The following is a 69,282-nucleotide window of genomic DNA, read 5'->3' as shown; positions in this document are numbered from 1 at the left end:
CAAGACGGGGCAGTGGCAAGTCTGGCGGGCGTCCGTGCCGGTCAGAAACAAGACGAGGCTGTGGTCGATCCGGTGGGCGTCCGCGCCGGCCAGAAACTAGACGAGTCAGTGGCAGGTCTGGCGGGCGTCCGCGCCGGCCAGAAACGAAACGAGGCTGAGGTCGATCCGGCGGGCGTCCGCGCCGGCCAGTCACGAGACGAGGCGGTGGTCGATCCGGCGGGCGTCCGCGCCGGCCAGAAACAAGACGAGGTTGTGGTCGGTCCGGCGGGCGTCCGCGCCGGCCAGAAACGAGACGAGGCAGTGGTCGATCCGGCAGGCGTCCGCGCCGGCCAGAAACGAGACGAGGCAGTGGTCGGTCCGGCGGGCGTCCGCGTCGGCCAGAAACGAGACGAGGCTGAGGTCGATCCGGCGGGCGTCCGCGCCGGCCAAAAACGAGACGAGGCAGTGGTCGGTCCGGCAGGCATCCCAGCTGGTCCCTTAAGTCTTTGCCAAACTGCCTGCCTTCAGGAAATATTAGAAGTTTAGTACGGTCGGGCACCTTACCCTGTTTGCTCGGGGGGTGGACAGCCCTCTTCTCCCAGGAACCCGGATAATTGCTTCTCTGGACGTCGCCGGCTTCTTCCTCCTGGCGCACCGGCGAATTGGCACTCTCGACATCGCCAGCCCCTTCCTCCAGGGACTCCGGCGAATTGCCTCTCTCGTCGCCAGTCCCATCTGCCAGGGACTCCGGCGCATTGCCACTCTCGACGTCACCGGCTTCCTCCTCCAGGGGCACCAGCGAATTACCACTCTTGACGTCACCGGCCCCATCCTCCAGGGGCAACGGCAAATTGGCACTCTCGACGTCGCCAGCCCCTTCATCCAGGGACTCCGGCGAATTGCCTCTCTCGACGTCACCGGCTTCTTCCTCCAGGGGCACCGGCGAATTGGCACTCTCGACGTCGCCAGCCCCTTCCTCCAGGGGCACCGGCGAATTGGCACTCTCGACATCGCCAGCCCCTTCCTCCAGGGACTCCGGCGAATTGCCTCTCTCGATGTCGCCAGTCCCATCTTCCAGGGACTCCGGCGAAATACCACTCTCGACGTCGCCGGCCCCGTCTTCATCGAGCGCCGGAGCATCGTCGCCACTTCTGGGCGGGCAGGCGCTGGACGGGCAGGCGCTTGGGAGAGCGGTGCTTGGGAGAGCGGTGCTTGGGAGAGCGGTGCTTGGGAGAGCGGTGCTAGGGAGAGCGGTGCTAGGGAGAGCGGTGCTAGGGAGAGCGGTGCTTGGGAGAGCGGTGCTTGGGAGAGCGGTGCTTGGGAGAGCGGTGCTTGGGACTGCGGTGCTAGAATGGCCGTCCGTCACCAGAAACCTGATCCGTGGCTTCGGTACGGGTGCGACCGGCGACCCCAAAGGCAACGGGAGTAATTTGCGTGGCCTTGGCACAGGAGCTTGGGGCACTTGAAACGGCGCGCTGGGCCGAGTAACTTCGGCCACTTGGACAGGCGTGGTCGGCCGAGTGACTTCGGGCACTTGGACAGGCGTGGTCGGCCGAGTGACTTCGGGCACTTGGAACGGGGAGGGCTGCATAGTCCTTAGGAGCTGCTGGTACAGCGGGGTCGGCCGAGTAACTTCGGGCACTTGGAAAAGCGTGGTCGGCCGAGTGACTTCGGGCACTTGGAACGGGGAGGGCTGCATAGTCCTTAGGAGCTGCTGGTACAGCGGGGTCGGCCGAGTAACTTCGGGCACTTGGAAAGGCGTGGTCGGCCGAGTAACTTCGGGCACTTGGAAAGGCGTGGTCGGCCGAGTAACTTCGGGCACTTGGAAAGGAGCTTGGAGGAACGTGGTCGGAAAAGGAGCTTGGAGGGACGTGGTCGGAAAAGGAGCTTGGAGGGACGTGGTCGGAAAAGGAGCTTGGAGGGACGTGGTGGAAAAGGAGCTTGGAGGGACGTGGGCGGAAAAGGAGCTTGGAAGGACGTGGGCGGGCGCGTAACTTGGACAGTGGTTAGTGTGTCCAGGCATTGCTTTCGCTTCGCTCTACGGCGTGGCGCTCGGCGCCTCCTCTGGGAGGACTGCACAGCACCCCCGCCACCACGCCGCGCCCCACAATTGGTGGCCAGCCCACTCTGCAATTGCTGGTCGGGGTATTTGTAATAGGAATTATCGGGGGAACAATCGGGATAATCCTCCTCCAGTGGAAGGTCTCGGGGTCCGAATTGGTCAAAGAATTCATCATCGGATTCCGAAACGCCAGCGAAAAAATCAATTTCCTCAATGATGTCCTCCTCACCAGACTCTTCAGGCTCCCTCCATGGTGAATCAATTCCTCTGGGCATAGGTATAAGATAACTTGGGCGCTCTCTGGTGGTTGTACGCACCTGGGCATCATGATGAAACGGTAAAGGTTTCCCAGGGCGACGTGCATAGCAGTGGTGGGGCGTATGAGTACGCTGCGGCTCTAACTTTTCTACCAGTTGTGGCTCATCTCTACTAATGATGTGCCTGAGAGCCCCGCACCACGGTGTGTCCATTACAAAATTCCTAAACGATTCTGAGGGGTTTCTTATACATTCCAAGCAGTCCGGTGTCTTCGAGGTGGATGGTTTGCGTCGCCGAGTGCGTCGGCGCGAGCGTGGGTGGCGCTCCGCTGGGTCCATATTGGTTGGATCGTGCTGTTACGATCGCCGCCGCGTAGTGCGAGGCGATCGGAGGGGAAGTTGAACCCAGATGCAGAGTCGCCGAAGGAATGGAAAGGTGAGGCAGATCTGTAGCTCTTGTAGGTTGATTTAATAAACGGGGTAACATAACTTAAACAACTTGGCTTGTCCACTCATTACAAACGAAAGTACATGCGGCGTGGCGTCAAATGGAAACAGCAATTACTACCAGGATTAACAGGAAACGAAACCAGAACTTAACCAGTACTACACCAGACGATCCAACGGCGTCCACAGAAAATCACAATGCTTAAATACCAAAAATAATCTAATCACGTAATTAGTCACAGCTGTTAATTATCGTGACGTCATGTCAGGAGAGGCAATCCAGCGACTCCTGACAGATATGGAGAAAACGTGTGCTTTCATTTCAAATGAAAATGAAGAAAAGACCATTTTCCGGCGACTACAAGTTGCCTCACCGATGCCAACAAGAATAAGATCCATCTTATTCTTGTTGGCATCGGTGAGGCAACTTGTAGTCGCCGGAAAATGGCGCTCAAGGCGGAGAGCTAACAAGTATGAATATGTCATAAATAAATGTCATAAATGTGTCTGGCCTGGGAAGACGAACTTGTGGAGAAGCACTATACAATTTCGTCATACGCTGCTGAGGGTATGATGACTACTAGGCTTTTTGTCAAGTCAATGATGACGACAATGCCTATGTCTGATTTTCATTTTTCAAAAGCATTACAAACAAATATCTGCCTTTGGAATGAGATTTGAACCTCAATGAAAATGAAATGAATGAAATGTGCCCTTTTTAATTGCTAACCATTTCTATTTTAAAGCACAGAATGTTCTGTTTATGCCTCAGGATATCCCCATCACCGTCTTTTTTCTTCTTCAAAAACGGTGCTTCTTCTATTCATTTTGTTCTCAAAAGACAACAATGAACAGTGCAAGGATGAAACAGTGGCAGCAAGTCAATCTGTGGAGCGGAATTATGATTTTTTTTGAAGACACTGTTTTTGAAGACACTTAGAATTTTAATGGGAACAGTGTTGTTGCTCTCTTTTTTAAGCAGTGCATCAAAAACTATGCGACTCTTCAATGGCAGTTTGACGGTGAAATAAACTTTAAATTAGCTGCCAACTTTCCAATCTATTGCTGACAGCTTGCTTGCATAGTTAGTTAGCATGCTTTGTGGAAAAGTGACGGCTAGTATTATACTCTTTAAAAAACGCCAGTTTCTTGGCATACAATAATACCTCCACGTACGAGCATTTTGAGATACAAATAAAATTTCGAGTGTCTCTGCATCGTGATCCAGGTTCATTTAAATTTGTTGATGTTACGTTACGATGGCGTTGCCGTGCAAAAAATAAGTTTAATATAACCTTACACTAAACTTAAATCTAATTTTGTTTCAAATTTTGATGCCTTTCTTACTCTTGGGCACTATTTGCCCCGCCTCCACCCTGACTTTCAGATCCAACCTATCGATGGTTGTTTGCTTTTGTATTCCCTTCAGAATATTCCCCAAATGAAGCACACAAATGTCCTCACAATAGGATAACGCACAACTCCTTGCCAACGAGAATGAGTACACTCCTCTCGTATTATCGAGCAAGCTCCTCCGCCATTCTGCACTGACCAACGGGGGGAAAAATACCACTGAAAAAATGCTACGCTCGGCCCAGTGCCCGTAGAGACATTACACGAGGAAGTTGCGGAGAGAAAGAGAGTGGCCATGATGTTCTTATGAGCAGCCTCTCGCGCCCGCTGTCTGCTCGTAGATCAAAATTGGTCTCGTATCTCAAGGTAAATATTTTCCCAAAATTTGACTCGTATCTCGAATTGCTCGTATGTTGGGCCACTCGTATGTCGAGGTACCACCGTATCCTGTTTTTGGGTTTTTTTTAAAAATAAATTTAAAAAAATATATATAAATATAGTATATAAAAATTCATGTTATAAAAATCCATGCTGAAACTTGCAAGTGGAAGACACTCCCCTGTCCTAGACTTGCTACTAGAACTCAGCACTGAAGTAAGAAAAAAAAATGTAAAACATTTTTATTTATTTATTTATTTTTTTAAATAGGGGTGACCTTACTTCGCGGTTTTTCGTTTATCGCAGCCATGTCTGGTCTACATTAACCGCAATAATCGAGGGAATACTGTTTTTATTTATTTGTTTATATTAATCAGAGAGAAACTAGTATCACCGTGAGTAAAGTATTTAAAGTATTTTCATTTTTTTTCATTTATAGATTATACTTAGATATTAATACATTACAGTGCTTTCATATGCTTATAACTGTAGGCAGCCGGTCACACAACGCTCTCCATCTATCCTCACTGACTCCCAGCTGTTTTGCAAGGAAAAATGGGGAAGAATTTCAGTCTCTCAGTTTGCAAAACTGATAGAGACATACCCCAAGCGCTACAAAGTATTAATACAAATACGAATGCGAATAATATTGCATGCCCAACTTTTCTTTTTTTTTGTTAAAACACATTAAAATTGTCGTTCGACGACACAATCCTGTCCCACTTGTTAAGTTTTCACCCCAAAAAAATCATTTTAGCATACGTTTGAATCCTAAAATGTGGCGAAAGATTGAAAAGATCAAAGGGGCCCAAATACTTTGGCAAGGCTCTGGAATAATGCAAACGCTTTCTCGCCAGCGTGGCTTTTCACATGCCGTTTCAGAGAAGACTTACCGACAAAGTTTTTTTCCAAACTTAAAGCATTTGCAGTGTGTTTTGTTTCATATTCATCATCAATGTAAGTCAAGTGTGACAAGTCGTTCTCGCTACCTGAAAATGAAGCGTTGAGGTCGTTCACTGGGACGCTGTCCAGAGGTTGCGCCTCGCTAGTAAGCTCCATAGTGACTTCCCTCGGACCATCTGTAGAATCCGGCTGCTGTGACCCAGAATCAAGACATTTTCTGGCATCTGTATTAAAACAAAAAGACCAATTACATATTCCGTAAAATACAAGAGGAAAATCACTGTGTCGTTTGGCTTCCTGCCATGGGCACGGCCATTTTGTGACACATTTCCGACTTCTGTGCAAGTGTAGTTTTTCTTAAGGGCACCGCATATTATTGCAACGAATATTAGTTGTTGATATTTACACAGCCCAGTGCGCCTCAATCTTGATCCGTTTGGGATTTGGTCTTTTCAACGTCTTTGTACCGGGACACATAAAATAGTTCACTATATCTGTGTTTGGTATTACGTTATAACAGTCTATCTAAATCAAATGTACACAATAGTACTCTGCCTAATACAGTAATACCGTGACATACAAGTGCCCCAACATACAAGAAAATTGAAGATACGAGCAAAATTCTGGGCAAATATTTGCCTTGAGATCCGAGCAAAATTCTGAGAAAATATTTGCCTTGAGATGCGAGCAAAATTCTGAGAAAATATTTCCCTTTAGATAAGATCAAAATTTGGCGCAAATATTTGCCTTGAGATACGAGCAAAATTCTGAGCAAATATTTGCCTTGAGATAAGATCCAAATTCTGAGAAAATATTTCCCTTGAGATGCGAGCAAAATTCTGAGAAAATATTTGCCTTGAGATACGAGCATACGAGACAGCCAAGTGGCCGAGACTTGGGAGGCTGATTATGATAACAGCGCACTGTCTGTCTCACGTAAAGATATTTACGAGCACAGGTTGCATTTTTTTACAGGATAGCCTCACCGAGTCGACAATCAGCGAAAAAGCCAGTTGAATTAACACGTTTGCATCGGTTATAGCGCAAGAAGGTTTAAATTTAGCGTAATGTAACATTAAAAATATTTTTTAAGTGTGTATATTGTAATCTATGTTCTATTTAAAGTTCATGTTATTTTAAGAGCGCGTCTTTCAAGTCTCTCTCTCGTCCGCGCCGTCATTCCGTACAGAGTAAAGTTACAGTTTAGTATTGAAGGTCATGATCACTAGATAGGTAAGTATTTGTTACTTTGTGAGTAGGTGGTGAATTAGAACCAATAATATCTTAGCCACTTGGACAAAGGGGATGAAAGACAACACATTGAATACACATTGTCATTCTTCAAGGGCTCACCAGTCAAGTTGATGATGTTTGCCTTCTCCTCACCGACGCCGAGAGGGCCTTCCTCCTCCTCCTCCTTTTTGAATGTTGTAAATGGGTGCTGCTCCTCAACTTGGATGAGATGCTCCTTCTGCTCCTCTTTTATCTGTACGGACCCTTCATCGGTCACCTTAATGTCTTCAGCCTCCGTCTTGATGTGAGACAAATCTTCTTTCTCGGGCTTCTTGGGACAAGGTGCATAGCGGATGCCTGAAAGATAAGACTACAAACACGCATGTGCTGAATTTGATATCTTCATTTGCAAAGTTGTGTCCCTAACCCAAACTCAATTACTGCTGAAGAAATAGGAGGTCTTCAGACCGCCTAAAATAGTCAAATAATTGCTCACTTTAAAAAAAATGACACAAATTCTGTGGAACATTTGATTAAAAGGAGCTCCCATATTCATTCATTCATTTTCTCAACCGCTTATCCCCACAAAGGTCACTGGAGCCTATTTCAGCTGACTTTGGGCACGAGGCGGGGAACAACCTGAATTGGTGTACGTGAGAAATTGTAAAGTTGAAAAATTTTAAGAAAATACAGTCTTTGTTTTGTAGCACCAATTAGCCAGTTTCTTCAGATATAGTTTTGTTCATAATATGCAGTATATTACTATTTAATGCTAACCTACTTTTTCCATCAATGTTTTCATTGGCATTAGGCAGGTTCAAATGTTGAAGACGTTTAAACTAAACTGTGCTCTTTGACTTCGTGGGGGCACAAATATAAATTAGGCCACAAAAGTTAGCTAAAATGCATGGAGACGAGATTAGTTTAGCAATGGGAGTGGCTAAAAGCCTGAATTGCCTGGCATCGCGCACCCGCCTTATTACAGTTCATAACCAAACTACTCTTCAAATACCCATATTGGAATACTCCAACAACAATAAAAAGGATAATGCATGCAAATCAAGCTATGTAATAGCGAAAACCTGACGCTAATGAGGCGCGTTCGCTGGATACCAAAAACGCGAAAATCACGCAAATCCCATCGAACTTGATTAAAAATCGAGCCAATTTGGCTAAAAGCACCTTAAAAGTCGCTCGGAGTGTGATGAAAGTGTAGTAGAAATTGAAAGTGACAATTTGAGGCACATGAGCTCTTTACCAAAACGCAGAAAAGTCCCAAGCCAGGGCGGAAAAAAACATAGCGGCGTTATAGATGAGATTCAAGTGGTGAATTAAAACAATACGTCATTACGAACCGGTGCTTTTGCGTAGCGCCGTTCAACTATTTTATGGTGTTTCCTCAGCTTCGCCATGCACAGTGCGTGTTTCCCCATCTTTTCAAAATGCTAATCAAGGTTCGAGCAAGCGCAGTCGTAATGACAAAGGGGGCGGGGCCAGCAGGTCACTCCGTATCCGGAGAGAAATATAAAAAAAAACGATGTTATACTTTTTAAATGTTAAATGTAAAAAGTATATGGCGTGGCTAAATATACAAAACCATGACTTCTTTTGCTCAAATTGTTTTTTTAAAACCTTGATTTACAAAAGTGAAATACTACATGTTAAAGGGACCATTCATTGATGAAGGAATTTCAACTTTCAAAGATCGTCTGATCGGGTGAAAATGGGCATTTCACGTTGAACCACACTTTAAATTTTGCTTGGGTTGGTGCAGAAAATAAGATGAGTCGTCGTCACTTACACTTAAATCTATTGTCTACATGATCAACCAAGCCTCGAATGTATACATTTCACATTCCACACTTACCTGGAGACCCACAATTCCTTCTGTCTAGCTGTCCAAGAAACCTGAAAGATATCAAAGCCTAACTACTAAATCAAGTTAATTAAAAGGCTAGCAACCCTTGAAAAAAATCCTGATATGGAAATTCCTTTGTAACCAAAATACACCCACTAATATTCAAATGAACTTTGGGCTGCAGGAGAAAGCGAGAGCTTGTAAACTGGAGTGAGATCTACGAGAAGTTGTCCTTTCCCTTGTGAATATAAAGAGAATCCACAATTGAAGTTTCAATAAAGTCTTGTCTGTGTTTTTGTCACTTGCCTCCCAAAATCCTTCAGAGCAAAAATAAGAACACTAATAACAGGTTATTCAAAGCAATCAACTCAACATGGTTCACGCAGACGGACACAAACATCGTAAAGTCCTGCCGGCAAGATACTTTTTTTAAATGTGCGAAAGCACACGGTGCAGTGAAGTTGATAAATACACAAAGTGAATTTCCCCGCCTGCTGTGTTGATTCAAAGGTTGAGCGAGGAAGTGGAGACACCAGCTGAAGTCGTCGTCATTGCCATTGTCGAATGCTCTGGCAGACACAGAGGTCAAAAATGACACACCAACCAAGAAGGCCAGCTATCAGTTGAACGGTGAAGGTAACTACGTCCCAAAACATGCAACACAGTTGATGGTTCTCCTTCCCGCGGTGACGATTGATGTCGTGCTAGACCTCCAAGAGGCTGCCCTTGAAGTTGATCATTGATAGTTGTCCTAGTGCCAAAACATGTTGTATAGTAGTAATAATAGGGGTGACCCTGCTCCGCGATTTTTCCATGATCGCGGCCATGTCTGGTCTACATTAATCCGCTATATTCAACGGATTACTGTACCTATGTATATGATGGTAAACATGATTTTGAGAGATTTAACTTTTATTCAATAAAATAATAGATGAAACATATGAACCTAGACAACATGAACCGTAGGACATATTTACCATTGAACTTCACATCCCTTCAGAACATGAACGGCCACAAAAACAGCTCCTAAATAAAAGTAGCCAAAGAGCACAGGGATGTCGAGAATGGGCTGGGCCAGATCATCGCAGGAATCGAACAGTCAACCAACAGACGTGATGTGGGGCCAATCACGCGCGAAGACTGGGTCTGGTGGTGGGGAAGCACAAACACTCATTGGAGTGACCTCAGTGATAGGCATCTGCCGAGGCGTTTACCGAGATTCCACAATGCGTTGAGCGTCGCCATCTGTTTGGCATCATCCAGCCGTGCACATAAACGGTGAGGCAAAAAGCTGCTGTGTGTTAGCGGCATCACCACCTGGTCACAAACAGAGACAATTTAGAGGGTCTAATCAGCCTACCGTGCATGCTTTTGGAAAGTGGGGGGAAATCGGAGTACCCGGTGGAAACCCAAGCCTGCCGGGGGAGAACATGCAAACTCTACACTGGTGGACCGACCTAGATTTGAACCCAGGATTCCAGGGGCTCCGAAAATGAACGAATGAATTGATTTAAAGTGGTTACCTCGTAGACTGGCCACAGGTTCCTGCGCTGATCCGGCAAAGAGTAAAGGCTGTATTGTGGGGGTGGTACGTTGTGCAAACCACAGTACAATTCCAGCAGGCTGACTGCAGAAGTGATCTGATCATGCTGGAGTTGCGGCAGGCCGGTGTAGGACAGGGTCATCCCTGGAAAGAGCGGGAACATCTTCGTAGAGCAAGTAAGAGGTGGCAATTATTCCGAGAAGGGTACACGGCAAGAAATTTCCCTAGAGCAACTTTGCGATGGTGAAGCATCCGAACAACTCGGAGTGCCTCCTCCCAATTCCACAGTCGGCATTATGAATGACCTCCAAAAGCTGCTCCTCCACAGAAAACAGATGATTTCAAATTTCAGCTTACTTTTTGGTGTACAAGACAAAGGCATAGCCCCGGTTGTCTCCGTTAAACTCCATCATCAGCCTCAGCTCGTAAATGGTTCCAGCTGTGTTGAAGAGGCGGACCAGCTCATCTTCAAACATGACTCTGGGAATGCATCCCACAAATACCTCACACTCAATCCCAGGAGCCGGACCTTCCCATTCTGCAAGTTAAGAATTTAGTCATGAGTAACTTACCGACCGTCTGATTTTCACCTCCATATTCATGGTTTTATTAGGGAGTACAAATGTGTTACTTTGAAGGGAAAATCTTAAGAAAATCATCACAAGGTATTTCTGAGGTACTGTATGAATCAAAAGCACATAAGTCAATTATACTCACCAGCTGGCGGCGCGCCATACTTCCTCTGTTTCTTGTTTTTGGAAATTGGAGTCTTGCACTTTTCTGTAAGCATCACTTGATGGTGCACCTCTGAAGATGAAGCCATCTGTCGTGTCAGGTCCTGGTGGCTCCCTGGAAGACCAAGATTTTTTTAATATACAAATACTCAACATACGAGTGCCCCGACATTCGAGCAATTTCCGATACGAGTTTAATTTCGGGCAGATATTTATCTTGAGATACGAGACAAATTTTGAAACATGAGCATACAGTGGACGTGAGGGGCTGCTCAAAGAACATCATCGAGCACTGGGCGGAGCGTTGTAAATTAAAATTGCACCCCCCCCCCCACTCCCGTCAGTCAGTGCGAATGGTGTATATACTACTTCTCGTTGGAAAGTGGTCGTGCGTTATCATATTGTGAGGACATTTGTGTGCATCATTTTTGGAATGTTTGGAAGGGAATACAAAAGTAAACAACCCTCGATAAATTGCATCTAAAAGTCAGGGTGGAGGCGGGGCAAATAGAGCCAACCCGGGAGAAGAAAGGTATCAAAATGTGTGCAAAAAGTCCCCCCTCTCCTCTCTCTGTGCATCTCTCTCCCTCCGTGAAATCTAATTTTAGTACAATTGAAAACATTTTAGTACAATTAAATACATTTTAGTACAATTAAACACATTTTAGTACAATTAAACACATTTTATTACAATTAAACACATTTTATCACAATTAAACACATTTTAGTACAATTAAACACATTTTAGTACTATTAAACCACTAGTTATTTTTTATTTTGTTAATAGATGGCGAATTAGACCAAATAAAACGTTTTTCCAATCCAATACTCTGTTTGGGATGTTTTTTCGGATAGTTGGAATGAATAAATTTGTTTCTAGTTCATTTCTAAAGTACACATTCATTTGTGTTACGAGTAAATCGATATACGAGCTCAGTCCCGGAACTAACTAAGCTCGTATCTCGGGGTACTACTGTAAATATTTAGGGTTAAATTCATTTTACTTGTTCAAGTGGACAGATTGGATTAAAAACTTTCAATTCAGTAAGGCACACTGAAATATTTTTTTTTCCTTGTAAGAGCTAAATATATATTTTAACCCTATTTTATAACATTCAAAACGTTACAGTAACTGTATCATTACTGAGGTTGGCGAGTAGTATTTCGTTAGATTTATGGTCACTTATAACACAATAAATGTTCTTTTTTCCATATTCCGTCCCCCACAAAATGTTGCCACTGAACAAAGTCAAACCGGTCGGTCTGAAGTCTAGTAAAAGTGGATTTGCCACACACCTAGAATCTCTCGGCCGGTATACGACTCAAACAATAGCGTATAAAAGTTAAAATACAGGTATAAACTTTCATTCAATCAAAATATTTATTTTCAATAAAAAAAAAAACACAACAATTAAAACAAAAAAATCAATAAAAAGGGTTTAAATGCAAATATATTGTTGAGACAAAAATGCACTTGAGCACAAATTTTTCTTTTATTGAAAAGGACTTTTTGATTGATGTGAATTTATTTGTTATGAAACAGCATATTTGATGGAAATAACGGTATTTTGTATTTGGACCGTATTATAGGTTTAATTCAATCAAAAACAAATATTTTTTTAAACAAACACATTTTGTAACTCCCATGCATGTCTTTGGAATGGGGGAGGAATCCAGAGAATACCCACGCAGGCCCAGGGAGAACATGCAAACTCCACACAGGTGGACCGATCTGGATTTTGAGCGGTAACAAAAAACGGTCTTTAGTTTTAGTTCCACTATAATTTGCTGCCCATTTAATCTCCTTACCTCTCATCGACACAGACATAAGATGATTGCTGACATTTATTATAGTTAATACAGGAAGTGAAGACATTACTAAGGTTAGGAAACAACAGAGTTTTGGTGAAGCCATAAAAAATCTGACATTTTTGGTAGTGTATTCCTTGAAAAAAATATGATAGGAACATTGGTGCACTTGTAAAATCCAATTGGTAATAATGAGATTATGCGATTCTTACATAATTTATCATTAAGTGCTTATTGCTAAACCAAGCCCCAAAACTGGAAGGGAACTTCCGGGTAACACAGTACCTTCACGATAACTAAGAGAAAAAGGAAACATCAACAGAAATACTTTCTGAAATATTTTTCAGACCCAGCAAAATTGACAGTGAGGCAATTCTTCACAAATTTCCCAATTTCCCAAGATTCAAAATTCTTCCAAAATGTGCTGTTTACCAGACATCAAATGAAATCAAATGTTCACAAAAATGGGAAAAGATTCCAACCTATTTGAATTGAGACAGGGTCTCGGACAAGCAGATGTCAGGCTAAGGGGAGCACTTTTCAGGGTTTTCAGCCCTCTTTGAGGTCCGTCCCTTTCCGGGTTCAAGCTGGTAGAGCGGGTGTCGGTTCCAGAGTTCCATCGCCGGTCAGATCAAACTTTTGTACTGGCCTCTCTTCTGGCAATTTTGGAGTTTGTAAAATAAATGAATGCCATTTCTTATCGTGTCATTGCTTCGTTTCCAAATTCACAGTTATTTTGGTCAAATATCATGATACCATCTTTCTAGTTGTCATCTGCCTCGTGCATAAAAACGGGTCTCATTGTTGAGTCTTGACTATTACCTACCTTTTATGTCAACTTGAGACTGAACTAAACATGATTCAAAATGCATTTATGTACGTAAGCCACACTCACAAGCATTTTAAACTATAAATGGACAAAAAAGTTGCTCAATTCCTTCAAATTATGACGGACTAAGATAAGAAGACCAGTCTTCATTATTTGCTCAAAGGTAGTAAACTTAGACCAGTGGTGGGATCTGTGATGCACCTCTCCAAGAGTTGGAGATAGGTGAGGTTCTCTTGAGTGTTTGGATCAAAAAATCCCTTGGTGTCATCATCTGGGTCGGAAAGAATCCGCTTCATTTCTTGGTCAAAGTAGCCTCGTTGGTAGGCCACCTCCACGGGAACCCTGTGGCTGTAGACCGGGTCAATGATGCCTCCCGTGGCAATTTGAGCTTCCAGAAGGCGAATTCCATGATCCTTGACGATCAGCTCTTTGTTCAGAGCCTGGAACAGGGTTATCTTTTCTTTAGTCTCAGGATCCGTGTATCCGGGGACTGCCAGTTGTGCCGACAGCAGCTTCTCTTTCAACTCGCTGCCGACCACTCTCTGAGCCACAGCTTCTTCCACTGAAAGTTTCTTGTTGCCGACCGGGTCGATGAGAAATCCTGTAGCGGCTTGGGCCTCCAGGAGTATGAGAGATGTCCCGGGAGGCAGCAGACCTCTGGACTTGGCTTTGTAGATGCTCATGACCTTCTTTGTAGACTCCACCCGGACGCCGGCAATGCAGTTTGTGGCCCCCAGGTACTTGTGGACAGATTCCATTTTGTTGCCGTTGTCCACCGTCACCTCGCCTTGTAAACTTTGCGTGAAGGGCTTCCTGGAATCAAAGAGGTGGCCCACCGAGATCTGCTTGCTCAGTCCGTCCAACTTTTTCTCTTCGGACGACACCTCCGCTAAGAGGTGGCCCACCGAGATCTGCTTGCTCAGTCCGTCCAACTTTTTCTCTTCGGACGACACCTCCGCTATGATGGCCGTGAGTATTTCCGTGATCTTTTGCGTCAGGGCGCTGCTCTTGTACTGTTGCACCAGCTGCTACCTTTTGGCCTGGGAAATGTTTTCAGACAGCAGCGCCTGCACAAACTAACCTCTTTGCCCTTGCCGTTTAATCTCCCCGCCCGTTTCTCTGTATGAAACCCACCGGATGTCTCATCGCGTATGGGCAGGAGGAGCAGCCCCGTTCTGGCATCCGTTTGGCACCTGCGTCAGCTGCAGGTAGGAAAGTCTTTCTCTGGTGTTGGGGTCAAAGAATCCCTTGGAATTGTCATCTGGCTGGAGCAGAAGCCTTTGGAGGGGCTCATCCAGAAGTCCCCTTTTGACGGCAACATCGGCAGGCAGCCTGAGGCTGGCGTTGGGATCCACCACTCCGCCCGTCGCCATTTGCGCTTGAAGGAGACGAATGGCGTCGCTTTCCGCAATCAGATCAAATCCCACAGAGAGATTTTCAGCAAAGGATACTTTGTGATGTCTTAATAATTTTTGCATAGCTTGGCTAGATCCAATTGATGAAAAAATGCAAAGAAACCATCCGTGTGTTTTTCCACTTACGTACACCTTAATTGATGTACGCCATCTAATTATGGATGACAATTACAGCAAAATGTTTTTCCAAATAAAAAAGACCTACCCAATGACAATGACTTGTTGTTTGTTTTGTTGGCAGCAGAATTACAAAATTCCAAAGTGGTTTTGCAGCTCAAAGTCTGCCCCTGCAGGCAGAAAAGCTTCTTTTCATCCTTCAAATATGAATGACAGTCAACATCTTTTGAATACGGAGGACACTGACGTGGCCAAGATTTTTCCGCCTTTTGCGCGACGGCATATCTTGCCTATAATTTCTATTTTAGTCTGTTTTTTTTTGCGTTTTTTACATAGTTTTTAAACCTAAGAAAAATGTCATCACAAGACCCTGGAAACTGGAAAATGTCATTGGTACGGCTCCAACATAACAGAGCAAACATTCAACTTAACGTATGAATAATACAAGCAGTCAAAGCAAATACTAAGTTTGAGTGTTTAAGAGTGCAAGGTTGTTTTGTTTTTTTTTTAACGAAAAGAATAACGCATACTTTTAGAGCTTCTTTACGTTGTGAAAATAAGTCATGAAATAAAGCATTAAAATGCCTTATGACGAAAGGGTTGCTATTCAAGTTCCACTCGTCCAAAACAGGAAAGCTTTGGTGACGAAAATAACAATCCAATGACATTAAGTCGTCAAATCCTCTTCTTGTTTGTGCCCAAATAATATGGCGTGTCCAAAATGGGAACGCTTGGCTTTCTCTTTTTCTTCTCAAAAAAGGTACGGGCCACCAGAAGTAGAGCCGGACCTTTAATCCCCCTAAAACCAACAACAAATACTCAAAAGCGATGCGTAAAAGATGTTATTTGTTATCACTCTTGATTGGACATGAAAGATCATTGGCAAGGAGAAAAGAAAAAAAGAAAAGAAAAGAAAAAGAAAAGAAAAGTAAAGACAAGAAAAGAACAAAAAAGACAAGATAAAGAAAGAACAGAAAAGAAAAAAAAGACTGGACCTAAAAGATCATTGGCGAGGAGAATACACAAAAACCAAAAAAAAGAAAAGAAGAGTTAAGAAAGAAAAGATGAGTTGAGAAAAGAATAGAAGAGTTAAGATAAGAAAGGGGCTTACATGTCTTTCAGCAAAAAGCTTTAAGTGCAAAAGACTTCCTCGGAAGCCAATTATATTGACATTCCTGAGGTGTGGAGAATTCCTCAGAATTAGCCAGCAAGGCAACGCCCGCCTTTCAGATAACGTCCTCCTCTCGGTGCAGGCAAGGAAGGCCAGCAAGGCCAGCCAGGCCAGAGAGCCCAGAGAGAGCTGCTTTGAACATTAGCACAGAATCTCGTGTGACAGGTGCGCTTTGGAATGACAGACATGACCACACTGGACCATTTTTCTTTTATACCTTTGGACCAATTTCCCAATGCAGCCACAGTGCTTCAATAAGAAGAAGCCAATGGAAAATAGTGCACAGTTCAGCCTGCAAATGGGAAATGACACACACACACACACAGGAGAAGAAAACAAATCGAAAAGAAAGATGAAAAGAAAGGCTGTCAGTGTCATGTGGTTATAATGTGAAACATTCATTCACAACAAAAAATTCATTGAAAGAGCCCAGCTTTGCCCACACTTCCTGCCCAGAAAGAATTTGGCTCGGTGCCACCAATGTTTGGAATGGAGCGCCCGACCGGGGTGGGTGCTTGCTGTCGGCTTCGGCTTGTCGGCCCCACAGTCAATAAGGCGGAAAGGCTCAAGACGCCAATAGAGCTGGGATGATATCAGCAGGTCAACTGCTGAGCCCTTGAAAGGTAAAACTGTCTGAATGAGAGGAGGAGCGGCCTATGAACGGGAGAGGCAATTTCCTCACTCCCCCATCAGATAATGAGGACGCCACGTCACACTCTCCTTGCATTGATAATGATAATGGTCACACAAAAAATTCCCAGTGTAACAAAATGCTACAAATGCCCCCAGTGCGGGGAAAAAATAGGTACTAAGAATAATTTGAAAAATGATATGAGGAACCACAGTGGAGAAAACCCTTGTGTGGTCGAAGATTTGCTCATACGAGACTTAAACATACACACAAGAACTTGCTGGGGAGAAACCCTTTACATGCTCAGGTTGTGACCACATGTTCAATAAATAGATACACAAGGACCCATACTCCAGAAAAAGCTTTTTTTCTGCTCAGTTAGTGGTAAAACTTTTTTCTTCAAAGCAAAGCTACTGAAAAAGACCCACACTGGAGAAAACCCCTTTTCCTTTTCAGTTTGCGGGACAGCATTCATTCAGAAGGGTAGCAACCCACCCTGGAGAAAAAACGTTTTACTGCTCAGTTTGTGGTAAAGATTTTTCTTCAAAGCAATGCTAAAAAATACACCCAACAATCCACACTGGAGAAATACCTTTTTCCTGCTCAGTTTGTGATACAGCATTCACACAGAAGGATGGCAATCCACACTGGTGAAAAACGTTGTACTGCTCAGTTTGTGGTAAAGATTTTCCCCGAGGCAATGCTAAAAAATCCACACAATCCACACTGGAGAAAAACCTTTTTTCTGCTTAGCTTGTGGTCAAACATTTAGACATAGATAACCTTCAATAATCACAAAAGAAGAACAAACTGGCGAAAAAGCTTTTTTCCTGCTCTAATTGTGGCCAAAGGTTCACTCAGAAGGAGAACGTTAAGAGACGTGTGTTTGTGTGAGAAGTAGTGGATAATAATGGCTTTTTACCTCTATAATCATCGATATTTTTTCTAATCATAATAACAATTGTCTTCATATTGCGCAGACCTTCTTGATATTCAATTTAATCCCTTTATGAATATTTTATTGTCATTTTATCTCATTATCTTGTTTCTCACATCTTTCATACAAAATTGAGACACTTTGATCATTTTAAAGGTTTAGTTGGTGAGATGCTTGCTCATCCGGGAGGCGCACGGGGTAGAGCCACTGTTCCTGCGGATCGAGAGGAGCCAGATAGTGTTGGCTCGGGCATCTGATCAGGATGGCCCCTGGAGGCCTCCTTCGGGAGGTGTTACGGGCACGTCCAATCATGAGGAGACCACGGGGCCGAACTCGGACACGCTGGGGAAACTATGTCTTCTGGTTGGCACGGGAGTTGGTAATTATTCTGGGGACTGTGGAATGAATGAGAATTTACATATAAGTACTACTTTACGAAAAATCCAACACCGCAAAAAAAAATATATATATATATATATTAATATATATATATATATATATATATATATATATATATATATATATATATATATATATATATATATATATATATATATATATATATATATATATATATATATATATATATATATATATATATAAATATATATATATATATATACATATATATATATATATACATATATATATATATATATATACACATACATATACACATACACATATACATATACATATAATATACATATACATATATATATACATATATACATATATATATATATATATATATATATATATATATATATATATATATATATATATGTATATATATATATATATATATATATATATATATATATATATATATATATATATATATATATATATATATATATATATATATATACATACATATATATATATACATATGTATATATATATACATATGTATATATATACATATGTATATATATATATATGTATATATATATATATATATATATATATATATATATATATATATATATATATATATATGTATATGTATATGTATATGTATATGTATATGTATATGTATATATATATATATATATATATATATATATATATATATATATATATATATATATATATATATATGTATATATATATATATCTATATATATATATATATATATATATATATATATATATATATATATATATATATATATATATATATATATATATATATATATATATATATATATATATATATATATATATATATATATATATATATATATATATATATATATATATATATATATATATATATATATATATATATATATATATATATTCATCATACATTGATCATCAATATTTTCACAATTGTATAAATATTGCATTTTTTTATTATAAAAATATAACTGGGACAAAAATTAAGATCCATTTGGGGAAATGTTTTAAAGCGGTCTTCTGATTTAAAGACAACCGCTCATCTCATTTTTTGAAACACTTTACCCTCACTAGGGTCACGGGGGGGCTGGAGCCTATCCCAACTGACTTGGGGCCAGATGTGGGGGGACACATTAAACTGTTGGCCAGCCAATCTCAGGGCACCAGAAGACAGACAATCATTACGCTCACACTCATACTTAAGGGCAATTTAGAGTGTCCAATAAGTCTACCATGCATGTCTTTGGAATGTGGAAGAAAACCGGAGTCCCCGGGGGAAACCCATGCACAACACTCTTGTTGTACAGTAAGCACTTGGGACTCAGCTGATTCTGGAGGAATGGGTTTCCATCCAGTTGAATGAAACAATGCAACAGAAAACATGTTCAATCTCATACATAGTTGTTGAACCAGCCTTCCATGCATGTTTCTGCGATGTGAGAAAAAAACGGAGTACATGGGGAAAAAAAACACGCAAGCCCAGGGTGAACATGCAAACTCTGCTCCTTTGTTATTTTAACCCGTGCCGTTATTTCCATAGAGTGCTAACTGCTAACTAAACAACATTTTCCAAAGGCTACAGAACCCTGTTACATAAAAATAAGTGTGATTTCAGCTTTGGTATAAACTCTGATCTTTTTGCGGTAACACAAAAAACTAACAGACCACTTCTTAAGCAAACTGAGATCGCCTTTCCAGCAAGGTTTGTCTCTTTGGTCCATACCAGCGTCCATTGGTCTGTATCCATGCCTGCCCGAAAGGATGCACACTCCAGCCAGACCTTTTAGGTTCGTTCATATCCAAATAGGTTGGGAATTTATTAATGAAACTGGTTGAAAACCTGACCTACGTGTGTGAGTTGCTATCCTTGGTTAGATTTCTCATGAGCAAATGAGACATTGTATAACCTACCTTGCCTCAGATTAATTTAATTTACATGTCAAGCAGGATTAGCACTGAACAAAATAGAGTTCAGTAAATGTTAGCGAGAGCCTTTGAGAATTGATGTAATTCATGTTGACATTGTGAGAAGAGACTGCGAGCAAGCACATCACCTCATTGAGCATTATTAATGTCATCAATGTCTTCATGTTCAACCCCTGGCTAGCTTGGTTTTCAGTTTTTATTCCGGATACAAAATTGGGAATATATCATTTTGATCATTTTTACCCGCAAAATTTGAATTAACATCGGCCTTTTGTCCTGTAAACTGGCCTCGTGATGCAATGGATGACGTGTCTGACTATGAATCAAGAGATTCCAGGTTCGACTCCTGGCTAGCTCGGTTTTCTGTTTTTATTCCTGATACACAATTGGGAATACATCATTTTGATCATTTTCACCCGCAGAGTTTGGATTACCATGGGCCTTTCATCCTATAGACAGGGCTAGTGGCGCAATGGATAATGCGTCTAAATAGAGAATCCATGTTCGGCTCCTTGCTAACTTGGTTTTCTGTTTATATTCCTGATACACAATTGGGAATACATCACTTTGATAATATTAACCCATGACATTTGGATTACCATGGGCCTTTTCTCCAATTGACAGGGCTAGTGGCGCAATGGATAATGCGTCTGACTACGAATCAGGAGATTCCTGGTTTGACTCCTGGCTGGCTTGAATTCCTATTTTCATTCCTGATACACAATTGGGAATATGTCATTTTGATCATTTTTACCCGCAAAGTTTGGATTACCATGGGCCTTTTGTTCTATAGACAGGGCTAGTGGCGCAATGGATAATGCGTCTAAATAGAGAATCCATGTTCGGCCCCTTGCTAACTTGGTTTTCGGTTTATATTCCTGATACACAATTGGGAATACATCACTTTGATAATATTAACCCATGACATTTGGATTACCATGGGCCTTTTCTCCAATTGACAGGGCTAGTGGCGCAATGGATAATGCGTCTGACTACAAATCAGGAGATTCCTGGTTTGACTCCTGGCTGGCTTGAATTCCTATTTTCATTCCTGATACACAATTGGGAATATATCAATCTGATCATTTTTACCCGCAAAGTTTGGATTACCATGGGCCTTTTGTTCTGTAGACAGGGCTAGTGGCACAATGGATAATGCGTCTGACTATGAATCAGGGGATCCAGGTTCGACTCCTGGCTAGCTTCGTTTTCTGTTTATATTCCTGATTTACAATTGGGTATACATCACTTTGATAATGTTACCCCACGACATTTGAATTACCATGGGCCTTTTTCTGCCAGGCAGGGCTAGTGGCGCAATGGATAGTGCGTCTCACTACGAAAAGGGAGGTTCCTGGTTTGACTCCTGGCTGGTTTGATTTTCTGTTTTTATTCCTGATACACAATTGGGAATACACCACTTTGATAATGTTAACCCATTACATTTGAATTACCATGGGCCATTTCTCTAACAGACAGGGCTAGTGGCGCAATGGATAATACGTCTGACTGTGAATCAGGAGATTCCTGGTTTGACTCCTGGCTACTTTGGTTTTCTGTTTATATTCCTGATTCACAATTGCGTATACATCACTTTGATAATGTTAACCCACGACATTTGAATTCCCATGGGCCATTCCTCCAACAGACAGGGCTAGTGGCGCAATGGATAATACGTCTGACTATGAATCAAGAGATTCCTGGTTTGACTCCTGGCTGGCTTGATTTCCAGTTTTTATTCCTGATACACAATTGGGAATACGTAATTTTGATAATGTTAACCCACGACATTTGAATTACCATGGGCCTTTTTTCCATAGACAGGGCTAGTGGGGCAATGGATAATGCGTCTGACTACGAATCAGGAGATTCTAGGTTCGACTCCTGGCTAGCTTGGTTTTCTGTTTATATTCCTGATACACAATTGGGTATACATCACTTTGATAATGTTAACCCATGACATTTGAATTACCATGGGCCATTTCTCGAACAGACAGGGCTAGTGGCGCAATGGATAATGCGTCTGACTACAAATTAGGAGATTCCTGGTTTGACTCCTGGCTGGCTTGAATTCCTATTTTCATTCCTGATACACAATTGGGAATACGTCATTTTGATCATTTTTACCCGCAAAGTTTGGATTACCATGGGCCTTTTTTCCAATAGACAGGGCTAGTGGCGCAATGGATAACGCGTCTGACTACGAATCAGGAGATTCTAGGTTCGACTCCTGGCTAGCTTGGTTTTCTGTTTATATTCCTGATACACATTGGGTGTACATCACTTTGATAATGTTAACCCATGACATTTGAATTACCATGGGCCATTTCTCTAACAGACAGGGCTAGTGGCGCAATGGATAATACGTCTAACTATGAATCAGGAGATTCCTGGTTTGACTCCTGGCTAGTTTGGTTTTCTGTTTATATTCCTGATACACAATTGCGTATATATCACTTTGATAATGTTAACCCACGACATTTGAATTCCCATGGGCCATTCCTCCAACAGACAGGGCTAGTGGCGCAATGGATAATACGTCTGACTATGAATCAAGAGATTCCTGGTTTGACTCCGGGCTGGCTTGATTTTCAGTTTTTATTCCTGATACACAATTGGGAATACGTAATTTTGATAATGTTAACCCACGACATTTGAATTACCATGGGCCTTTTTTCCAATAGACAGGGCTAGTGGCGCAATGGATAACGCGTCTGACTACGAATCAGGAGATTCCAGGTTAACATTATCAAAGCGATGTACACCCAATAGACAGGGCTAGTGGCGCAATGGATAATGCATCTGACTACGAATCAGGAGATTCCAGGTTTGACTCCTGGCTAGCTTGGTTTTCTGTTTATAGTCCTGATACACAATTGGGTATACATCACTTTGATAATGTTAACCCATGACATTTGAATTACCATGGGCCATTTCTCTAACAGACAGGGCTAGTGGCGCAATGGATAATACGTCTGACTATGAATCAGGAGATTCCTCGTTTGACTCCTGGCTAGTTTGGTTTTCTGTTCATATACCTGATACACAATTGCGTATACATCACTTTGATAATGTTAACCCACGACATTTGAATTCCCATGGGCCATTCCTCCAACAGACAGGGCTAGTGGCGCAATGGATAGTACGTCTGACTATGAATCAGGAGATTCCTGGTTTGACTCCTGGCTGGCTTGATTTTCAGTTTTTATTCCTGATACACAATTGGGAATAGGTAATTTTGATAATGTTAACCCACGACATTTGAATTACCATGGGCCTTTTATCCGCCAGGCAGGGCTAGAGGCGCAATGGATAGTGCTTCTGACTACGAATAAGGAGACTCCTGGTTTGACTCCTGTCTGGATTGATTTTCTGTTTTTATTCCTGATACACAATTGGGAATACTTAATTTTGATAATGTTAACCCACGACATTTGAATTACCATGGGCCTTTTTTCCGCCAGGCAGGGCTAGTGGCGCAATGGATAATGCGTCTAAATAGAGAATCCATGTTCGGCTCCTTGCTAACTTGGTTTTCGGTTTATATTCCTGATACACAATTGGGAATACATCACTTTGATAATATTAACCCATGACATTTGGATTACCATGGGCCTTTTCTCCAATTGACAGGGCTAGTGGCGCAATGGATAATGCGTCTGACTACAAATCAGGAGATTCCTGGTTTGACTCCTGGCTGGCTTGAATTCCTATTTTCATTCCTGATACACAATTGGGAATATATCAATCTGATCATTTTTACCCGCAAAGTTTGGATTACCATGGGCCTTTTGTTCTGTAGACAGGGCTAGTGGCACAATGGATAATGCGTCTGACTATGAATCAGGGGATCCAGGTTCGACTCCTGGCTAGCTTCGTTTTCTGTTTATATTCCTGATTTACAATTGGGTATACATCACTTTGATAATGTTACCCCACGACATTTGAATTACCATGGGCCTTTTTCTGCCAGGCAGGGCTAGTGGCGCAATGGATAGTGCGTCTCACTACGAAAAGGGAGGTTCCTGGTTTGACTCCTGGCTGGTTTGATTTTCTGTTTTTATTCCTGATACACAATTGGGAATACACCACTTTGATAATGTTAACCCATTACATTTGAATTACCATGGGCCATTTCTCTAACAGACAGGGCTAGTGGCGCAATGGATAATACGTCTGACTGTGAATCAGGAGATTCCTGGTTTGACTCCTGGCTACTTTGGTTTTCTGTTTATATTCCTGATTCACAATTGCGTATACATCACTTTGATAATGTTAACCCACGACATTTGAATTCCCATGGGCCATTCCTCCAACAGACAGGGCTAGTGGCGCAATGGATAATACGTCTGACTATGAATCAAGAGATTCCTGGTTTGACTCCTGGCTGGCTTGATTTCCAGTTTTTATTCCTGATACACAATTGGGAATACGTAATTTTGATAATGTTAACCCACGACATTTGAATTACCATGGGCCTTTTTTCCATAGACAGGGCTAGTGGGGCAATGGATAATGCGTCTGACTACGAATCAGGAGATTCTAGGTTCGACTCCTGGCTAGCTTGGTTTTCTGTTTATATTCCTGATACACAATTGGGTATACATCACTTTGATAATGTTAACCCATGACATTTGAATTACCATGGGCCATTTCTCGAACAGACAGGGCTAGTGGCGCAATGGATAATGCGTCTGACTACAAATTAGGAGATTCCTGGTTTGACTCCTGGCTGGCTTGAATTCCTATTTTCATTCCTGATACACAATTGGGAATACGTCATTTTGATCATTTTTACCCGCAAAGTTTGGATTACCATGGGCCTTTTTTCCAATAGACAGGGCTAGTGGCGCAATGGATAACGCGTCTGACTACGAATCAGGAGATTCTAGGTTCGACTCCTGGCTAGCTTGGTTTTCTGTTTATATTCCTGATACACATTGGGTGTACATCACTTTGATAATGTTAACCCATGACATTTGAATTACCATGGGCCATTTCTCTAACAGACAGGGCTAGTGGCGCAATGGATAATACGTCTAACTATGAATCAGGAGATTCCTGGTTTGACTCCTGGCTAGTTTGGTTTTCTGTTTATATTCCTGATACACAATTGCGTATATATCACTTTGATAATGTTAACCCACGACATTTGAATTCCCATGGGCCATTCCTCCAACAGACAGGGCTAGTGGCGCAATGGATAATACGTCTGACTATGAATCAAGAGATTCCTGGTTTGACTCCGGGCTGGCTTGATTTTCAGTTTTTATTCCTGATACACAATTGGGAATACGTAATTTTGATAATGTTAACCCACGACATTTGAATTACCATGGGCCTTTTTTCCAATAGACAGGGCTAGTGGCGCAATGGATAACGCGTCTGACTACGAATCAGGAGATTCCAGGTTAACATTATCAAAGCGATGTACACCCAATAGACAGGGCTAGTGGCGCAATGGATAATGCATCTGACTACGAATCAGGAGATTCCAGGTTTGACTCCTGGCTAGCTTGGTTTTCTGTTTATAGTCCTGATACACAATTGGGTATACATCACTTTGATAATGTTAACCCATGACATTTGAATTACCATGGGCCATTTCTCTAACAGACAGGGCTAGTGGCGCAATGGATAATACGTCTGACTATGAATCAGGAGATTCCTCGTTTGACTCCTGGCTAGTTTGGTTTTCTGTTCATATACCTGATACACAATTGCGTATACATCACTTTGATAATGTTAACCCACGACATTTGAATTCCCATGGGCCATTCCTCCAACAGACAGGGCTAGTGGCGCAATGGATAGTACGTCTGACTATGAATCAGGAGATTCCTGGTTTGACTCCTGGCTGGCTTGATTTTCAGTTTTTATTCCTGATACACAATTGGGAATAGGTAATTTTGATAATGTTAACCCACGACATTTGAATTACCATGGGCCTTTTATCCGCCAGGCAGGGCTAGAGGCGCAATGGATAGTGCTTCTGACTACGAATAAGGAGACTCCTGGTTTGACTCCTGTCTGGATTGATTTTCTGTTTTTATTCCTGATACACAATTGGGAATACTTAATTTTGATAATGTTAACCCACGACATTTGAATTACCATGGGCCTTTTTTCCGCCAGGCAGGGCTAGTGGCGCAATGGATAGTGTGTCTGACTACGAATAAGGAGATTCCTGGTTTGACTCCTGGCTGGCTTGATTTTCTGTTTTTATTCCTGATACACAATTGGGAATACACCACTTTGATAATGTTAACCCATGACATTTGAATTACCATGGGCCATTTCTCTAACAGACAGGGCTAGTGGCGCAATGGATAATACGTCTGACTGTGAATCAGGAGATTCCTGGTTTGACTCCTGGCTACTTTGGTTTTCTGTTTATATTCCTGATTCACAATTGCGTATACATCACTTTGATAATGTTAACCCACGACATTTGAATTCCCATGGGCCATTCCTCCAACAGACAGGGCTAGTGGCGCAATGGATAATACGTCTGACTATGAATCAAGAGGTTCCTGGTTTGACTCCTGGCTGGCTTGATTTCCAGTTTTTATTCCTGATACACAATTGGGAATACGTAATTTTGATAATGTTAACCCACGACATTTGAATTACCATGGGCCTTTTTTCCATAGACAGGGCTAGTGGCGCAATGGATAATACGTCTGACTATGAATCAGGAGATTCCTGGTTTGACTCCTGGCTAGTTTGGTTTTCTGTTTATATTCCTGTTACACAATTGCGTATACATCACTTTGATAATGTTAACCCACGACATTTGAATTCCCATGGGCCATTCCTCCAACAGACAGGGCTAGTGGCGCAATGGATAATACGTCTGACTATGAATCAAGAGGTTCCTGGTTTGACTCCTGGCTGGCTTGAATTCCTATTTTCATTCCTGATACACAATTGGGAATACGTCATTTTGATAATTTTTACCCGCAAAGTTTGGATTACCATGGGCCTTTTTTCCAATAGACAGGGCTAGTGGCGCAATGGATAACGCGTCTGACTACGAATCAGGAGATTCCAGGTTCGACTCCTGGCTAGCTTGGTTTTCTGTTTATATTCCTGATACACATTGGGTGTACATCACTTTGATAATGTTAACCCATGACATTTGAATTACCATGGGCCATTTCTCTAACAGACAGGGCTAGTGGCGCAATGGATAATACGTCTGACTATGAATCAGGAGATTCCTGGTTTGACTCCTGGCTAGTTTGGTTTTCTGTTTATATTCCTGTTACACAATTGCGTATACATCACTTTGATAATGTTAACCCACGACATTTGAATTCCCATGGGCCATTCCTCCAACAGACAGGGCTAGTGGCGCAATGGATAATACGTCTGACTATGAATCAAGAGATTCCTGGTTTGACTCCTGGCTGGCTTGGTTTTCAGTGTTTATTCCTGATACACAATTGGGAATACGTAATTTTGATAATGTTAACCCACGACATTTGAATTACCATGGGCCTTTTTTCCAATAGACAGGGCTAATGGCGCAATGGATAACGCGTCTGACTACGAATCAGGAGATTCCAGGTTAACATTATCAAAGCGATGTACACCCAATAGACAGGGCTAGTGGCGCAATGGATAACGCGTCTGACTACGAATCAGGAGATTCCAGGTTCGACTCCTGGCTAGTTTGGTTTTCTGTTTATAGTCCTGATATACAATTGGGTATACATCACTTTGATAATGTTAACCCATGACATTTGAATTACCATGGGCCATTTCTCTAACAGACAGGGCTAGTGGCGCAATGGATAATACGTCTGACTATGAATCAGGAGATTCCTGGTTTGACTCCTGGCTAGTTTGGTTTTCTGTTCATATACCTGATACACAATTGCGTATACATCACTTTGATAATGTTAACCCACGACATTTGAATTCCCATGGGCCATTCCTCCAACAGACAGGGCTAGTGGCGCAATGGATAGTACGTCTGACTATGAATCAGGAGATTCCTGGTTTGACTCCTGGCTGGCTTGATTTTCAGTTTTTATTCCTGATACACAATTGGGAATAGGTAATTTTGATAATGTTAACCCACGACATTTGAATTACCATGGGCCTTTTATCCGCCAGGCAGGGCTAGAGGCGCAATGGATAGTGCTTCTGACTACGAATAAGGAGATTCCTGGTTTGACTCCTGTCTGGATTGATTTTCTGTTTTTATACCTGATACACAATTGGGAATACTTAATTTTGATAATGTTAACCCACGGCATTTGAATTACCATGTGCCTTTTTTCCGCCAGGCAGGGCTAGTGGCGCAATGGATAGTGTGTCTGACTACGAATAAGGAGATTCCTGGTTTGACTCCTGGCTGGCTTGATTTTCTGTTTTTATTCCTGATACACAATTGGGAATACACCACTTTGATAATGTTAACCTATGACATTTGAATTACCATGGGCCATTTCTCTAACAGACAGGGCTAGTGGCGCAATGGATAATACGTCTGACTGTGAATCAGGAGATTCCTGGTTTGACTCCTGGCTACTTTGGTTTTCTGTTTATATTCCTGATTCACAATTGCGTATACATCACTTTGATAATGTTAACCCACGACATTTGAATTCCCATGGGCCATTCCTCCAACAGACAGGTCTAGTGGCGCAATGGATAATACGTCTGACTATGAATCAAGAGATTCCTGGTTTGACTCCTGGCTGGCTTGATTTCCAGTTTTTATTCCTGATACACAATTGGGAATACGTAATTTTGATAATGTTAACCCACGACATTTGAATTACCATGGGCCTTTTTTTCATAGACAGGGCTAGTGGCGCAATGGATAACGCGTCTGACTACGAATCAGGAGATTCCAGGTTCGACTCCTGGCTAGCTTGGTTTTCTGTTTATATTCCTGATACACAATTGGGTATACATCACTTTGATAATGTTAACCCATGACATTTGAATTACCATGGGCCATTTCTCGAACAGACAGGGCTAGTGGCGCAATGGATAATACGTCTGACTGTGAATCAGGAGATTCCTGGTTTGACTCCTGGCTACTTTGGTTTTCTGTTTATATTCCTGATTCACAATTGCGTATACATCACTTTGATAATGTTAACCCACGACATTTGAATTCCCATGGGCCATTCCTCTAACAGACAGGTCTAGTGGCGCAATGGATAATGCGCCTGACTACGAATTAGGAGATTCCTGGTTTGACTCCTGGCCGGCTTGAATTCCTATTTTCATTCCTGATACACAATTGGGAATATGTCATTTTGATCATTTTTACCCGCAAAGTTTGGATTACCATGGGCCTTTTTTCCAGTAGACAGGGCTAGTGGCGCAATGGATAACGTGTCTGGCTACGAATCAGGAGATTCCAGGTTCGACTCCTGGCTAGCTTGGTTTTCTGTTTATATTCCTGATACACATTGGGTGTGCATCACTTTGATAATGTTAACCCATGACATTTGAATTACCATGGGCCATTTCTCTAACAGACAGGGCTAGTGGCGCAATGGATAATACGTCTGACTATGAATCAGGAGATTCCTGGTTTGACTCCTGGCTAGTTTGGTTTTCTGTTTATATTCCTGATACACAATTGCGTATACATCACTTTGATAATGTTAACCCACGACATTTGAATTCCCATGGGCCATTCCTCCAACAGACAGGGCTAGTGGCGCAATGGATAATACGTCTGACTATGAATCAAGAGATTCCTGGTTTGACTCCTGGCTGGCTTGATTTTCAGTTTTTATTCCTGATACACAATTGGGAATACGTAATTTTGATAATGTTAACCCACGACATTTGAATTACCATGGGCCTTTTTTCCAATAGACAGGGCTAGTGGCGCAATGGATAACGCGTCTGACTACGAATCAGGAGATTCCAGGTTAACATTATCAAAGCGATGTACACCCAATAGACAGGGCTAGTGGCGCAATGGATAACGCGTCTGACTACGAATCAGGAGATTCCAGGTTCGACTCCTGGCTAGCTTGGTTTTCTGTTTATAGTCCTGATACACAATTGGGTATACATCACTTTGATAATGTTAACCCATGACATTTGAATTACCATGGGCCATTTCTCTAACAGACAGGGCTAGTGGCGCAATGGATAATACGTCTGACTATGAATCAGGAGATTCCTGGTTTGACTCCTGGCTAGTTTGGTTTTCTGTATATATTCCTGATACACAATTGCGTATATATCACTTTGATAATGTTAACCCACGACATTTGAATTCCCATGGGCCATTCCTCCAACAGACAGGGCTAGTGGCGCAATGGATAATACGTCTGACTATGAATCAAGAGATTCCTGGTTTGACTCCTGGCTGGCTTGATTTTCAGTTTTTATTCCTGATACACAATTGGGAATACGTAATTTTGATAATGTTATCCCACGACATTTGAATTACCATGGGCCTTTTTTCCAATAGACAGGGCTAGTGGCGCAATGGATAACGCGTCTGACTACGAATCAGGAGATTCCAGGTTAACATTATCAAAGCGATGTACACCCAATAGACAGGGCTAGTGGCGCAATGGATAACGCGTCTGACTACGAATCAGGAGATTCCAGGTTCGACTCCTGGCTAGCTTGGTTTTCTGTTTATAGTCCTGATACACAATTGGGTATACATCACTTTGATAATGTTAACCCATGACATTTGAATTACCATGGGCCATTTCTCTAACAGACAGGGCTAGTGGCGCAATGGATAATACGTCTGACTATGAATCAGGAGATTCCTGGTTTGACTCCTGGCTAGTTTGGTTTTCTGTTCATATACCTGATACACAATTGCGTATACATCACTTTGATAATGTTAACCCACGACATTTGAATTCCCATGGGCCATTCCTCCAACAGACAGGGCTAGTGGCGCAATGGATAGTACGTCTGACTATGAATCAGGAGATTCCTGGTTTGACTCCTGGCTGGCTTGATTTTCAGTTTTTATTCCTGATACACAATTGGGAATAGGTAATTTTGATAATGTTAACCCACGACATTTGAATTACCATGGGCCTTTTATCCGCCAGGCAGGGCTAGAGGCGCAATGGATAGTGCTTCTGACTACGAATAAGGAGACTCCTGGTTTGACTCCTGTCTGGATTGATTTTCTGTTTTTATTCCTGATACACAATTGGGAATACTTAATTTTGATAATGTTAACCCACGACATTTGAATTACCATGGGCCTTTTTTCCACCAGGCAGGGCTAGTGGCGCAATGGATAGTGTGTCTTACTACAAATAAGGAGATTCCTGGTTTGACTCCTGGCTGGCTTGATTTTCTGTTTTTATTCCTGATACACAATTGGGAATACACCACTTTGATAATGTTAACCCATGACATTTGAATTACCATGGGCCATTTCTCTAACAGACAGGGCTAGTGGCGCAATGGATAATACGTCTGACTGTGAATCAGGAGATTCCTGGTTTGACTCCTGGCTACTTTGGTTTTCTGTTTATATTCCTGATTCACAATTGCGTATACATCACTTTGATAATGTTAACCCACGACATTTGAATTCCCATGGGCCATTCCTCCAACAGACAGGGCTAGTGGCGCAATGGATAATACGTCTGACTATGAATCAAGAGGTTCCTGGTTTGACTCCTGGCTGGCCTGATTTCCAGTTTTTATTCCTGATACACAATTGGGAATACGTAATTTTGATAATGTTAACCCACGACATTTGAATTACCATGGGCCTTTTTTCCATAGACAGGGCTAGTGGCGCAATGGATAACGCGTCTGACTACGAATCAGGAGATTCCACGTTCGACTCCTGGCTATCTTGGTTTTCTGTTTATATTCCTGATACACAATTGGGTATACATCACTTTGATAATGTTAACCCATGACATTTGAATTACCATGGGCCATTTCTCGAACAGACAGGGCTAGTGGCGCAATGGATAATGCGTCTGACTACGAATTAGGAGATTCCTGGTTTGACTCCTGGCTGGCTTGAATTCCTATTTTCATTCCTGATACACAATTGGGAATACGTCATTTTGATCATTTTTACCCGCAAAGTTTGGATTACCATGGGCCTTTTTTCCAATAGACAGGGCTAGTGGCGCAATGGATAACGCGTCTGACTACGAATCAGGAGATTCCAGGTTCGACTCCTGGCTAGCTTGGTTTTCTGTTTATATTCCTGATACACATTGGGTGTACATCACTTTGATAATGTTAACCCATGACATTTGAATTACCATGGGCCATTTCTCTAACAGACAGGGCTAGTGGCGCAATGGATAATACGTCTGACTATGAATCAGGAGATTCCTGGTTTGACTCCTGGCTAGTTTGGTTTTCTGTTTATATTCCTGATACACAATTGCGTATATATCACTTTGATAATGTTAACCCACGACATTTGAATTCCCATGGGCCATTCCTCCAACAGACAGGGCTAGTGGCGCAATGGATAATACGTCTGACTATGAATCAAGAGATTCCTGGTTTGACTCCTGGCTGGCTTGATTTTCAGTTTTTATTCCTGATACACAATTGGGAATACGTAATTTTGATAATGTTAACCCACGACATTTGAATTACCATGGGCCTTTTTTCCAATAGACAGGGCTAGTGGCGCAATGGATAACGCGTCTGACTACGAATCAGGAGATTCCAGGTTAACATTATCAAAGCGATGTACACCCAATAGACAGGGCTAGTGGCGCAATGGATAACGCGTCTGACTACGAATCAGGAGATTCCAGGTTCGACTCCTGGCTAGCTTGGTTTTCTGTTTATAGTCCTGATACACAATTGGGTATACATCACTTTGATAATGTTAACCCATGACATTTGAATTACCATGGGCCATTTCTCTAACAGACAGGGCTAGTGGCGCAATGGATAATACGTCTGACTATGAATCAGGAGATTCCTGGTTTGACTCCTGGCTAGTTTGGTTTTCTGTATATATTCCTGATACACAATTGCGTATATATCACTTTGATAATGTTAACCCACGACATTTGAATTCCCATGGGCCATTCCTCCAACAGACAGGGCTAGTGGCGCAATGGATAATACGTCTGACTATGAATCAAGAGATTCCTGGTTTGACTCCTGGCTGGCTTGATTTTCAGTTTTTATTCCTGATACACAATTGGGAATACGTAATTTTGATAATGTTATCCCACGACATTTGAATTACCATGGGCCTTTTTTCCAATAGACAGGGCTAGTGGCGCAATGGATAACGCGTCTGACTACGAATCAGGAGATTCCAGGTTAACATTATCAAAGCGATGTACACCCAATAGACAGGGCTAGTGGCGCAATGGATAACGCGTCTGACTACGAATCAGGAGATTCCAGGTTCGACTCCTGGCTAGCTTGGTTTTCTGTTTATAGTCCTGTTACACAATTGGGTATACATCACTTTGATAATGTTAACCCATGACATTTGAATTACCATGGGCCATTTCTCTAACAGACAGGGCTAGTGGCGCAATGGATAATACGTCTGACTATGAATCAGGAGATTCCTGGTTTGACTCCTGGCTAGTTTGGTTTTCTGTTCATATACCTGATACACAATTGCGTATACATCACTTTGATAATGTTAACCCACGACATTTGAATTCCCATGGGCCATTCCTCCAACAGACAGGGCTAGTGGCGCAATGGATAGTACGTCTGACTATGAATCAGGAGATTCCTGGTTTGACTCCTGGCTGGCTTGATTTTCAGTTTTTATTCCTGATACACAATTGGGAATAGGTAATTTTGATAATGTTAACCCACGACATTTGAATTACCATGGGCCTTTTATCCGCCAGGCAGGGCTAGAGGCGCAATGGATAGTGCTTCTGACTACGAATAAGGAGACTCCTGGTTTGACTCCTGTCTGGATTGATTTTCTGTTTTTATTCCTGATACACAATTGGGAATACTTAATTTTGATAATGTTAACCCACGACATTTGAATTACCATGGGCCTTTTTTCCACCAGGCAGGGCTAGTGGCGCAATGGATAGTGTGTCTTACTACAAATAAGGAGATTCCTGGTTTGACTCCTGGCTGGCTTGATTTTCTGTTTTTATTCCTGATACACAATTGGGAATACACCACTTTGATAATGTTAACCCATGACATTTGAATTACCATGGGCCATTTCTCTAACAGACAGGGCTAGTGGCGCAATGGATAATACGTCTGACTGTGAATCAGGAGATTCCTGGTTTGACTCCTGGCTACTTTGGTTTTCTGTTTATATTCCTGATTCACAATTGCGTATACATCACTTTGATAATGTTAACCCACGACATTTGAATTCCCATGGGCCATTCCTCCAACAGACAGGGCTAGTGGCGCAATGGATAATACGTCTGACTATGAATCAAGAGGTTCCTGGTTTGACTCCTGGCTGGCCTGATTTCCAGTTTTTATTCCTGATACACAATTGGGAATACGTAATTTTGATAATGTTAACCCACGACATTTGAATTACCATGGGCCTTTTTTCCATAGACAGGGCTAGTGGCGCAATGGATAACGCGTCTGACTACGAATCAGGAGATTCCACGTTCGACTCCTGGCTATCTTGGTTTTCTGTTTATATTCCTGATACACAATTGGGTATACATCACTTTGATAATGTTAACCCATGACATTTGAATTACCATGGGCCATTTCTCGAACAGACAGGGCTAGTGGCGCAATGGATAATGCGTCTGACTACGAATTAGGAGATTCCTGGTTTGACTCCTGGCTGGCTTGAATTCCTATTTTCATTCCTGATACACAATTGGGAATACGTCATTTTGATCATTTTTACCCGCAAAGTTTGGATTACCATGGGCCTTTTTTCCAATAGACAGGGCTAGTGGCGCAATGGATAACGCGTCTGACTACGAATCAGGAGATTCCAGGTTCGACTCCTGGCTAGCTTGGTTTTCTGTTTATATTCCTGATACACATTGGGTGTACATCACTTTGATAATGTTAACCCATGACATTTGAATTACCATGGGCCATTTCTCTAACAGACAGGGCTAGTGGCGCAATGGATAATACGTCTGACTATGAATCAGGAGATTCCTGGTTTGACTCCTGGCTAGTTTGGTTTTCTGTTTATATTCCTGTTACACAATTGCGTATACATCACTTTGATAATGTTAACCCACGACATTTGAATTCCCATGGGCCATTCCTCTAACAGACAGGGCTAGTGGCGCAATGGATAATACGTCTGACTATGAATCAAGAGATTCCTGGTTTGACTCCTGGCTGGCTTGGTTTTCAGTTTTTATTCCTGATACACAATTGGGAATACGTAATTTTGATAATGTTAACCCACGACATTTGAATTACCATGGGCCTTTTTTCCAATAGACAGGGCTAATGGCGCAATGGATAACGCGTCTGACTACGAATCAGGAGATTCCAGGTTAACATTATCAAAGCGATGTACACCCAATAGACAGGGCTAGTGGCGCAATGGATAACGCGTCTGACTACGAATCAGGAGATTCCAGGTTCGACTCCTGGCTAGTTTGGTTTTCTGTTTATAGTCCTGATATACAATTGAGTATACATCACTTTGATAATGTTAACCCATGACATTTGAATTACCATGGGCCATTTCTCTAACAGACAGGGCTAGTGGCGCAATGGATAATACGTCTGACTATGAATCAGGAGATTCCTGGTTTGACTCCTGGCTAGTTTGGTTTTCTGTTTATATTCCTGATACACAATTGCGTATATATCACTTTGATAATGTTAACCCACGACATTTGAATTCCCATGGGCCATTCCTCCAACAGACAGGGCTAGTGGCGCAATGGATAATACGTCTGACTATGAATCAAGAGATTCCTGGTTTGACTCCTGGCTGGCTTGATTTTCAGTTTTTATTCCTGATACACAATTGGGAATACGTAATTTTGATAATGTTAACCCACGACATTTGAATTACCATGGGCCTTTTTTCCAATAGACAGGGCTAGTGGCGCAATGGATAACGCGTCTGACTACGAATCAGGAGATTCCAGGTTAACATTATCAAAGCGATGTACACCCAATAGACAGGGCTAGTGGCGCAATGGATAACGCGTCTGACTACGAATCAGGAGATTCCAGGTTCGACTCCTGGCTAGCTTGGTTTTCTGTTTATAGTCCTGATACACAATTGGGTATACATCACTTTGATAATGTTAACCCATGACATTTGAATTACCATGGGCCATTTCTCTAACAGACAGGGCTAGTGGCGCAATGGATAATACGTCTGACTATGAATCAGGAGATTCCTGGTTTGACTCCTGGCTAGTTTGGTTTTCTGTATATATTCCTGATACACAATTGCGTATATATCACTTTGATAATGTTAACCCACGACATTTGAATTCCCATGGGCCATTCCTCCAACAGACAGGGCTAGTGGCGCAATGGATAATACGTCTGACTATGAATCAAGAGATTCCTGGTTTGACTCCTGGCTGGCTTGATTTTCAGTTTTTATTCCTGATACACAATTGGGAATACGTAATTTTGATAATGTTATCCCACGACATTTGAATTACCATGGGCCTTTTTTCCAATAGACAGGGCTAGTGGCGCAATGGATAACGCGTCTGACTACGAATCAGGAGATTCCAGGTTAACATTATCAAAGCGATGTACACCCAATAGACAGGGCTAGTGGCGCAATGGATAACGCGTCTGACTACGAATCAGGAGATTCCAGGTTCGACTCCTGGCTAGCTTGGTTTTCTGTTTATAGTCCTGATACACAATTGGGTATACATCACTTTGATAATGTTAACCCATGACATTTGAATTACCATGGGCCATTTCTCTAACAGACAGGGCTAGTGGCGCAATGGATAATACGTCTGACTATGAATCAGGAGATTCCTGGTTTGACTCCTGGCTAGTTTGGTTTTCTGTTCATATACCTGATACACAATTGCGTATACATCACTTTGATAATGTTAACCCACGACATTTGAATTCCCATGGGCCATTCCTCCAACAGACAGGGCTAGTGGCGCAATGGATAGTACGTCTGACTATGAATCAGGAGATTCCTGGTTTGACTCCTGGCTGGCTTGATTTTCAGTTTTTATTCCTGATACACAATTGGGAATAGGTAATTTTGATAATGTTAACCCACGACATTTGAATTACCATGGGCCTTTTATCCGCCAGGCAGGGCTAGAGGCGCAATGGATAGTGCTTCTGACTACGAATAAGGAGACTCCTGGTTTGACTCCTGTCTGGATTGATTTTCTGTTTTTATTCCTGATACACAATTGGGAATACTTAATTTTGATAATGTTAACCCACGACATTTGAATTACCATGGGCCTTTTTTCCACCAGGCAGGGCTAGTGGCGCAATGGATAGTGTGTCTTACTACAAATAAGGAGATTCCTGGTTTGACTCCTGGCTGGCTTGATTTTCTGTTTTTATTCCTGATACACAATTGGGAATACACCACTTTGATAATGTTAACCCATGACATTTGAATTACCATGGGCCATTTCTCTAACAGACAGGGCTAGTGGCGCAATGGATAATACGTCTGACTGTGAATCAGGAGATTCCTGGTTTGACTCCTGGCTACTTTGGTTTTCTGTTTATATTCCTGATTCACAATTGCGTATACATCACTTTGATAATGTTAACCCACGACATTTGAATTCCCATGGGCCATTCCTCCAACAGACAGGGCTAGTGGCGCAATGGATAATACGTCTGACTATGAATCAAGAGGTTCCTGGTTTGACTCCTGGCTGGCCTGATTTCCAGTTTTTATTCCTGATACACAATTGGGAATACGTAATTTTGATAATGTTAACCCACGACATTTGAATTACCATGGGCCTTTTTTCCATAGACAGGGCTAGTGGCGCAATGGATAACGCGTCTGACTACGAATCAGGAGATTCCACGTTCGACTCCTGGCTATCTTGGTTTTCTGTTTATATTCCTGATACACAATTGGGTATACATCACTTTGATAATGTTAACCCATGACATTTGAATTACCATGGGCCATTTCTCGAACAGACAGGGCTAGTGGCGCAATGGATAATGCGTCTGACTACGAATTAGGAGATTCCTGGTTTGACTCCTGGCTGGCTTGAATTCCTATTTTCATTCCTGATACACAATTGGGAATACGTCATTTTGATCATTTTTACCCGCAAAGTTTGGATTACCATGGGCCTTTTTTCCAATAGACAGGGCTAGTGGCGCAATGGATAACGCGTCTGACTACGAATCAGGAGATTCCAGGTTCGACTCCTGGCTAGCTTGGTTTTCTGTTTATATTCCTGATACACATTGGGTGTACATCACTTTGATAATGTTAACCCATGACATTTGAATTACCATGGGCCATTTCTCTAACAGACAGGGCTAGTGGCGCAATGGATAATACGTCTGACTATGAATCAGGAGATTCCTGGTTTGACTCCTGGCTAGTTTGGTTTTCTGTTTATATTCCTGTTACACAATTGCGTATACATCACTTTGATAATGTTAACCCACGACATTTGAATTCCCATGGGCCATTCCTCTAACAGACAGGGCTAGTGGCGCAATGGATAATACGTCTGACTATGAATCAAGAGATTCCTGGTTTGACTCCTGGCTGGCTTGGTTTTCAGTTTTTATTCCTGATACACAATTGGGAATACGTAATTTTGATAATGTTAACCCACGACATTTGAATTACCATGGGCCTTTTTTCCAATAGACAGGGCTAATGGCGCAATGGATAACGCGTCTGACTACGAATCAGGAGATTCCAGGTTAACATTATCAAAGCGATGTACACCCAATAGACAGGGCTAGTGGCGCAATGGATAACGCGTCTGACTACGAATCAGGAGATTCCAGGTTCGACTCCTGGCTAGTTTGGTTTTCTGTTTATAGTCCTGATATACAATTGAGTATACATCACTTTGATAATGTTAACCCATGACATTTGAATTACCATGGGCCATTTCTCTAACAGACAGGGCTAATGGCGCAATGGATAATACGTCTGACTATGAATCAGGAGATTCCTGGTTTGACTCCTGGCTAGTTTGGTTTTCTGTTCATATACCTGATACACAATTGCGTATACATCACTTTGATAATGTTAACCCACGACATTTGAATTCCCATGGGCCATTCCTCCAACAGACAGGGCTAGTGGCGCAATGGATAGTACGTCTGACTATGAATCAGGAGATTCCTGGTTTGACTCCTGGCTGGCTTGATTTTCAGTTTTTATTCCTGATACACAATTGGGAATAGGTAATTTTGATAATGTTAACCCACGACATTTGAATTACCATGGGCCTTTTATCCGCCAGGCAGGGCTAGAGGCGCAATGGATAGTGCTTCTGACTACGAATAAGGAGATTCCTGGTTTGACTCCTGTCTGGATTGATTTTCTGTTTTTATTCCTGATACACAATTGGGAATACTTAATTTTGATAATGTTAACCCACGGCATTTGAATTACCATGTGCCTTTTTTCCGCCAGGCAGGGCTAGTGGCGCAATGGATAGTGTGTCTGACTACGAATAAGGAGATTCCTGGTTTGACTCCTGGCTGGCTTGATTTTCTGTTTTTATTCCTGATACACAATTGGGAATACACCACTTTGATAATGTTAACCTATGACATTTGAATTACCATGGGCCATTTCTCTAACAGACAGGGCTAGTGGCGCAATGGATAATACGTCTGACTGTGAATCAGGAGATTCCTGGTTTGACTCCTGGCTACTTTGGTTTTCTGTTTATATTCCTGATTCACAATTGCGTATACATCACTTTGATAATGTTAACCCACGACATTTGAATTCCCATGGGCCATTCCTCCAACAGACAGGTCTAGTGGCGCAATGGATAATACGTCTGACTATGAATCAAGAGATTCCTGGTTTGACTCCTGGCTGGCTTGATTTCCAGTTTTTATTCCTGATACACAATTGGGAATACGTAATTTTGATAATGTTAACCCACGACATTTGAATTACCATGGGCCTTTTTTTCATAGACAGGGCTAGTGGCGCAATGGATAACGCGTCTGACTACGAATCAGGAGATTCCAGGTTCGACTCCTGGCTAGCTTGGTTTTCTGTTTATATTCCTGATACACAATTGGGTATACATCACTTTGATAATGTTAACCCATGACATTTGAATTACCATGGGCCATTTCTCGAACAGACAGGGCTAGTGGCGCAATGGATAATACATCTGACTGTGAATCAGGAGATTCCTGGTTTGACTCCTGGCTACTTTGGTTTTCTGTTTATATTCCTGATTCACAATTGCGTATACATTACTTTGATAATGTTAACCCACGACATTTGAATTCCCATGGGCCATTCCTCTAACAGACAGGTCTAGTGGCGCAATGGATAATGCGCCTGACTACGAATTAGGAGATTCCTGGTTTGACTCCTGGCCGGCTTGAATTCCTATTTTCATTCCTGATACACAATTGGGAATACGTCATTTTGATCATTTTTACCCGCAAAGTTTGGATTACCATGGGCCTTTTTTCCAGTAGACAGGGCTAGTGGCGCAATGGATAACGTGTCTGGCTACGAATCAGGAGATTCCAGGTTCGACTCCTGGCTAGCTTGGTTTTCTGTTTATATTCCTGATACACATTGGGTGTGCATCACTTTGATAATGTTAACCCATGACATTTGAATTACCATGGGCCATTTCTCTAACAGACAGGGCTAGTGGCGCAATGGATAATACGTCTGACTATGAATCAGGAGATTCCTGGTTTGACTCCTGGCTAGTTTGGTTTTCTGTTTATATTCCTGATACACAATTGCGTATACATCACTTTGATAATGTTAACCCACGACATTTGAATTCCCATGGGCCATTCCTCCAACAGACAGGGCTAGTGGCGCAATGGATAATACGTCTGCCTATGAATCAAGAGATTCCTGGTTTGACTCCTGGCTGGCTTGATTTTCAGTTTTTATTCCTGATACACAATTGGGAATACGTAATTTTGATAATGTTAACCCACGACATTTGAATTACCATGGGCCTTTTTTCCAATAGACAGGGCTAGTGGCGCAATGGATAACGCGTCTGACTACGAATCAGGAGATTCCAGGTTAACATTATCAAAGCGATGTACACCCAATAGACAGGGCTAGTGGCGCAATGGATAACGCGTCTGACTACGAACCAGGAGATTCCAGGTTTGACTCCTGGCTAGCTTGGTTTTCTGTTTATAGTCCTGATACACAATTGGGTATACATCACTTTGATAATGTTAACCCATGACATTTGAATTACCATGGGCCATTTCTCTAACAGACAGGGCTAGTGGCGCAATGGATAATACGTCTGACTATGAATCAGGAGATTCCTGGTTTGACTCCTGGCTAGTTTGGTTTTCTGTTTATATTCCTGATACACAATTGCGTATATATCACTTTGATAATGTTAACCCACGACATTTGAATTCCCATGGGCCATTCCTCCAACAGACAGGGCTAGTGGCGCAATGGATAATACGTCTGACTATGAATCAAGAGATTCCTGGTTTGACTCCTGGCTGGCTTGATTTTCAGTTTTTATTCCTGATACACAATTGGGAATACGTAATTTTGATAATGTTAACCCACGACATTTGAATTACCATGGGCCTTTTTTCCAATAGACAGGGCTAGTGGCGCAATGGATAACGCGTCTGACTACGAATCAGGAGATTCCAGGTTAACATTATCAAAGCGTTGTACACCCAATAGACAGGGCTAGTGGCGCAATGGATAACGCGTCTGACTACGAATCAGGAGATTCCAGGTTCGACTCCTGGCTAGCTTGGTTTTCTGTTTATAGTCCTGGTACACAATTGGGTATACATCACTTTGATAATGTTAACCCATGACATTTGAATTACCATGGGCCATTTCTCTAACAGACAGGGCTAGTGGCGCAATGGATAATACGTCTGACTATGAATCAGGAGATTCCTGGTTTGACTCCTGGCTAGTTTGGTTTTCTGTTCATATACCTGATATACAATTGCGTATACATCACTTTGATAATGTTAACCCACGACATTTGAATTCCCATGGGCCATTCCTCCAACAGACAGGGCTAGTGGTGCAATGGATAGTACGTCTGACTATGAATCAGGAGATTCCTGGTTTGACTCCTGGCTGGCTTGATTTTCAGTTTTTATTCCTGATACACAATTGGGAATAGGTAATTTTGATAATGTTAACCCACGACATTTGAATTACCATGGGCCTTTTATCCGCCAGGCAGGGCTAGAGGCGCAATGGATAGTGCTTCTGACTACGAATAAGGAGATTCCTGGTTTGACTCCTGTCTGGATTGATTTTCTGTTTTTATTCCTGATACACAATTGGGAATACTTAATTTTGATAATGTTAACCCACGACATTTGAATTACCATGGGCCTTTTTTCCGCCAGGCAGGGCTAGTGGCGCAATGGATAGTGTGTCTGACTACGAATAAGGAGATTCCTGGTTTGACTCCTGGCTGGCTTGATTTTCTGTTTTTATTCCTGATACAAAATTGGGAATACACCACTTTGATAATGTTAACCCATGACATTTGAATTACCATGGGCCATTTCTCTAAAAGACAGGGCTAGTGGCGCAATGGATAATACGTCTGACTGTGAATCAGGAGATTCCTGGTTTGACTCCTGGCTACTTTGGTTTTCTGTTTATATTCCTGATTCACAATTGCGTATGCATCACTTTGATAATGTTAACCCACAACATTTGAATTCCCATGGGCCATTCCTCCAACAGACAGGGCTAGTGGCGCAATGGATAATACGTCTGACTATGAATCAAGAGATTCCTGGTTTGACTCCTGGCTGGCTTGATTTCCAGTTTTTATTCCTGATACACAATTGGGAATACGTAATTTTGATAATGTTAACCCACGACATTTGAATTACCATGGGCCTTTTTTCCATAGACAGGGCTAGTGGCGCAATGGATAACGCGTTTGACTACGAATCAGGAGATTCCAGGTTCGACTCCTGGCTAGCTTGGTTTTCTGTTTATATTCCTGATACACAATTGGATATACATCACTTTGATAATGTTAACCCATGACATTTGAATTACCATGGGCCATTTCTCGAACAGACAGGGCTAGTGGCGCAATGGATAATGCGTCTGACTTCGAATTAGGAGATTCCTGGTTTGACTCCTGGCTGGCTTGAATTCCTATTTTCATTCCTGATACACAATTGGGAATACGTCATTTTGATCATTTTTACCCGCAAAGTTTGGATTACCATGGGCCTTTATTCCAATAGACAGGGCTAGTGGCGCAATGGATAACGCGTCTGACTACGAATCAGGAGATTCCAGGTTCGACTCCTGGCTAGCTTGGTTTTCTGTTTATATTCCTGATACACATTGGGTGTGCATCACTTTGATAATGTTAACCCATGACATTTGAATTACCATGGGCCATTTCTCTAACAGACAGGGCTAGTGGCGCAATGGATAATACGTCTGACTATGAATCAGGAGATTCCTGGTTTGACTCCTGGCTAGTTTGGTTTTCTGTTTATATTCCTGATACACAATTGCGTATATATCACTTTGATAATGTTAACCCACGACATTTGAATTCCCATGGGCCATTCCTCCAACAGACAGGGCTAGTGGCGCAATGGATAATACGTCTGACTATGAATCAAGAGATTCCTGGTTTGACTCCTGGCTGGCTTGATTTTCAGTTTTTATTCCTGATACACAATTGGGAATACGTAATTTTGATAATGTTAACCAACGACATTTGAATTACCATGGGCCTTTTTTCCAATAGACAGGGCTAGTGGCGCAATGGATAACGCGTCTGACTACGAATCAGGAGATTCCAGGTTCGACTCCTGGCTAGCTTGGTTTTCTGTTTATATTCCTGATACACAATTGGGTATACATCACTTTGATAATGGTAACCCATGACATTTGAATTACCATGGGCCATTTCTCGAACAGACAGGGCTAGTGGCGCAATGGATAATACGTCTGACTATGAATCAAGAGATTCCTGGTTTGACTCCTGGCTGGCTTGGTTTTCAGTTTTTATTCCTGATACACAATTGGGAATACGTAATTTTGATAATGTTAACCCACGACATTTGAATTACCATGGGCCTTTTTTCCAATAGACAGGGCTAATGGCGCAATGGATAACGCGTCTGACTACGAATCAGGAGATTCCAGGTTAACATTATCAAAGCGATGTACACCCAATAGACAGGGCTAGTGGCGCAATGGATAACGCGTCTGACTACGAATCAGGAGATTCCAGGTTCGACTCCTGGCTAGTTTGGTTTTCTGTTTATAGTCCTGATATACAATTGAGTTTACATCACTTTGATAATGTTAACCCATGACATTTGAATTACCATGGGCCATTTCTCTAACAGACAGGGCTAATGGCGCAATGGATAATACGTCTGACTATGAATCAGGAGATTCCTGGTTTGACTCCTGGCTAGTTTGGTTTTCTGTTCATATACCTGATACACAATTGCGTATACATCACTTTGATAATGTTAACCCACGACATTTGAATTCCCATGGGCCATTCCTCCAACAGACAGGGCTAGTGGCGCAATGGATAGTACGTCTGACTATGAATCAGGAGATTCCTGGTTTGACTCCTGGCTGGCTTGATTTTCAGTTTTTATTCCTGATACACAATTGGGAATAGGTAATTTTGATAATGTTAACCCACGACATTTGAATTACCATGGGCCTTTTATCCGCCAGGCAGGGCTAGAGGCGCAATGGATAGTGCTTCTGACTACGAATAAGGAGATTCCTGGTTTGACTCCTGTCTGGATTGATTTTCTGTTTTTATTCCTGATACACAATTGGGAATACTTAATTTTGATAATGTTAACCCACGGCATTTGAATTACCATGTGCCTTTTTTCCGCCAGGCAGGGCTAGTGGCGCAATGGATAGTGTGTCTGACTACGAATAAGGAGATTCCTGGTTTGACTCCTGGCTGGCTTGATTTTCTGTTTTTATTCCTGATACACAATTGGGAATACACCACTTTGATAATGTTAACCTATGACATTTGAATTACCATGGGCCATTTCTCTAACAGACAGGGCTAGTGGCGCAATGGATAATACGTCTGACTGTGAATCAGGAGATTCCTGGTTTGACTCCTGGCTACTTTGGTTTTCTGTTTATATTCCTGATTCACAATTGCGTATACATCACTTTGATAATGTTAACCCACGACATTTGAATTCCCATGGGCCATTCCTCCAACAGACAGGTCTAGTGGCGCAATGGATAATACGTCTGACTATGAATCAAGAGATTCCTGGTTTGACTCCTGGCTGGCTTGATTTCCAGTTTTTATTCCTGATACACAATTGGGAATACGTAATTTTGATAATGTTAACCCACGACATTTGAATTACCATGGGCCTTTTTTTCATAGACAGGGCTAGTGGCGCAATGGATAACGCGTCTGACTACGAATCAGGAGATTCCAGGTTCGACTCCTGGCTAGCTTGGTTTTCTGTTTATATTCCTGATACACAATTGGGTATACATCACTTTGATAATGTTAACCCATGACATTTGAATTACCACGGGCCATTTCTCGAACAGACAGGGCTAGTGGCGCAATGGATAATACATCTGACTGTGAATCAGGAGATTCCTGGTTTGACTCCTGGCTACTTTGGTTTTCTGTTTATATTCCTGATTCACAATTGCGTATACATTACTTTGATAATGTTAACCCACGACATTTGAATTCCCATGGGCCATTCCTCTAACAGACAGGTCTAGTGGCGCAATGGATAATGCGCCTGACTACGAATTAGGAGATTCCTGGTTTGACTCCTGGCCGGCTTGAATTCCTATTTTCATTCCTGATACACAATTGGGAATACGTCATTTTGATCATTTTTACCCGCAAAGTTTGGATTACCATGGGCCTTTTTTCCAGTAGACAGGGCTAGTGGCGCAATGGATAACGTGTCTGGCTACGAATCAGGAGATTCCAGGTTCGACTCCTGGCTAGCTTGGTTTTCTGTTTATATTCCTGATACACATTGGGTGTGCATCACTTTGATAATGTTAACCCATGACATTTGAATTACCATGGGCCATTTCTCTAACAGACAGGGCTAGTGGCGCAATGGATAATACGTCTGACTATGAATCAGGAGATTCCTGGTTTGACTCCTGGCTAGTTTGGTTTTCTGTTTATATTCCTGATACACAATTGCGTATACATCACTTTGATAATGTTAACCCACGACATTTGAATTCCCATGGGCCATTCCTCCAACAGACAGGGCTAGTGGCGCAATGGATAATACGTCTGCCTATGAATCAAGAGATTCCTGGTTTGACTCCTGGCTGGCTTGATTTTCAGTTTTTATTCCTGATACACAATTGGGAATACGTAATTTTGATAATGTTAACCCACGACATTTGAATTACCATGGGCCTTTTTTCCAATAGACAGGGCTAGTGGCGCAATGGATAACGCGTCTGACTACGAATCAGGAGATTCCAGGTTAACATTATCAAAGCGATGTACACCCAATAGACAGGGCTAGTGGCGCAATGGATAACGCGTCTGACTACGAACCAGGAGATTCCAGGTTTGACTCCTGGCTAGCTTGGTTTTCTGTTTATAGTCCTGATACACAATTGGGTATACATCACTTTGATAATGTTAACCCATGACATTTGAATTACCATGGGCCATTTCTCTAACAGACAGGGCTAGTGGCGCAATGGATAATACGTCTGACTATGAATCAGGAGATTCCTGGTTTGACTCCTGGCTAGTTTGGTTTTCTGTTTATATTCCTGATACACAATTGCGTATATATCACTTTGATAATGTTAACCCACGACATTTGAATTCCCATGGGCCATTCCTCCAACAGACAGGGCTAGTGGCGCAATGGATAATACGTCTGACTATGAATCAAGAGATTCCTGGTTTGACTCCTGGCTGGCTTGATTTTCAGTTTTTATTCCTGATACACAATTGGGAATACGTAATTTTGATAATGTTAACCCACGACATTTGAATTACCATGGGCCTTTTTTCCAATAGACAGGGCTAGTGGCGCAATGGATAACGCGTCTGACTACGAATCAGGAGATTCCAGGTTAACATTATCAAAGCGTTGTACACCCAATAGACAGGGCTAGTGGCGCAATGGATAACGCGTCTGACTACGAATCAGGAGATTCCAGGTTCGACTCCTGGCTAGCTTGGTTTTCTGTTTATAGTCCTGGTACACAATTGGGTATACATCACTTTGATAATGTTAACCCATGACATTTGAATTACCATGGGCCATTTCTCTAACAGACAGGGCTAGTGGCGCAATGGATAATACGTCTGACTATGAATCAGGAGATTCCTGGTTTGACTCCTGGCTAGTTTGGTTTTCTGTTCATATACCTGATATACAATTGCGTATACATCACTTTGATAATGTTAACCCACGACATTTGAATTCCCATGGGCCATTCCTCCAACAGACAGGGCTAGTGGTGCAATGGATAGTACGTCTGACTATGAATCAGGAGATTCCTGGTTTGACTCCTGGCTGGCTTGATTTTCAGTTTTTATTCCTGATACACAATTGGGAATAGGTAATTTTGATAATGTTAACCCACGACATTTGAATTACCATGGGCCTTTTATCCGCCAGGCAGGGCTAGAGGCGCAATGGATAGTGCTTCTGACTACGAATAAGGAGATTCCTGGTTTGACTCCTGTCTGGATTGATTTTCTGTTTTTATTCCTGATACACAATTGGGAATACTTAATTTTGATAATGTTAACCCACGACATTTGAATTACCATGGGCCTTTTTTCCGCCAGGCAGGGCTAGTGGCGCAATGGATAGTGTGTCTGACTACGAATAAGGAGATTCCTGGTTTGACTCCTGGCTGGCTTGATTTTCTGTTTTTATTCCTGATACACAATTGGGAATACACCACTTTGATAATGTTAACCCATGACATTTGAATTACCATGGGCCATTTCTCTAAAAGACAGGGCTAGTGGCGCAATGGATAATACGTCTGACTGTGAATCAGGAGATTCCTGGTTTGACTCCTGGCTACTTTGGTTTTCTGTTTATATTCCTGATTCACAATTGCGTATGCATCACTTTGATAATGTTAACCCACAACATTTGAATTCCCATGGGCCATTCCTCCAACAGACAGGGCTAGTGGCGCAATGGATAATACGTCTGACTATGAATCAAGAGATTCCTGGTTTGACTCCTGGCTGGCTTGATTTCCAGTTTTTATTCCTGATACACAATTGGGAATACGTAATTTTGATAATGTTAACCCACGACATTTGAATTACCATGGGCCTTTTTTCCATAGACAGGGCTAGTGGCGCAATGGATAACGCGTTTGACTACGAATCAGGAGATTCCAGGTTCGACTCCTGGCTAGCTTGGTTTTCTGTTTATATTCCTGATACACAATTGGATATACATCACTTTGATAATGTTAACCCATGACATTTGAATTACCATGGGCCATTTCTCGAACAGACAGGGCTAGTGGCGCAATGGATAATGCGTCTGACTTCGAATTAGGAGATTCCTGGTTTGACTCCTGGCTGGCTTGAATTCCTATTTTCATTCCTGATACACAATTGGGAATACGTCATTTTGATCATTTTTACCCGCAAAGTTTGGATTACCATGGGCCTTTATTCCAATAGACAGGGCTAGTGGCGCAATGGATAACGCGTCTGACTACGAATCAGGAGATTCCAGGTTCGACTCCTGGCTAGCTTGGTTTTCTGTTTATATTCCTGATACACATTGGGTGTGCATCACTTTGATAATGTTAACCCATGACATTTGAATTACCATGGGCCATTTCTCTAACAGACAGGGCTAGTGGCGCAATGGATAATACGTCTGACTATGAATCAGGAGATTCCTGGTTTGACTCCTGGCTAGTTTGGTTTTCTGTTTATATTCCTGATACACAATTGCGTATATATCACTTTGATAATGTTAACCCACGACATTTGAATTCCCATGGGCCATTCCTCCAACAGACAGGGCTAGTGGCGCAATGGATAATACGTCTGACTATGAATCAAGAGATTCCTGGTTTGACTCCTGGCTGGCTTGATTTTCAGTTTTTATTCCTGATACACAATTGGGAATACGTAATTTTGATAATGTTAACCCACGACATTTGAATTACCATGGGCCTTTTTTCCAATAGACAGGGCTAGTGGCGCAATGGATAACGCGTCTGACTACGAATCAGGAGATTCCAGGTTCGACTCCTGGCTAGCTTGGTTTTCTGTTTATATTCCTGATACACAATTGGGTATACATCACTTTGATAATGGTAACCCATGACATTTGAATTACCATGGGCCATTTCTCGAACAGACAGGGCTAGTGGCGCAATGGATAATGCGTCTGACTACGAATTAGGAGATTCCTGGTTTGACTCCTGGCTGGCTTGAATTCCTATTTTCATTCCTGATACACAATTGGGAATACGTCATTTTGATCATTTTTACCCGCAAAGTTTGGATTACCATGGGCCTTTTTTCCAATAGACAGGGCTAGTGGCGCAATGGATAACGCGTCTGACGACGAATCAGGAGATTCCAGGTTCGACTCCTGGCTAGCTTGGTTTTCTGTTTATATTCCTGATACACATTGGGTGTACATCACTTTGATAATGTTAACCCATGACATTTGAATTACCATGGGCCATTTCTCTAGCAGACAGGGCTAGTGGCGCAATGGATAATACGTCTGACTATGAATCAGGAGATTCCTGGTTTGACTCCTGGCTAGTTTGGTTTTCTGTTTATATTCCTGATACACAATTGCGTATACATCACTTTGATAATGTTAACCCACGACATTTGAATTCCCATGGGCCATTCCTCCAACAGACAGGGCTAGTGGCGCAGTGGATAATACGTCTGACTATGAATCAAGAGATTCCTGGTTTGACTCCTGGCTGGCTTGATTTTCAGTTTTTATTCCTGATACACAATTGGGAATACGTAATTTTGATAATGTTAACCCACGACATTTGAATTACCATGGGCCTTTTTTCCAATAGACAGGGCTAATGGCGCAATGGATAACGCGTCTGACTACGAATCAGGAGATTCCAGGTTAACATTATCAAAGCGATGTACACCCAATAGACAGGGCTAGTGGCGCAATGGATAACGCGTCAGACTACGAATCAGGAGATTCCAGGTTCGACTCCTGGCTAGTTTGGTTTTCTGTTTATGGTCCTGATACACAATTGGGTATACATCACTTTGATAATGTTAACCCATGACATTTGAATTACCATGGGCCATTTCTCTAACAGACAGGGCTAGTGGGGCAATGGATAATACGTCTGACTATGAATCAGGAGATTCCTGGTTTGACTCCTGGCTAGTTTGGTTTTCTGTTCATATACCTGATACACAATTGCGTATACATCACTTTGATAATGTTAACCCACGACATTTGAATTCCCATGGGCCATTCCTCCAACAGACAGGGCTAGTGGCGCAATGGATAGTACGTCTGACTATGAATCAGGAGATTCCTGGTTTGACTCCTGGCTGGCTTGATTTTCAGTTTTTATTCCTGATACACAATTGGGAATAGGTAATTTTGATAATGTTAACCCACGACATTTGAATTACCATGGGCCTTTTATCCGCCAGGCAGGGCTAGAGGCGCAATGGATAGTGCTTCTGACTACGAATAAGGAGATTCCTGGTTTGACTCCTGTCTGGATTGATTTTCTGTTTTTATTCCTGATACACAATTAGGAATACTTAATTTTGATAATGTTAACCCACGACATTTGAATTACCATGGGCCTTTTTTCCGCCAGGCAGGGCTAGTGGCGCAATGGATAGTGTGTCTGACTACGAATAAGGAGATTCCTGGTTTGACTCCTGGCTGGCTTGATTTTCTGTTTTTATTCCTGATACACAATTGGGAATACACCACTTTGATAATGTTAACCCATGACATTTGAATTACCATGGGCCATTTCTCTAACAGACAGGGCTAGTGGCGCAATGGATAATACGTCTGACTGTGAATCAGGAGATTCCTGGTTTGACTGCTGGCTACTTTGGTTTTCTGTTTATATTCCTGATTCACAATTGCGTATAAATCACTTTGATAATGTTAACCCACGACATTTGAATTCCCATGGGCCATTCCTCCAACAGACAGGGCTAGTGGCGCAATGGATAATACGTCTGACTATGAATCAAGAGATTCCTGGTTTGACTCCTGGCTGGCTTGATTTCCAGTTTTTATTCCTGATACACAATTGGGAATACGTAATTTTGATAATGTTAACCCACGACATTTGAATTACCATGGGCCTTTTTTCATAGACAGGGCTAGTGGCGCAATGGATAACGCGTCTGACTACGAATCAGGAGATTCCAGGTTCGACTCCTGGCTAGCTTGGTTTTCTGTTTATATTCCTGATACACAATTGGGTATACATCACTTTGATAATGTTAACCCATGACATTTGAATTACCATGGGCCATTTCTCGAACAGACAGGGCTAGTGGCGCAATGGATAATGCGTCTGACTACGAAATAGGAGATTCCTGGTTTGACTCCTGGCTGGCTTGAATTCCTATTTTCATTCCTGATACACAATTGGGAATACGTCATTTTGATCATTTTTACCCGCAAAGTTTGGATTACCATGGGCCTTTATTCCAATAGACAGGGCTAGTGGCGCAATGGATAACGCGTCTGACTACGAATCAGGAGATTCCAGGTTCGACTCCTGGCTAGCTTGGTTTTCTGTTTATATTCCTGATACACATTGGGTGTGCGTCACTTTGATAATGTTAACCCATGACATTTGAATTACCATGGGCCATTTCTCTAACAGACAGGGCTAGTGGCGCAATGGATAATACGTCTGACTATGAATCAGGAGATTCCTGGTTTGACTCCTGGCTAGTTTGGTTTTCTGTTTATATTCCTGATACACAATTGCGTATATATCACTTTGATAATGTTAACCCACGACATTTGAATTCCCATGGGCCATTCCTCCAACAGACAGGGCTAGTGGCGCAATGGATAATACGTCTGACTATGAATCAAGAGATTCCTGGTTTGACTCCTGGCTGGCTTGATTTTCAGTTTTTATTCCTGATACACAATTGGGAATACGTAATTTTGATAATGTTAACCCACGACATTTGAATTACCATGGGCCTTTTTTCCAATAGACAGGGCTAGTGGCGCAATGGATAACGCGTCTGACTACGAATCAGGAGATTCCAGGTTCGACTCCTGGCTAGCTTGGTTTTCTGTTTATATTCCTGATACACAATTGGGTATACATCACTTTGATAATGGTAACCCATGACATTTGAATTACCATGGGCCATTTCTCGAACAGACAGGGCTAGTGGCGCAATGGATAATGCGTCTGACTACGAATTAGGAGATTCCTGGTTTGACTCCTGGCTGGCTTGAATTCCTATTTTCATTCCTGATACACAATTGGGAATACGTCATTTTGATCATTTTTACCCGCAAAGTTTGGATTACCATGGGCCTTTTTTCCAATAGACAGGGCTAGTGGCGCAATGGATAACGCGTCTGACGACGAATCAGGAGATTCCAGGTTCGACTCCTGGCTAGCTTGGTTTTCTGTTTATATTCCTGATACACATTGGGTGTACATCACTTTGATAATGTTAACCCATGACATTTGAATTACCATGGGCCATTTCTCTAGCAGACAGGGCTAGTGGCGCAATGGATAATACGTCTGACAATGAATCAGGAGATTCCTGGTTTGACTCCTGGCTAGTTTGGTTTTCTGTTTATATTCCTGATACACAATTGCGTATACATCACTTTGATAATGTTAACCCACGACATTTGAATTCCCATGGGCCATTCCTCCAACAGACAGGGCTAGTGGCGCAGTGGATAATACGTCTGACTATGAATCAAGAGATTCCTGGTTTGACTCCTGGCTGGCTTGATTTTCAGTTTTTATTCCTGATACACAATTGGGAATACGTAATTTTGATAATGTTAACCCACGACATTTGAATTACCATGGGCCTTTTTTCCAATAGACAGGGCTAATGGCGCAATGGATAACGCGTCTGACTACGAATCAGGAGATTCCAGGTTAACATTATCAAAGCGATGTACACCCAATAGACAGGGCTAGTGGCGCAATGGATAACGCGTCAGACTACGAATCAGGAGATTCCAGGTTCGACTCCTGGCTAGTTTGGTTTTCTGTTTATGGTCCTGATACACAATTGGGTATACATCACTTTGATAATGTTAACCCATGACATTTGAATTACCATGGGCCATTTCTCTAACAGACAGGGCTAGTGGGGCAATGGATAATACGTCTGACTATGAATCAGGAGATTCCTGGTTTGACTCCTGGCTAGTTTGGTTTTCTGTTCATATACCTGATACACAATTGCGTATACATCACTTTGATAATGTTAACCCACGACATTTGAATTCCCATGGGCCATTCCTCCAACAGACAGGGCTAGTGGCGCAATGGATAGTACGTCTGACTATGAATCAGGAGATTCCTGGTTTGACTCCTGGCTGGCTTGATTTTCAGTTTTTATTCCTGATACACAATTGGGAATAGGTAATTTTGATAATGTTAACCCACGACATTTGAATTACCATGGGCCTTTTATCCGCCAGGCAGGGCTAGAGGCGCAATGGATAGTGCTTCTGACTACGAATAAGGAGATTCCTGGTTTGACTCCTGTCTGGATTGATTTTCTGTTTTTATTCCTGATACACAATTGGGAATACTTAATTTTGATAATGTTAACCCACGACATTTGAATTACCATGGGCCTTTTTTCCGCCAGGCAGGGCTAGTGGCGCAATGGATAGTGTGTCTGACTACGAATAAGGAGATTCCTGGTTTGACTCCTGGCTGGCTTGATTTTCTGTTTTTATTCCTGATACACAATTGGGAATACACCACTTTGATAATGTTAACCCATGACATTTGAATTACCATGGGCCATTTCTCTAACAGACAGGGCTAGTGGCGCAATGGATAATACGTCTGACTGTGAATCAGGAGATTCCTGGTTTGACTGCTGGCTACTTTGGTTTTCTGTTTATATTCCTGATTCACAATTGCGTATAAATCACTTTGATAATGTTAACCCACGACATTTGAATTCCCATGGGCCATTCCTCCAACAGACAGGGCTAGTGGCGCAATGGATAATACGTCTGACTATGAATCAAGAGATTCCTGGTTTGACTCCTGGCTGGCTTGATTTCCAGTTTTTATTCCTGATACACAATTGGGAATACGTAATTTTGATAATGTTAACCCACGACATTTGAATTACCATGGGCCTTTTTTCATAGACAGGGCTAGTGGCGCAATGGATAACGCGTCTGACTACGAATCAGGAGATTCCAGGTTCGACTCCTGGCTAGCTTGGCTTTCTGTTTATATTCCTGATACACAATTGGGTATACATCACTTTGATAATGTTAACCCATGACATTTGAATTACCATGGGCCATTTCTCGAACAGACAGGGCTAGTGGCGCAATGGATAATGCGTCTGACTACGAAATAGGAGATTCCTGGTTTGACTCCTGGCTGGCTTGAATTCCTATTTTCATTCCTGATACACAATTGGGAATACGTCATTTTGATCATTTTTACCCGCAAAGTTTGGATTACCATGGGCCTTTATTCCAATAGACAGGGCTAGTGGCGCAATGGATAACGCGTCTGACTACGAATCAGGAGATTCCAGGTTCGACTCCTGGCTAGCTTGGTTTTCTGTTTATATTCCTGATACACATTGGGTGTGCGTCACTTTGATAATGTTAACCCATGACATTTGAATTACCATGGGCCATTTCTCTAACAGACAGGGCTAGTGGCGCAATGGATAATACGTCTGACTATGAATCAGGAGATTCCTGGTTTGACTCCTGGCTAGTTTGGTTTTCTGTTTATATTCCTGATACACAATTGCGTATATATCACTTTGATAATGTTAACCCACGACATTTGAATTCCCATGGGCCATTCCTCCAACAGACAGGGCTAGTGGCGCAATGGATAATACGTCTGACTATGAATCAAGAGATTCCTGGTTTGACTCCTGGCTGGCTTGATTTTCAGTTTTTATTCCTGATACACAATTGGGAATACGTAAATTTGATAATGTTAACCCACGACATTTGAATTACCATGGGCCTTTTTTCCAATAGACAGGGCTAGTGGCGCAATGGATAACGCGTCTGACTACGAATCAGGAGATTCCAGGTTCGACTCCTGGCTAGCTTGGTTTTCTGTTTATAGTCCTGATACACAAATGGGAATACATCACTTTGATAATGTTAACCCATGACATTTGAATTACCATGGGCCATTTCTCTAACAGACAGGGCTAGTGGCGCAATGGATAATACGTTTGACTATGAATCAGGAGATTCCTGGTTTGACTCCTGGCTAGTTTGGTTTTCTGTTTATATTCCTGATACACAATTGCGTATATATCACTTTGATAATGTTAACCCACGACATTTGAATTCCCATGGGCCATTCCTTCAACAGACAGGGCTAGTGGCGCAATGGGTAATACGTCTGACTATGAATCAAGAGATTCCTGGTTTGACTCCTGGCTGGCTTGATTTTCAGTTTTTATTCCTGATACACAATTGGGAATACATAATTTTGATAATGTTAACCCACGACATTTGAATTACCATGGGCCTTTTTTCCAATAGACAGGGCTAGTGGCGCAATGGATAATGCGTCTGACTACGAATCAGGAGATTCCAGGTTCGACTCCTGGCTAGCTTGGTTTTCTGTTTATATTCCTGATACACAGTTGGGTATACATCACTTTGATAATGTTAACCCATGACATTTGAATTACCATGGGCCATTTCTCGAACAGACAGGGCTAGTGGCGCAATGGATAATGCGTCTGACTACGAATTAGGAGATTCCTGGTTTGACTCCTGGCTGGCTTGAATTCCTATTTTCATTCCTGATACACAATTGGGAATACGTCATTTTGATCATTTTTACCCGCAAAGTTTGGATTACCATGGGCCTTTTTTCCAATAGACAGGGCTAGTGGCGCAATGGATAACGCGTCTGACTACGAATCAGGAGATTCCAGGTTCGACTCCTGGCTAGCTTGGTTTTCTGTTTATATTCCTGATACACATTGGGTGTACATCACTTTGATAATGTTAACCCATGACATTTGAATTACCATGGGCCATTTCTCTAACAGACAGGGCTAGTGGCGCAATGGATAATACGTCTGACTATGAATCAGGAGATTCCTGGTTTGACTCCTGGCTAGTTTGGTTTTCTGTTTATATTCCTGATACACAATTGCGTATACATCACTTTGATAATGTTAACCCACGACATTTGAATTCCCATGGGCCATTCCTCCAATAGACAGGGCTAGTGGCGCAATGGATAATACATCTGACTATGAATCAAGAGATTCCTGGTTAGACTCCTGGCTGGCTTGATTTTCAGTTTTTATTCCTGATACACAATTGGGAATACGTAATTTTGATAATGTTAACCCACGACATTTGAATTACCATGGGCCTTTTTTCCAATAGACAGGGCTAATGGCGCAATGGATAACGCGTCTGACTACGAATCAGGAGATTCCAGGTTAACATTATCAAAGCGATGTACACCCAATAGACAGGGCTAGTGGCGCAATGGATAACGCGTCTGACTACGAACCAGGAGATTCCAGGTTCGACTCTTGGCTAGTTTGGTTTACTGTTTATAGTCCTGATACACAATTGGGTATACATCACTTTGATAATGTTAACCCATGACATTTGAATTACCATGGGCCATTTCTCTAACAGACAGGGCTAGTGGCGCAATGGATAATACGTCTAACTATGAATCAGGAGATTCCTGGTTTGACTCCTGGCTAGTTTGGTTTTCTGTTCATATACCTGATACACAATTGCGTATACATCACTTTGATAATGTTAACCCACGACATTTGAATTCCCATGGGCCATTCCTCCAACAGACAGGGCTAGTGGCGCAATGGATAGTACGTCTGACTATGAATCAGGAGATTCCTGGTTTGACTCCTGGCTGGCTTGATTTTCAGTTTTTATTCCTGATACACAATTGGGAATAGGTAATTTTGATAATGTTAACCCACGACATTTGAATTACCATGGGCCTTTTATCCGCCAGGCAGGGCTAGAGGCGCAATGGATAGTGCTTCTGACTACGAATAAGGAGATTCCTGGTTTGACTCCTGTCTGGATTGATTTTCTGTTTTTATTCCTGATACACAATTGGGAATACTTAATTTTGATAATGTTAACCCACGACATTTGAATTACCATGGGCCTTTTTTCCGCCAGGCAGGGCTAGTGGCGCAATGGATAGTGTGTCTGACTACGAATAAGGAGATTCCTGGTTTGACTCCTGGCTGGCTTGATTTTCTGTTTTTATTCCTGATACACAATTGGGAATACACCACTTTGATAATGTTAACCCATGACATTTGAATTACCATGGGCCATTTCTCTAACAGACAGGGCTAGTGGCGCAATGGATAATACGTCTGACTGTGAATCAGGAGATTCCTGGTTTGACTGCTGGCTACTTTGGTTTTCTGTTTATATTCCTGATTCACAATTGCGTATAAATCACTTTGATAATGTTAACCCACGACATTTGAATTCCCATGGGCCATTCCTCCAACAGACAGGGCTAGTGGCGCAATGGATAATACGTCTGACCATGAATCAAGAGATTCCTGGTTTGACTCCTGGCTGGCTTGATTTCCAGTTTTTATTCCTGATACACAATTGGGAATACGTAATTTTGATAATGTTAACCCACGACATTTGAATTACCATGGGCCTTTTTTCCATAGACAGGGCTAGTGGCGCAATGGATAACGCATCTGACTACGAATCAGGAGATTCCAGGTTCGACTCCTGGCTAGCTTGGTTTTCTGTTTATATTCCTGATACACAATTGGGTATACATCACTTTGATAATGTTAACCCATGACATTTGAATTACCATGGGCCATTTCTCGAACAGACAGGGCTAGTGGCGCAATGGATAATGCGTCTGACTATGGAATTAGGAGATTCCAGGTTCGACTCCTGGCTAGCTTGGTTTTCTGTTTATATTCCTGATACACAATTGGGTATACATCACTTTGATAATGTTAACCCATGACATTTGAATTACCATGGGCCATTTCTCTAACAGACAGGGCTAGTGGCGCAATGGATAATACGTCTGACTATGATTTAGGGGATTCCTGGTTTGACTCCTGGCTAGTTTGATTTTCTGTTCATATACCTGATATACAATTGCGTATACATCACTTTGATAATGTTAACCCACGACATTTGAATTCCCATGGGCCATTCCTCCAACAGACAGGGCTAGTGGTGCAATGGATAGTACGTCTGACTATGAATCAGGAGATTCCTGGTTTGACTCCTGGCTGGCTTGATTTTCAGTTTTTATTCCTGATACACAATTGGGAATACTTAATTTTGATAATGTTAACCCACGACATTTGAATTACCATGGGCCTTTTTTCCGCCAGGCAGGGCTAGTGGCGCAATGGATAGTGCGTCTGACTATGAATAAGGAGATTCCTGGTTTGACTCCTGGCTGGCTTGATTTTCTGTTTTTATTCCTGATACACAATTGGGAATACGTAATTTTGATAATGTTAACCCACGACATTTGAATTACCATGGTCCTTTTCTCCAACAGACAGGGCTAGTGGAGCAATGGATAACGTGTCTGACTACGAATCAGGAGATTCCAGGTTTGACTCCTGGCTGGCTTGGTTTTCTGTTTGTATTCCTGATACACAATTGGGTATACATCACTTTGATAATGTTAACCCATGACATTTGAATTACCATGGGCCATTTCTCTTACCGCAAGAGGTGCTGAGCTGCCCTCTCTCTGGCGATTTCCAGCGTGGCTTCTTCGGTGGGTCCGGGCCAGATCACCAGCAGGCCTGGCAAGACGGCGCCTACGTCTGGGATACGAACCGTGTAGGTGAAGTTTAAGTATCCTTCGCAGCAAGAACGGCGGAAGTTGAACTCAAAGTGCGGTGCACCAATTCCAGTCGCAGCTAAACATTCTCCAGGTTAGAGAAAGCAGAGGCTACAGCGCAGGGTTGCGGATTCGGACCCGTGGCTCCGGAGATTTTAACCCGAGCGAGCCGAGGCGATCGCAGGGGTTGTTTTGGGCCTGACCGCCGCGACTTGTACAAGCGAGAAAGCCTTTTGTGTGCTTGCATTTGGGGGTCCCAGTTGACTGAGATGTTGAAGCCATACTGCTTCCTAAAGGCTAGAAAGAAAGAAAAAAAAGTGTCCATTAAAAAGCCAATTCGAAGATTAAGAGGAGAATAGAAATGTTCCCAAAATATAAAAGCAACATCATATCAGTTAGTCAGTTTTACAGTGGTAGCATTGGATAGACCAGGGGTGTCCAAACTACGGCCTGCGGGCCATGCAGGCCTGCTTATTGTTATGATTAGCCTCGGGTGTGGAACCCAGGAGAGAATATCGTGACAAAATAACCTTACAAGCAATAAAATGGAGAAAAACAACCAAAATACAAACATAAGTGGGGAGAAGGAAAGAAAACGAGGGACACGCACGCCCACGTCGACCAAAGGGAGAAAAGACACACACAAACACGGGGTTGCAATACACAGACCGGTGGTTGATGGAGAAAAACCAACACCTGGGTCACACAAGGGAAGGAGAGCCAGAAAGGACAAAGCAGGTGAAACATCAAACATATTTTTACTAGGAAGGCCGACATTGAATTGTTTCAGTCTCATTGCCAGTCAAAATGCATTGGACGTCTATGACCATCAATGACAAGTTAATACTTCAAAATAGCCTTTAAAAACATGTTTTTAACCTCATTCCGATCCTCTTTAACAAATGACAACGGAAAGATATCGAGTTGGCCCTGATTTCCTTGGATTTTTATGAAAGCAACCCTCACAGAAAAAAGTTGGGACATACTCTTCTACAGTATCTGTTAACTTTCAACCAGGATTGGATGCCCAGTAACTGTAATTGACCCATCTTCCGCTTGCACCCTCTTCACCATAGAAGCAGCATGGTGAGATGTGAAGTCGACAATAGCCAACAAAGTCTCTCTTTTGTTTGGACCTGTCAAATAAAGCTTCTCAACACCTTCAATCATTCTGCGCAGCACCTGGCGGATAGAAACAAAAACATCTTTGTTTGTGTTCAATTTAACGTATTCTTAATTTGACCTGCAAACAGTGTGCCGTTCATTAACCTGAAAGGAAATGCATTTTTTCTGTCACCTCCCATAAATCTGCACCTGCCACACCAATATTTATTCACATCTAATTTGTAAAAATCAGATTAAGATATCACAGAGAGACAATTTCTTTCAGAAAGTCTGTTATCATTTGAATATTTTTGACAATTTTTGTGTAAGGGGGGTTCAAATCCTGGTCGGTCCATCTGTGTGGAGTTTGCATGTTCTCCCCAGGTCTACGTGGATTTCTTCCGGGTACTACGGTTTCCTCCTACATTACAAGGAGCCATGTGGGGGTGTGGCTTATAATTCTTTTCATCCAAAAGAGTCAAATGAAAATAAAGAATGCTGCCAAAAATAACTGCATATAAACTATATTCCTATCCATGGGTCAAATTTAAAGTATAAAAAAACAAGGACTGTCGGAGTAAAATGAGTTAAAAAAACAGCAGCTGAAAAACCTTAAAAAGTTGATCTTTTTGGACGATCATTGGCAACTCAGTGATCCAAAGCTGCCTTTACTCTGTGCTACGGTACACGACTATGCGCACGCCGGGCTCCAGCATGTGACCGTGTAGCTGGTGTATTGCTGCTTGAGCAATCTCCGCTGAGCCGTATTTGGCATAGGCAAAACCGCGGTTGTGCCCACTGAAGTTCATCATCAGTCGAAACTCCCAAAGTGGCCCCGCCGAACTGAAAAGGGAAATCAGTTTGTCTTCGTAGGTGTCTCGAGGAATACGGCCGATAAAAACTTCACAATTGGATCCTGGTGCCGGACCATGCCAAACTTTCATAGAAATGAAGAAAAAAAGTAGGGAAAGGTTTGACATCGTAATTTAATATTTTGACATCTGAGTTGTATGCCTTGTGAACATCTAGAATGGAAATGTTAATTTTCTCACCACTTGGTGGTCCCCCATATTTGCGCTGTCCATGAACTTGTGTCAGCCTTATGTTGGTTTTTTGAAGCCACTTTTCCAGTATCCAACGGGTTCTTAATTGGCACCTGAGAAGAAAGAGCAATCCACAGTGACGACTCCAAACTAATTAAAAACCAAGAAATCTCATTACAGGTGGCCCGGTGGCCTTGTGGTTATGTTGTCCTGGGTTCAAATCCAGATCAGACCACCTGTGTGGAGATTGCATGTTCTTCATTGTGCCTGTGTGCGTTCCAAAACATGCAAGGTAGACTGATTGCACAATCAAAATTGTCCTCAGGTATGAGTTTGAGTGTGAAATGATGTCTGTCTGCCCAAAGTCAGCTGGGATAGGCTCCAGCACCCTCTGCAACCCTAATCAGGATAAAGTGGTTCAGAAAATGAATGAATGAACACACCTCTTTTAAGTGTGCAATGCTGTCCTGAGTTAATTGTTTTTGTTGGTTCATAGTTTGTTTTAGTCCAATTCAACGTTCTATGAATTAAGATTTTTTTTACTGCACAGAGAAGAACTTAAACTACTTTTTGCTCTTGATTTTATATTATGGGAGTCAATGTCAATGTATTGCACAGTCTGGTAGGCCTCATTTAGGGAGAAGTGGGCTTTGTTGAGTGAAATGTGTCCGGTCATTCAGTCAAAAATGACAATGTCCGACATGACAAGTTGTTACTCTTAAACGCGAGTGAAACGTGTGCAAAAGTGCAGCTGACAAATACTAATGAACTCCGTTTCAACAATTTGTCATGGCAAAATGGCGGACCATCAAAACCTGATCTGATATTGTCCAAGTACTTCAAAACTTGTACATCTCCGTAATACAGGAGGAGGAGGTAACAAATGTATTCCTGGACAAGTGGTTGAACAAACAGGACTTGTGTGGTATCAAGTCAAAGAAAAAGACTCTGACACTGTGCATCGGCGTCATGGAAATCAGCTGCGTGCCAGAGCTCAGCCTCTGAAATAAACACTGAGACGTCTGAACCTGATGCACAGTGACATAATGAAGACATATTTTACTCATTCTTTTTATTGTAGCTGTTGCATTTTGATATGACTACTGTAGGATTAAACTCTGGTTCTTAACTCAATCACAATATGAACAAAAAGCTCTGTCTGAGATTCTTCTTTTGAGGTTGATAAGGAGAGAGGTGTTCTGGATGATGTGGATTCGAGGATGGAGAGTGTGAAGTCCGGAAAAGACACCCCTCTCGGCAATCGTGGACCAGTCCGCATCATTGTCAATCAGCAGTAAATATGCATTTGTGTAATACTATCACTGGGCAAATGAGAGTCTGGGCGATGTCTTTCTCTCTTCCGCTTGGGACAGCGAAACTCAGGGGGTTTATTCTTTGGGAGAGAGACCCAGAGCTCTGTATGGATCAATTTGTCAGGAATAAATCATCTGCGGATTAACTCGATCAACCCTGGTTTGTCTTCTCCGATGCTGAACACGCTCCGTTGTTAGACGGGATAAAACAGAGTTAAGGAAATGGAGTCAGGTGCTGAAATGATTAGTCTCACACAGTGTATCAATCGGTTCCGTCTGACCCGACCTTTACTGAAATGCTCAGACCGTGCATAAAAAAACAAGCAGATATGTTGAATAGCTCAGTAAATGATACCCGCTGCTGTTCATTCTGTTGTTTGCATACTTGTTTTTTGTAAAAAAAAAATAATAATAAACTTTGTTATGAAGGAAACGGGTTGTTTTGAAAAAAATACTGCTTTAAATTTATAAGGAGGATGATGGTGTATTCCAACCTATTAGGGATAAATTCGTTCAGTCCACCTGTTGCACGCACGGTAGCGCATGCGTACTTTGGTGTCTGTAATGTTGTGCTCTTGGTTCCATGTAAAAGACGTTAACATTGACTGTGTCCTGGCTTTCTTCTTCAATACAGTACAGGCATTAAGCAGGCTCAAATGTTGAAGACTTTTAAACGTAACTGTGCTCTTTAGCTTCGTGGGGGCACAAATGAATTTAAGCTTCGAAAGGTAGCTAAACTGCATGGAGATGAGAAAAGTTTAGCCATGGGAGTGGCATAAAAGCCTAAATGGCGCAACCCTGTTGTTACAAACCTTATAACCAAAACTACTCTTCAAACACCCATATTGGAATACTCCAACAAAAATAAAAATAATTATTCATGCAAATCAAACTATGAAATGGCGAGAACCTGACGCTAATGGGGCGGGTTCGCTAGATACCAAAAGCACGAAAACCACGCAAATCCCATCGAACTTGATTAAAAGTCGAGCCAATCTTGTCTAAGAAGCACCTAAAAAGTCGGTCGAAGTGTGATGAAAGTGTGGTAGAAATTGAAAGTGACAAATTGAGCCACATGAGCTCTTAACCAAAGTCCCAAGCCAGTGCAAGAAAAGAAACATGGCGGCGTTATAGATGAGATTCAAGTGGTGAATTAAAACACATGGCTATACTCACCTGTGCTTTTGCGCGGCACAATTCAAACATTTTCTGGTGTATCGCGTTTCTTTCCATCTTTTCAAAAATGATAATCACGGATCGAGGAAGTGTACCCGTAATTGCCAAAATGGGCGGGGCCAGAACGTCACTCCGTGTCCGGAGAAATTTTATTCCATAAAAAAAAAAAAAAATCAAAAAAAGGAGGGCTATACTTTTTTTTTTAATGTGGAAAAGCATATGGGGTGTCTAAACGTACAAAACGAGGACTTCTCAACTTAAATGCATTTATTTTTTTAAAACCTTGATTTACAAAAGTGAAATAAGACATGTTAAAGGGACCATTCATTGAAGGAAGTTCGACTTTCAAAGATCGTCTAACCGGGGGGTGATAGGCAAATCACATTGAACCTCACTTTAAATGTCGCTTTGGTTGGTGCAGAAAATAAAATATGTCGTCACTTACACTTGAAAGTATTGTTTACATTATCACCCAAGTCTTGTATGCATACGTTGTACATTTCACACTTACCTTGAGACCCACAATTGCTTCTTCTTGGCTGTCCTAGAAACCTGAAAGATCCCTAAATACAAAATCAAAAGGCTATTAATAATATTCAAATGAACTTTGGACTGCGAGAGGGAGGAAGAGCTTTAAACTGGAGCTAGATATACAGACGTTGTCTTTTCCCTTGTGAATATAAAGAAAGTCCCCCATTGAAGCTTCAATTAAATCTTGCCTGTGATTTTGTCACTTGTGTCCCAAAATCCTTCAGAGCAAAAACACTAATCAGATTATTTAATTTTAGAGCAATTAACTTAACATAGGTAACTGTTAGGATCATCAATAAGTACACTAATATAATAATAAAACTATACGGGCACACATTTGATTCAATTATAGACATTTAATTACATTTACATCTCTGATGATCTAGATGCAAGTGAGAATACATTCCAACATCGTCTCCATCACGAGTAATTTTACCGTGCGGGCATTTCTCCTACCTCTTTGAGGCCGTAAATCAAAACAAATACAAGGTTATGAATTCAAAAGCAAAAAAAAAAAAAAACACCTGCAACAAACATAGCATATCAGGTATACAATAATAAAAATTAAAAGGAACTCAAAACAAAGTTCATTGGAATTTAAACAAACAAACTGTCATTCAACAAAACAATTCCATAAAGAAGCGAAAATAGCGTCACGATTTACGACACTATGCGAGTAATCACGAAGGTTGCTTGGATAGCAATCATGCTGCATAAGCATAGTCTTAAGCCTCCTTCCAGGTCTGTATTCCTTGAAGTCCAGTAAACAGTCCTTGGAAGGAAGACTCGGTAATTTGTTACGATCCCGAGTGCTCTTCAGACAAATTGAAGAATTTTCCATACAAAAGCGATTAAATGCACAAATATAATGGTATTACAGAATTAATCCAACAGTAACGCAGACCAACACAAACATCAATAGTAAAGTCCAGCCGGCAAGATACTTTTTTAAACGTCCAAAAGCACATAGCGCAGTGAAGTTTCTAAATATACAAATATAAAGTGAATTTCCCCGCCTGTAGCACATGCTATGTTGATTCAAAGGTTGAGTGAGGAAGTGGAGAGACCAGCTGAAGTCGTCTTGGTCGCCGCTGTCGAGTGCTCTGGCAGACAAAATGGTCGCCGGAGGTGATTGACATCAACTAGGAAAGCAGCCAGCTATCAATTACGGTGAAGGTAACTACATCCCAAATCTTGCTCAGTTGATGAATTTCCTTCCCGTGGTGATGACTGATGTTGTGCTAGACCTCCAAGAGACTGCCTTGGAGGTTGATGATTGATAATTGTTCTCGCTCTGCTGACTGACCACACTTGGACTACATATTTATTGATAATTCATTTGTCAGTCTGTTGTTTTTTGTGCACTATGCGGTGAAAGCTTAAAATCTCACTATACTTGTATAATGACAATAAAAGCATTCAATTCAAGAAGTTGTCACAAAACTAGATTCAAGATTTAGCGTCAATAAAAAAGTAGTACTGTAATGGCACCTATATGCCATTTCAACTATGCCTGTTCTCTGGAACACATTTACCACATCTCCATGGAAACATCAGCGTTGATAGATGCAATGTATGTCCATACCTTGCTGGATTCTATCATTCCATACCCGAGAGACCCCGAATAAGGCAACTCTGGGTCAGAGGATTTTTCAAGTGGCAATGTTAGGCCAATATCTGGAGAAAATGGGACAAGTCACATGGGGAGGGGAAAAATACCACAAACAGTCAATCCCTAACAGCATACCTGTTAAGATGCTTCTGTCAGTGCCATAAAAATGGACAGGGGACAGTTTTTCAGTCTCGGGGTGAGAGGCGCCGTCATCGGTGATTAGGGAAGACACCGCTGACCCTTTGGCGCTTGGACTGTGACCCTGGCCTGACCTCTGTGTGCAATACTGGTTGCGCTCCACACCAACCAATCCTCTTCCTGCACTTGCGATGAAACATGCCACAGAGCGAGCAAAAATTAGACACCGAAGAAGCAGGCATACTCATTTTTAGAGAACAGCCTTAGTGTTATACAGAAGTACCTCGACAAACGAGCACCGCGACATAGGAGTAAAATTTCCAGCAAAGATTTATCTTTAGATACGAGACACATATTGAGATACGATAAAGCCAGGTAGCCAAGACATGAAGTTGTTTATGATTTAATTTTTGCCTCATCTTTTGTGTATTACAGATTTCTATGAGCACTGGGCAGAGCGTGGCATTTTTTTCAAACACTTGAAAATCATCTTTCACTCATTGAAAGGAAAGGCATGCTCACCGTGGTCCTAGGAGATGTTGACTTCTCACTGTCATGCCAGTGCTCTTGAAAACCAAAGGTGGTTGGTGTCCCAACCAGTGCATGGGGACAGTGCATTCAAAGCCGGCTCAGAACAGGACCGAGTTCCATATTGTAAAGTGGTCGAGTGGTATTCCCCACCACGGTCTGTTTGAGAATTATATGAGGAGGGCTGAGGCAGATTTTCGGATGACACTCCCACCTGAGGAAAGACGACCCGTTATTTTCACCAGCGGAGAAGAATATCTTCGGTGTGTGTGTGGATACACAATTACCTCAGAGAGTTGGGTGTTGATAACTAGTTGGGAAACTGCGTGGGTAGGGGGGAAAGGAGTCTGACTGTTCAAATGGTTGAGTTCAAAAAGATACTATCTGATAGAATTAAAAATAAAAATCGAAATAAATATGTACATAGCAGCCAATGAATCCAAATGTACAGAACAGATAGAAAATACTATGATACTTGCCTCGAGAGTCAGGTTTTCGGTGTCCTGGGAGTGGGTGGGCCGCTGCCACTGGTTTTTGCAAGCACTCCTTGAAGAAAAATCTCAGCATGCTTAAGTAAGTCAACGTACACACCCACCCCAAAATACTTTCCGCTTCATTTCAGGAAATTTAAGGTCTGTATCTACTTTTGCTGTAATAAGGGGATTAATTCTGACGTTTTACTTTTTTGTTCTCTCCGAATAATACAAAGTGGAAAATGGTTAATTTTGACGCTACATGAAGAGGAAGTTGTTTGGTTTGGGGTCAGCGACGTAATGTCTATCCATGCAAAACTACTTTTCCCGTGAGAACTCACGTGTCGAATAGACACTCGCTCTTAGTGCCAGAGCAGCCAGATAGTAGATTTCACTGGAGCCCACTGCCCTTGGGTCGCTCAGCCACGTATTACTTACTCTGACTCCTGGGAAGAGCTCTATGCCGACTCCTTGTACCCGTAGTGTGCCCCATGCCCTGATTTCCTCACGTTTCCAGTTTGGATAAAATGGAGGCCCCCGGCTTAGCTACACACCCTCCCATCATCATCGAAGATGGGCAGAGTGCCCGGGTCGCCACCGGCCTGTACCCACTTATCCAGCCAGTCTGATTCCTGAAGGGGTTTTACAGCTATTCCCTTGATCCACCGGTCCGTGGACTCAGCCATCTTACAGGCACGCCTCACATGTATTATTTGAATGGCTTTTTCAAGGCGCGTTACCGACAATTCTCTGTCCCTTGCCCACGAATAGAACAGCCCGTCGCATGTGGACAATGGCAAATGGAGCCATTCTTTCACGGTTTTCCTCACAGCCTTGTCAATCCGAGCGAGAATTGTTGCCGGCACTCTACCTAGCTCAGCTCGGTAGATAATCCTTGGGATGGCGTATGCGTTCAAAACCTTCATGCGTTGTGAAGGCTTGAGGGGGCTCCGGGAGATGCTTGTCAGCCACGATTCCACCAAACCGAGGTATTGCACTGATTCCCCAGGACTAATCATATGGACAGGACATCCATTGATCGTCCAGGGTTTACGGTGGTTAACGACTCTGTGATGCAATAGGAAGTCTCGCAGTCATGTGAGTTGGCAAAACTGCTCCAAGATCCGTATGTTCCCCTCCATTGCCTCCCAGGAAGAGCTAACCAATACTAAGTCGTCAGCAAAGGCCAGCGCGGCGATTTCCAGTTCCGCCCAACTCAGCCCGTTCTTTCTCTCTTCGAGAGTGTGGATGAGAGGGTCCACGGCCAGGTTGAACAACAATGGTGACATGAGGTCGCCCTGTTTTACGCCATATGTTACACTATTAATATATTTCTGTGGGATTTTCTAGGTAATGTCCCAACTAATTTATTATATCTTTAATACTTATCTTTATTATCCTATTTATCCATCCACGTCGTCTTTTTAACCGTTATTATAGTCTATCCTGCAGCCTGACCGGTTCGAATCACAGCAAACCATTTAATAGAGATAGGCGGAGACAAGATATAGGTGGGAATACATGAACACGAAAAGGAGGTGGTCACAAAAAAAGGTGTAGTGTATGTTTTTGTCAGGAGTGGCTTGGTTGCCCCACCTGGCATGATCTCGTGATTGTTATCACCTGTGGCTAATTAGGAGATTAGGTTTTCCTGGCTATTTAAGCATTATGGTTTTTGTTGAAGGGTTGTCGGATCGTCTGGTTTGTTCCCCTGAGTTTCTACGTTGGTCATGCCGTTTTCTTGACGCCACGCTGCATGTTTCATTTCTGTATTAGTAAGTTTTCAAGCCAAGTTGTTTGTTAATTTTTTTCCCATTAATTAAACCAAGCAACAAATGCAACGCAACTGCCTCCCCTTTTTCATCGGCGTCTCCGCACCTGGGTTCACCTCCCCCCCGATCGCGTCGCATTACGCGACAGGATCGTAACAGTTTTAACCACTAGGTGTAAATACAATTTTATTACCACTTTAATCTTGTCCTTTTGAAATGTTTTTTTCTCTCAAAATGATTTAATCTCTGCAGGGACAAGGCCGGGGCTTCCTGTAGAGTAGACAATGCAATGCTCGATTAGAATCATGTTCGCACATTCTTGGTCAGTGTCCAGCGGTGCAGAAAAGTAGGATATGGCGACAACAAGGTGTGCAAGCTCCTAGTCAAGGAGGCTGAG

The 69,282-nt window shown here is 42.2% G+C and overlaps 3 protein-coding genes and 36 non-coding genes across 42 annotated transcripts in view; 36 read left to right on the top strand and 3 right to left on the bottom strand.

Annotated features, from left to right (window-relative positions):
- LOC144181388 (uncharacterized) overlaps positions 1-8,090 on the bottom strand; it is a 12,981-nt gene extending 4,891 nt beyond the window's left edge. For 3 of the 4 annotated variants that reach the window (XM_077709809.1, XM_077709808.1, XM_077709810.1), the window contains exons 1-3: positions 7,968-8,090; positions 6,733-6,982; positions 5,466-5,603 (exon numbers count right to left, since the gene is read on the bottom strand). In XM_077709809.1, coding sequence (XP_077565935.1) covers positions 5,466-5,603; positions 6,733-6,982; positions 7,968-8,045 — 466 coding nt within the window. In that variant the 5' untranslated portion in view covers positions 8,046-8,090. Of the gene's footprint in view, positions 1-5,465; positions 5,604-6,732; positions 6,983-7,393; positions 7,531-7,967 lie in introns of those variants that run through there. The other variant, XM_077709811.1, reaches the window with a different exon arrangement.
- A 1,390-nt stretch (positions 8,091-9,480) lies between these two features.
- On the bottom strand, positions 9,481-10,862 carry LOC144181466 (putative RNA-binding protein 46). The gene is made up of 4 exons (XM_077709975.1): positions 10,731-10,862; positions 9,994-10,551; positions 9,685-9,787; positions 9,481-9,616 (listed from the first exon to the last, which is right to left on the bottom strand). The coding sequence occupies exons 2-4, from the start codon at positions 10,174-10,176 to the stop codon at positions 9,570-9,572; spliced, it is 333 nt and encodes a 110-aa protein (XP_077566101.1). The 5' UTR covers positions 10,177-10,551; positions 10,731-10,862; the 3' UTR covers positions 9,481-9,569.
- Positions 10,863-22,156: 11,294 nt separating this feature from the next.
- On the top strand, positions 22,157-22,229 carry trnar-acg (transfer RNA arginine (anticodon ACG)). Its single transcript has one exon. It is a non-coding gene; the product is annotated as a tRNA-Arg (tRNA).
- A 2,598-nt stretch (positions 22,230-24,827) lies between these two features.
- Positions 24,828-24,900, top strand: trnar-acg (transfer RNA arginine (anticodon ACG)). The gene has a single exon. It is a non-coding gene; the product is annotated as a tRNA-Arg (tRNA).
- A 2,089-nt stretch (positions 24,901-26,989) lies between these two features.
- On the top strand, positions 26,990-27,062 carry trnar-acg (transfer RNA arginine (anticodon ACG)). Its single transcript has one exon. It is a non-coding gene; the product is annotated as a tRNA-Arg (tRNA).
- A 533-nt stretch (positions 27,063-27,595) lies between these two features.
- trnar-acg (transfer RNA arginine (anticodon ACG)) lies at positions 27,596-27,668 on the top strand. Its single transcript has one exon. It is a non-coding gene; the product is annotated as a tRNA-Arg (tRNA).
- A 1,137-nt stretch (positions 27,669-28,805) lies between these two features.
- On the top strand, positions 28,806-28,878 carry trnar-acg (transfer RNA arginine (anticodon ACG)). The gene has a single exon. It is a non-coding gene; the product is annotated as a tRNA-Arg (tRNA).
- Positions 28,879-29,930: 1,052 nt separating this feature from the next.
- trnar-acg (transfer RNA arginine (anticodon ACG)) lies at positions 29,931-30,003 on the top strand. Its single transcript has one exon. It is a non-coding gene; the product is annotated as a tRNA-Arg (tRNA).
- A 534-nt stretch (positions 30,004-30,537) lies between these two features.
- trnar-acg (transfer RNA arginine (anticodon ACG)) lies at positions 30,538-30,610 on the top strand. Its single transcript has one exon. It is a non-coding gene; the product is annotated as a tRNA-Arg (tRNA).
- Positions 30,611-32,093: 1,483 nt separating this feature from the next.
- On the top strand, positions 32,094-32,166 carry trnar-acg (transfer RNA arginine (anticodon ACG)). The gene has a single exon. It is a non-coding gene; the product is annotated as a tRNA-Arg (tRNA).
- A 533-nt stretch (positions 32,167-32,699) lies between these two features.
- Positions 32,700-32,772, top strand: trnar-acg (transfer RNA arginine (anticodon ACG)). Its single transcript has one exon. It is a non-coding gene; the product is annotated as a tRNA-Arg (tRNA).
- A 534-nt stretch (positions 32,773-33,306) lies between these two features.
- trnar-acg (transfer RNA arginine (anticodon ACG)) lies at positions 33,307-33,379 on the top strand. The gene has a single exon. It is a non-coding gene; the product is annotated as a tRNA-Arg (tRNA).
- Positions 33,380-34,862: 1,483 nt separating this feature from the next.
- trnar-acg (transfer RNA arginine (anticodon ACG)) lies at positions 34,863-34,935 on the top strand. Its single transcript has one exon. It is a non-coding gene; the product is annotated as a tRNA-Arg (tRNA).
- Positions 34,936-35,468: 533 nt separating this feature from the next.
- trnar-acg (transfer RNA arginine (anticodon ACG)) lies at positions 35,469-35,541 on the top strand. The gene has a single exon. It is a non-coding gene; the product is annotated as a tRNA-Arg (tRNA).
- A 534-nt stretch (positions 35,542-36,075) lies between these two features.
- On the top strand, positions 36,076-36,148 carry trnar-acg (transfer RNA arginine (anticodon ACG)). Its single transcript has one exon. It is a non-coding gene; the product is annotated as a tRNA-Arg (tRNA).
- Positions 36,149-36,682: 534 nt separating this feature from the next.
- trnar-acg (transfer RNA arginine (anticodon ACG)) lies at positions 36,683-36,755 on the top strand. Its single transcript has one exon. It is a non-coding gene; the product is annotated as a tRNA-Arg (tRNA).
- Positions 36,756-38,238: 1,483 nt separating this feature from the next.
- trnar-acg (transfer RNA arginine (anticodon ACG)) lies at positions 38,239-38,311 on the top strand. The gene has a single exon. It is a non-coding gene; the product is annotated as a tRNA-Arg (tRNA).
- A 533-nt stretch (positions 38,312-38,844) lies between these two features.
- Positions 38,845-38,917, top strand: trnar-acg (transfer RNA arginine (anticodon ACG)). The gene has a single exon. It is a non-coding gene; the product is annotated as a tRNA-Arg (tRNA).
- A 1,137-nt stretch (positions 38,918-40,054) lies between these two features.
- trnar-acg (transfer RNA arginine (anticodon ACG)) lies at positions 40,055-40,127 on the top strand. The gene has a single exon. It is a non-coding gene; the product is annotated as a tRNA-Arg (tRNA).
- Positions 40,128-41,786: 1,659 nt separating this feature from the next.
- On the top strand, positions 41,787-41,859 carry trnar-acg (transfer RNA arginine (anticodon ACG)). Its single transcript has one exon. It is a non-coding gene; the product is annotated as a tRNA-Arg (tRNA).
- Positions 41,860-42,996: 1,137 nt separating this feature from the next.
- trnar-acg (transfer RNA arginine (anticodon ACG)) lies at positions 42,997-43,069 on the top strand. Its single transcript has one exon. It is a non-coding gene; the product is annotated as a tRNA-Arg (tRNA).
- Positions 43,070-43,342: 273 nt separating this feature from the next.
- trnar-acg (transfer RNA arginine (anticodon ACG)) lies at positions 43,343-43,415 on the top strand. Its single transcript has one exon. It is a non-coding gene; the product is annotated as a tRNA-Arg (tRNA).
- A 445-nt stretch (positions 43,416-43,860) lies between these two features.
- trnar-acg (transfer RNA arginine (anticodon ACG)) lies at positions 43,861-43,933 on the top strand. Its single transcript has one exon. It is a non-coding gene; the product is annotated as a tRNA-Arg (tRNA).
- A 361-nt stretch (positions 43,934-44,294) lies between these two features.
- Positions 44,295-44,367, top strand: trnar-acg (transfer RNA arginine (anticodon ACG)). Its single transcript has one exon. It is a non-coding gene; the product is annotated as a tRNA-Arg (tRNA).
- Positions 44,368-45,504: 1,137 nt separating this feature from the next.
- Positions 45,505-45,577, top strand: trnar-acg (transfer RNA arginine (anticodon ACG)). The gene has a single exon. It is a non-coding gene; the product is annotated as a tRNA-Arg (tRNA).
- Positions 45,578-47,236: 1,659 nt separating this feature from the next.
- On the top strand, positions 47,237-47,309 carry trnar-acg (transfer RNA arginine (anticodon ACG)). The gene has a single exon. It is a non-coding gene; the product is annotated as a tRNA-Arg (tRNA).
- A 1,137-nt stretch (positions 47,310-48,446) lies between these two features.
- trnar-acg (transfer RNA arginine (anticodon ACG)) lies at positions 48,447-48,519 on the top strand. Its single transcript has one exon. It is a non-coding gene; the product is annotated as a tRNA-Arg (tRNA).
- Positions 48,520-48,792: 273 nt separating this feature from the next.
- On the top strand, positions 48,793-48,865 carry trnar-acg (transfer RNA arginine (anticodon ACG)). Its single transcript has one exon. It is a non-coding gene; the product is annotated as a tRNA-Arg (tRNA).
- Positions 48,866-49,310: 445 nt separating this feature from the next.
- On the top strand, positions 49,311-49,383 carry trnar-acg (transfer RNA arginine (anticodon ACG)). The gene has a single exon. It is a non-coding gene; the product is annotated as a tRNA-Arg (tRNA).
- Positions 49,384-51,471: 2,088 nt separating this feature from the next.
- Positions 51,472-51,544, top strand: trnar-acg (transfer RNA arginine (anticodon ACG)). The gene has a single exon. It is a non-coding gene; the product is annotated as a tRNA-Arg (tRNA).
- A 273-nt stretch (positions 51,545-51,817) lies between these two features.
- Positions 51,818-51,890, top strand: trnar-acg (transfer RNA arginine (anticodon ACG)). The gene has a single exon. It is a non-coding gene; the product is annotated as a tRNA-Arg (tRNA).
- A 445-nt stretch (positions 51,891-52,335) lies between these two features.
- Positions 52,336-52,408, top strand: trnar-acg (transfer RNA arginine (anticodon ACG)). Its single transcript has one exon. It is a non-coding gene; the product is annotated as a tRNA-Arg (tRNA).
- A 2,088-nt stretch (positions 52,409-54,496) lies between these two features.
- On the top strand, positions 54,497-54,569 carry trnar-acg (transfer RNA arginine (anticodon ACG)). Its single transcript has one exon. It is a non-coding gene; the product is annotated as a tRNA-Arg (tRNA).
- A 273-nt stretch (positions 54,570-54,842) lies between these two features.
- Positions 54,843-54,915, top strand: trnar-acg (transfer RNA arginine (anticodon ACG)). Its single transcript has one exon. It is a non-coding gene; the product is annotated as a tRNA-Arg (tRNA).
- Positions 54,916-55,360: 445 nt separating this feature from the next.
- trnar-acg (transfer RNA arginine (anticodon ACG)) lies at positions 55,361-55,433 on the top strand. Its single transcript has one exon. It is a non-coding gene; the product is annotated as a tRNA-Arg (tRNA).
- A 446-nt stretch (positions 55,434-55,879) lies between these two features.
- Positions 55,880-55,952, top strand: trnar-acg (transfer RNA arginine (anticodon ACG)). Its single transcript has one exon. It is a non-coding gene; the product is annotated as a tRNA-Arg (tRNA).
- A 273-nt stretch (positions 55,953-56,225) lies between these two features.
- trnar-acg (transfer RNA arginine (anticodon ACG)) lies at positions 56,226-56,298 on the top strand. The gene has a single exon. It is a non-coding gene; the product is annotated as a tRNA-Arg (tRNA).
- Positions 56,299-58,041: 1,743 nt separating this feature from the next.
- On the top strand, positions 58,042-58,114 carry trnar-acg (transfer RNA arginine (anticodon ACG)). The gene has a single exon. It is a non-coding gene; the product is annotated as a tRNA-Arg (tRNA).
- A 957-nt stretch (positions 58,115-59,071) lies between these two features.
- On the bottom strand, positions 59,072-67,799 carry LOC144181599 (dead end protein 1-like). Its single transcript, XM_077710178.1, is given in 6 exon segments — positions 59,072-59,214; positions 60,203-60,377; positions 60,911-61,236; positions 61,352-61,455; positions 64,343-64,383; positions 67,668-67,799. Coding segments are annotated over 6 exon segments (921 nt in total).
- Between the last annotated feature and the right edge of the window lie 1,483 nt (positions 67,800-69,282).

Source organism: Stigmatopora nigra, chromosome 23, assembly GCF_051989575.1.
Source record: "Stigmatopora nigra isolate UIUO_SnigA chromosome 23, RoL_Snig_1.1, whole genome shotgun sequence".
NCBI lineage: Eukaryota > Metazoa > Chordata > Actinopteri > Syngnathiformes > Syngnathidae > Stigmatopora > Stigmatopora nigra.
Note: the sequence above shows the minus strand (reverse complement) of the source record. Positions and strands in the feature narration are given on the sequence as shown.

Bases quoted from the DNA above. Each gene is read 5' to 3' on its own strand.
- LOC144181466 (XM_077709975.1), bottom strand. From the start codon at position 10,176: ATGTTCCCGCTCTTTCCAGGGATGACCCTGTCCTACACCGGCCTGCCG. The intron at 9,788-9,993 runs GTAACCACTTTA...GTTTGTGACCAG, and splicing joins ACCTGTGGCCAGTCTACGAG to GTGGTGATGCCGCTAACACA. The intron at 9,617-9,684 runs GTAAACGCCTCG...CCCCACCACCAG, and splicing joins CAACGCATTGTGGAATCTCG to ACCCAGTCTTCGCGCGTGAT.